This window comes from Herpailurus yagouaroundi, unplaced genomic scaffold (assembly GCF_014898765.1).
Source record: "Herpailurus yagouaroundi ecotype Mexico unplaced genomic scaffold, PumYag 295, whole genome shotgun sequence".
Taxonomy (NCBI): domain Eukaryota; kingdom Metazoa; phylum Chordata; class Mammalia; order Carnivora; family Felidae; genus Herpailurus; species Herpailurus yagouaroundi.
The window spans coordinates 1,807,673-1,879,761 of NW_024412512.1; the positions used below are offsets into that span (position 1 = coordinate 1,807,673).

At 42.9% G+C, this 72,089-nt stretch overlaps 2 protein-coding genes and 1 long non-coding RNA gene across 3 annotated transcripts in view; 2 read left to right on the top strand and 1 right to left on the bottom strand.

Moving 5' to 3' along the window:
• The window catches only part of LOC121021503 (zinc finger protein 77-like), a 74,876-nt gene extending 66,225 nt beyond the window's left edge, over window positions 1–8,651 (top strand). Inside the window, exons 2-3 of the mRNA XM_040461915.1 lie at window positions 5,554–5,734; window positions 6,384–8,651. Coding sequence (XP_040317849.1) covers window positions 5,554–5,734; window positions 6,384–7,653 — 1,451 coding nt within the window. The 3' untranslated portion in view covers window positions 7,654–8,651. The remainder of the gene's footprint in view (window positions 1–5,553; window positions 5,735–6,383) is intronic.
• Window positions 8,652–15,492: 6,841 nt separating this feature from the next.
• On the top strand, window positions 15,493–51,186 carry LOC121021393 (uncharacterized). Its single transcript, XM_040461712.1, has 4 exons — window positions 15,493–15,545; window positions 16,753–17,427; window positions 39,710–39,895; window positions 51,143–51,186. The coding sequence occupies exons 1-3, from the start codon at window positions 15,493–15,495 to the stop codon at window positions 39,741–39,743; spliced, it is 762 nt and encodes a 253-aa protein (XP_040317646.1). The 3' UTR covers window positions 39,744–39,895; window positions 51,143–51,186.
• LOC121021306 (uncharacterized) lies at window positions 37,942–38,629 on the bottom strand. Its single transcript, XR_005786494.1, has 2 exons — window positions 38,461–38,629; window positions 37,942–38,067 (listed from the first exon to the last, which is right to left on the bottom strand). It is a non-coding gene; the product is annotated as an uncharacterized LOC121021306 (long non-coding RNA).
• Window positions 51,187–72,089: the final 20,903 nt, after the last annotated feature.

Consider the following 72,089-nt stretch of genomic DNA (forward strand, 5'->3'; position numbering starts at 1 on the left):
AGTCATAAGTTCAAGCCCCATATTCATTGGTGTGAACCCTTGGGGAAAAAACATGAAGTATGACATCGTACCCATAAAACGTGGGGGAGTAGAAATGTGTTTTAGAATGTGTTCAAATAAGCAATTATTAATGTAATACATACTGCTGTATGCACAAGATATTACATATGAACCTCATGGTGACCATAAACCAAAACCCTATAATCCATGCACAGAAAGTAGTGAAAGGTACACAAGCAAAACATTAGGGAAAGTTGTCCGATCACACGAGGAGAGAGCATGAGTAGAAAGGAACAGAGAAGAACTATGAAAGCACTTAGAAAACATTGAACGAAATAGCAAGAAGTACATGCCTCTCAATAGTTACTTTCAGTATAGGTGGACTGAAGGCTCCAATCAAAAGATCTACAGTGACTGAATGAATAAGAAGAAAAGACCCATGTATATTCTGCCTGCAAGGGAGTCACTGTCACCAAGTGGACACAGACTGAAAGTCAAGCAGATGGAAATAGATTTTCCATGCAAATGGAAGTGGGAGAAAAAGCAGAGGTAGAAATACTTCTATGAGATAAAGCAGACTTCAAAACAAAGACTGTAATAGACAAAGGCCATGACACGATGACAAACAGATCAATCCAACAGGGGGCGTATAACAATTGCATATATCTATGCATCTGACAGGGACACCTCAATATATAAAGCAAACATTACTAAATACAAAGGCAGAAAATGACAGTAGTACAGTAATTGTAAGAGAATTTAACACTCCACTAATGTGAATGCATTGAACGCCTAGACTAATAATCAGTAAGGAAAGAATGGATTTCAATGACACATCAGACCAAATGGACTTAATAGATGTATTCAGGACAGTCCATCCCAAACAGTGGATTACACATTCTTTTCAAGTCTGCATGGAACATTCTGCAGGATAGACCATAGGTTAGGCCCAAAATTTTACAAGTTGCAGTAAATTTAAGACTGAAACCATACCAAGCATGTTTTCCATGCATAGCAGTATGAAAGTACAAGTCAAGTACAAGAAAACAGAAGGAAGCTCCAACGCATGGAGCCTAAACAGAATGTTACTAAACAACAAAGAAATTAAAGTGAAGTTGTTAAATACCTCCAGGTATTCACTGAATGAATGCAGTGATGGAAGATTTTTGGCATGTGTAGCATAAGCAGTTTGAAGAGGGAAGTGTATAGTGACATAAGCCTACATCAGGAAACAAGAAAAATCTCAAACATTCTACCATCGCACCTAGAGTAACTAGAAAAAGAACAAGCAAAGCCCAAATCATAGTGAACAGAGCAGAAATAAATGAAATGGAGATTTAAAAATAGATCAATTGCAAGAAGAGCTGGTTCTTTGAAAAGATAAAATTGACAATATCTGGTGAAAGTAATCAAGAAAACAAGAGAGAAGGCTCAAAATTAGAAATGAAACTAATGAAACTAGAAAGAAAACTTGCAATCAACACCACAGAAATACAATGGATTAAAATAGATTAGCATGAGAAATTGTTTGCCAACAAACTGTACAAGCTAGAATAAATAGACAAGTTTTTAGAAACTGTAATCTGCCAAGGCTAGATCAAGACGTAATAGAAAATGTAAATACATCCATTACAAGAAGCAAAATTGAATTACTAGTGAAACAACTCCTAGGAAAAATCCAGAACCATCCAGATGGCCTCACAGGTACATTCTACCAAACATATAAAGAAGAGTTATACCTATCCTACTCAAACTATTCTCAAAAATAGAGGCGGAAAGAATACTTGCAAGTTCATTCCATAAGGCCAGCATTACCCTGATACCAAAACCAGACAAAGTCACTACAAAGAGAAAAAAAGTTACACAGGAATATCCCTGTTGAACATAGATGTCAAATATAAAACAAAATGTTAGCAAACTGAATTCAAAATATATTCAAAGGAGCATTCGCCACAATCAAGTGGGATTTATTCCATGGATGCAAGGATTTAACATAAGCATATCCATCAACATATGATACACCACACTAATGAGATAAATTATTAAAAATCATGTGATCATCTCCATAGATGTAGAAAATCTTTGGACAAAATCGAACCTCCATTCCTCATAAAAACTCTCAAAAAGTGTGTGTACAGGGAATATACCTCAACAGAATATAGGCCACATATGACAAACCCATAGCTACCATACTCAGTGGTCAAGAGCCAAAAGTTTTTCCTCTATGATCAGGAACAAAACACGATGTCCACTCTCACCACTTTGATTTAACACAGTACTGGAAGTCCTAACCAAACAAGTCAGACAAGATTAAGAAATATGCAAACTGTTAAGGAAGATGAAAATATGGTCAATATTTGCAGATGATTTGAAACTATTTATAGGAAATCCTTGAAACTTCACCAAGTACTATTAGAACTAGAATCATTGAAAGATACAAAAGGAATAATACCTAAGTCTGTTGTTTTTCTATAATAACAAAATGGCAGAAAGAGGAATTAAGAAAGCAATCTCATGTTCAGTTCCTTCAAAAACAAGAAAATATAGTGAATAAATGTACTCAATGAAGTTGAAAGGCCTGTACTCTGAAAGTATAAGACATTTAATGAATGAATTGAAAATGACACAATAAGTGGAAAGATATACCATTGTCATGGATTGTAAGGGTTAATATTGTTAAAAATGCCCATACTATGAAAAGCACTCTACATATTCAATGCAATCCCTATTGACATACTAATAATATTTTTCAAAGAACTAGAGCAAAAATTCTAAAATTTTTATTGAAACAGTACAGATTCCAAATAACTAAAGCAATGCTGAGAAAGAAAGCATACCAAAGCTGAAGATACAACAGTCCCAGATTTCAAACTATACTACAAAACTATACGAAACAAAACAGTATCGTACTGGCACAAAAAGAGACCTATAGATCAAGAGAACAGAAGAGAGTCCAGAAATAAAGCCATGCTTATATGGTCAAATCATCCACACAAAAAGGAGCTGATTGTATACAATGGGAAAAAGACTATCTCTTCAATAAATGGTGTTAGAAAAATGAGACAGCTACCTGCAAAAGTAAGGCTCGACCACCTTCTTACATCATCTCACACAAAAGTAAACTCAATATGGATTAGATACTTATGTGTAAGACTTGAACCCACATACCTCTTAAGACAAAACAGAGGAGATAAACTCATGGACGTCATCAGCCTTGGCAATATTTTTGTGGAATTCTCCCTTCAGGTAAGGGAAACAAAAAGAAAAATAAAAAATGGGATGAGGAACGTAACAGACATTTTCCTAAAGGAGATATAGAGTTGGCCACTTAGCACATGAAAAGCTGCTCAATAGCACTTATCCTCAGAGAAATGCAAATCAAAACCACAATGAGCTGTCACCTTAAAGCAGCCAGAATGGCTACTTCCAAAAAACACAGGATATAACGAGTATTGGTGAGGATGTGGAGGAAAGGAAACTCCTCTTGTTGGTGGGATTTAAATTGGTGCAGCCACGTTGGAAAACAGTATGGAGCTTCCACAAAAAGCTAAACATAAGTACCATAAGGTCCATAATTGCATTTCTGGGTAGTTCACCAAAGAAAAAACCAGGACAGTAAGATACATGCACCTCCCCCCCCCCATTCTTTGTGGCATTAGTCACTATTCTCAAGATATGGAAACAATGCAGGTGTCCATCAACAGATGAATGGATAGTGAAGATGTGGTATCTACATACAAGGGACTATCACTCAGCAATATGAAATGGATGAAGTCTTGCGATTTGTGACAACTTGGATGGGTCTAGAGGGTATTATTCCAAGTAAATAAGACAGAAAGACAAACACTGTCTTTTATTTGTGAAATCTAAAGAACATAATGAACAAACAAACAGCAGAAAATAAGGATAGACTTAGAACTACAGAGAATAAAATGGTGTTTGTGAGATTGGAAGGGGATGGAGAGACAGGTGAAATCATGGAGGGGATTGGGGAGAACAGATTTGCACTTATTGAATAAATAAGGAAGGAAGGAAAAGTAGAGCACAGAGAATATGGTCAATAATTTTATAGTAGTTTTGTATAGTGACAGTAATTACACTTATTATGGTGAGCACTTTTTAATGTATATAATTGTCCAACCACTATGTTGTACAACTGACAATAGTGTAGATCAATATGCTTCCACTAAAAACAAAACAAAACACAGGTATCCATTAGCAATGACCTTGAAGACTATGAATCCATCTTCCAAATTGCTTGATGCCCTTCAAATACTCCCCCCTGCTGAGCTGTTCTCCAGGGGCAGGGCAGTAGCCACACACACCACCCGACCTCCCGTTGGCAACTGGGACAGTGCAGAAGGCTTCACCAAGGGCCTCTGTGCCTTCAGGACAGACCAGCAACCCTCGGGTGCACCAGGTGCCAGAGAAGGGGAAAGCATTTGGACACATCCATTAGGAAGGAGACTCAGTCTTTCTTTGAGAAGATGATGTTTGTCATTCATTTGGCTTCCCTGCCAGACTTTTCATCCATTCTCACCGTCAAAGTGAGCCTTTTGTGTTCCTCTTGTAGGGGTAGGGGTGGATGTGTGCATCTTGCCTAGTTAGTATCTGATAATAATCTGATAATACTTATCTCCACATTGGTCTCCATATATTTTGAAGTATGGCTGAGTAAAGAGGCTGCCATTTCATACACTCTTCTTCTTAATGGCAAAGTCCCAGGGGCGCCTGGGTGGCACAGTCGGTTGGGCGTCCGACTTCAGCCAGGTCACGATCTCGCGGTCCGTGGGTTCGTGCCCTGCGTCGGGCTCTGGGCTGATGGCTCAGAGCCTGGAGCCTGTTTCCGATTCTGTGTCTCCCTCTCTCTCTGCCCCTCGCCCGTTCATGCTCTGTCTCTCTCTGTCCCAAAAATAAATAAACGTTGAAAAAAAAATTTTTTTAAATGAAAAAAAATGGCAAAGTCCCAAACCACCAGGGTCCCCAGAATTTTTCTGTGGTCATGTGTCCATTCTTCCTGATGAACTTCCTTTACATTTTGGGATCGGTATCTGACTGGAAGTCGATGTAAGGTCTATTTCTTATCCTGAAACCTCAGACCATTCCCAATAAATTAAATTATGCTACTAATATGAGAAAAAATGAAATATGGCCTTTTGTAGCAACGTGGATGGAACTGGAGAGTGTGATGCTAAGTGAAATAAGCCATACAGAGAAAGACAGATACCATATGGTTTCACTCTTATGTGGATCCTGAGAAACTTAACAGGAACCCATGGGGGAGGGGAAGGAAAAAAAAAAAAAAAGAGGTTAGAGTGGGAGAGAGCCAAAGCATAAGAGACTGTTGAGAACTGTGAACAAACTGAGGGTTGATGGGGGGTGGGAGGGAGGAGAGGGTGGGTGATGGGTATTGAGGAGGGCACCTTTTGGGATGAGCACTGGGTGTTGTATGGAAACCAATTTGACAATAAATTTCATATATAAAAAATATATAAATAAATAAATAAATAAATAAATAAATAAATAAATAAATAATGCTACTAATTCTTGCAGGTTGTCGAAGTCAAGGTAACACAAGTACATCAAGGCTTCAGTGGAGCATTTTGCTGAATGAGCCACTGGGGGAAGAGAAAACAGGAATATTTACAAGAAAAGATTCGTGTTCTGTTTTTGGAGAAAAGCAGACATTTTGTAGCAGAGGAGATCACCGGCAAACCCAGGAAGGGCATTCAAGGTGACTGACACTTGCATGGGAGGAATGGGGATGTTGGCGATTATGAGACTAGAAATTAAAGAACAGCTGTAAGCCTAGCACAACAATTGTGTAGTCGGAATTTTCACAAGACAGAGTTTTTTGTTTTAAAAAAAAATTTTTTTAATGTTTATTTTTGAGAGAGAGAGAGAGAGACAAAGCATGAGTGGGGGAGGAACAGAGAGAGAGGGAGACACAGAATCCAAAGCAGGCTCCAGGCTCTGAGCTGTCAGCACAGCCCGACACGAGGCTCAAACCCACAAACTGTGGGATCATGACCTGAGCTGAAGACGGATGCTTAACCGACTGAGCCACCCAGGTGCCCCACAAGACAAAGTTTTTATAAATGCATTGTAGATATTGATCATCTGTAAAACAATTCAGTTGGGAAGAATGATCAGGGAAAACTATATGTAAGAAGCCCAGAAAGTTATGACTTTGAGTCCTTAGCCAGAGCAGTAAGCTTGTACCACTTTGTAAGCATGGAGACAGTGCCACAAACATACCCATTCATTGACAATGGCCATTAGGTAGTCCAATAATGATTAACAAACATCAATATATCATTAATTAATAAAGAGATCGCTTATAAGCATTATTCCCTAACCATGTGCCTTCCTATTTTGAACAGAAGTCCTTTGGTGGAGAGTGTCTGTGAACGTATTGAAGGAGATCCATGTGGAGAAACCCTGAACCTGATTACAAGTCTTACTGTGCATGAGGGTTATCCTACTAGAGGCAAATCCTGTCAACATGCTAAGCGTAGAGAAGCCTTCGCAGATGGTTCCTTCCTTGGGAAGCCAAGAGGATCTCACCCAGGACTCAAACCTAGTCCTGGTGAGGAGTGTGGGCTAGCCTGCAGCTGCGTCGTGAGCCTCAGTGCTCACACGGACACAGACCTTATAGAGGAACCCTATGAAAGTCAGGACACTGGGAGAGTATCTAAGACATCGAAGAGGCTCAGTAGTAAAAAATCTCTAGAGTGCAAGAAATGTGGAAAAGCTTTCACTCGCACGTCTTCCTTTCAGGGTCATGTGCGAGGTGACTGTGGAAAGAGAGTCCATGCGTGTGACGTGTGTGGGAAAGTCTTCAGGTATAACTCAAGCCTGCGGACACATAAGAAAACACACACTGGGGAGAAGTCCTATGAATGTCAGCACTGTGGGAAAGCCCTCTCTGGTCGCAGTGCCCTTGTAAGACATGTGAGAACACACACAGGGGACAGACCCTATGAATGTAAGGAATGTGGGAAATCTTTTTGGAATTGTGGACATTTTAATCGGCACATGACCATGCACAGTATGGTGAAACCCTGTGAATGTAAGCAGTGTGGCAGAGCCTTCCGGGATCAGACAGATCTGCGAATCCATATGAGGACACACACGGGGGAAAGACCCTTTGAATGTCAGCAATGTGGGAAAGCCTTCAGATATCTTGGAAATCTGCGAGAACATATGCGGACACACACGGGGGAGAGACCCTATGAATGTCAGGAGTGTGGGAAAACCTTCAGGTACAACTCAAGTCTGCAAGCTCATGTGAGGACACACACTGGGGAGAGACCCTATAAATGTCAGCACTGTGGAAAAGCCTTCATTCGACACCACACCCTCGTACTACATACTGCAAGAAGACACTCAGTGGGCGGACACTTGGAATGTAAGGAGTGTGGGGAAACTTTCAGGAAGCATCGACCTTTTGAACGTCACATGACCACACACAATGTAGTGAAACCCTATGAATGCGAGGAGTGTGGCAAAGCCTTCAGGTATCACAGAGACCTACAAATACATGCGCGGACACACACTGGGGAGAGACCCTATAAATGTCAGCACTGCGAGAAAGCCTTCACCTCCTCTGAGAACCTGCGAGTACACGTTAGGACACACACTAGAAAGTGACCCTATGAATGTCAGCAGTGTGGGAGGGCCCTCAAGTGTCCATCACACCAGGAAACACATACGTGGACACACACTGGGGAGAGACACCATGATTTTAAGGAGTGTGGACAAACTTTCCAGAAGCGTGAACATTTCAAACGTCAGTCGAACATACACAGTGCAATGAAACTCTGAATAAGCAGCGTGGCCTCCTGGGATCACACACATCTGCAGGTACATATGAGAACACACACTGGGGAAACTTTGTAAATGTCTGCTCTGTGGGAAAGCCTTCGTTTGTCTCTCTTCCCTTCAAGGACACACGGGCAAGCACAGTGACGTGAAACCCTATGAACTTCAGCACCGTGGAAAAGCCTTCAGGTATCCCAGGAATCTGTGAGCACAGACACACTGTGGGAAAGCATTTATTCTCCCTTAAAATTTTATTGGGAATGTGAGCCAACACACTGGAGATGATCCTGAACAAACAAGATTTTGGGAAAACATCAGGTATAGAACTTGATGTATTTTGTTCACAAAAATTCCGGCAGGACAGAAATCTTTTCATTGTTATGAATATGACTTTGCCTTTCAAAGTGCCTCTTCCTTAATGGGGATCCCAAATGTATGAATTCCTAGTTCATGTCCCTGATATGAATGCTAATGGTTTTAAGTGGCCTTCTTTCTCCTCTGCATCTGTACAACATAGATGTTGTTGTCTCAGATTTCAAGTAATCACACTGTTATGCACAACATGTCTCCTTTCCATTAGTATATATCTTGGACCCAGGAGTGAGAAGAGAGAGTGTGTGTGTGTGTGGCAGTGTTTGTACAACTTTATATAATTATAGAAAAAGATTTCTTTAATTTCACCTTGCAGAATGTTTCTAGTATATGATCACAACATGTAGACTTCTATTGTTGAAAGTTCCGTTCTCTGTTGCAGATACTGCAATTTCCTGAGTCAGTACCTACTCTTCTATTCAATCCTTATTATTAAAGGATATATTTTCACATCAGTTCTCCTTTTTTTTTTTTTTTGTTATTTATTTGTTTTGAGAGAGTGGGGGAGGGGCAGAGAGAATTCCAAGCAGGCTCCACACTGTCCACATGCAACCCGATGCAGGGCTTGATCCCACGAATTGCAAGATCATGACCTGAGTGGAAGTCAAGAGTCAGATGTTTAACTGCCTGAGTCACCCAGGTGCCCCGAGCTCTCTCTTTTTATTGAATGGACAATTGGTAAACTTCCAATATTGTTTCTTTTTTGGGACTAATTTTTGGTGTCAGTGAATTTTGTGCCAAGTTGTGACTTCGAAGGACATGCCTTTGCACCATGACTCAGGTTTGCCCGTTTGTTTCCATGAGCAGTGATTGTGGTGGAAATCCTTATGAGGTGCTTTCCTCTGGCCCCCAGGACATAATACCTGGGGTGCCTAGTACCCCTAATATCAGCCAGATCAGCTGGCCAAAATATAGCATCTGATAAATTTTGGACATAGGAACCTCTTCAGTTTTATCCCCATTGGAGATAAAAACACCTCATTGTTTCCATAATATTCCAGAGTCCTGAGGTACCCCAAGTGTATATCAACTATCGGGCTAAATGTTTTTGGTTTTGCCCGTGGCTAAGGCATATGGCCGAGTAGCAGTTTGTAACTCATACTACTGGGCTGGATGTGAAAGGGAAAGCATTGCTGCCGTAGTACCTTTTAAAAAAGGTCTTGCAGGCTGGCTGGCTCAGTCAGTGGAGTGGGCAACTCTTGCACTTAGAGTTGTGGGTTCTATCCCCATACTGGCTGTCAGGATAGTTTTAAAAAATGATACAATGTTATTTAAAAAACAAAAAAGATTTCCGATAGCACACCCAAGCTAATATTTACCACTTTCATCCTATTTAAAATACCTATCCGTAAACTATTGAAAGTCTTCATTGTTCAGAGGAGTGACGTGTAAAATGCCACCAATCAAAAGGAGACGTGTCGGCGATCCACAGTCCTGAGGAGGTTTGTCTGGATCCGAATGTAGTCTCTTTCCTCAAGGCATTCGATGACTGGGATCTCCTAAAACCCCTAAAAACCACAGTTTCCCGCAAACTGGCTGGTTTCAAAAGGCCATGATCCAAAGGCCTGCACAGGTCCAGGTAGGAAGAGTCTGAGTATGCACAGGAGTAGGACTGAAAGCACACTTCTAACGGGTGCGGTTTCTGACCCCAAAGTGAGGTTAATTTTAAGTGTCTATTATTTTACAAGCAAAAACGAGTTTATTGGGAATAGCAAGGATTGCAAGTCAGGACAGGCAAGAAATGGCCAATCCATGGGCAAGTTCAGAGAAGAAAGGAGAGGATGCTCTTTTACAGGAAATGGGGAGAGTTGGGAGGGGTTGTGGTAAAGAAAAAGTCCATTGGGACAAACTGGGGGTTTGAAGATGGTGCCTTCTCATTGGCTGGTCTATGACCACCTCTCAGTGGTGGAGCTGTGATGGTCTGTCATCAGCTGGGCTGTGAGTGTCCTGCTCAAAAGTATGGGAGGAGGAGCCAGACACGTGCGTCTTTCCTACTTGTCTGTGAACGACTAGAAGAAACAGTGTTGTTGATGAGGTGAGTCTAGTGGTGGGAATGAGTTCTTCTATGGAGCTCCAGGCATAACTGCGAATATCTGGAAACGCATCTTCCCAATGTTTGTTGTCCAAAATAGCTCTTAGATGTTTACTTGAATATCGATACCAGAATGGAAACCTGTACTTCCTCCCTGCTAGAAATTGTGCTGAAAAGGATGTTTCTTCCCATGAAGGATGGGTAATTGATTGGTAATGCTTCACTCAGGTGTTTCCTTATTTCCAGTGGAGGAAAAATGGGCCAGGCCTTTCCCTTTTCCTTCAGGCCACTCATGCTTCTGTTGGCCCGCCCCCATTTGACACAGATCAGTTTCTAACTCTGTGTCACATGGCCTCCAGGGATGATGCCCTGGTCCTGGGCATGGTGGGAGTCTGGTTGTATTTCGGGTGGAGTTGGGCTTCATGTCTAAGATGATGTGTGAGGTGAGCAGTCCCACTGGGGCTTGGGAAGGAAATGGTAAAGGGAATGTTCAGGAATGTGGTAGTTTAAATGGAAAATCAAGATATCTGTACAGTGTTTGCAGAGAGGAATGCTTATGTCTAGTCATTCCAACCACTGTCAGAATGGGCCTTCCTCTCTGCTGTCCTCAGTTCACCAATCGATGTGACCACTGGTCACGTGGATACCACACACTAATAAGGCTCAGATATAGCTGCGCTGAACTAGAACAGCATGGAAGCTGTGGATCAGAACCACGCTTCTGTTTCATCACCGGTGGAAAAGAGTTCAAGCTGGACATATTCCATGGAACTCTCTTTTTCTTAGCAGACCCATGACATACATTGTCAAACTGGCTTATAAGTTGTTAGCCCTTCTGCATACCCAGTGGCAGTTTTCCTTCTGAAGCTGGAGTGCTATTCTTTGTAGTGCCTTCAGATTCTGAGAAGTTTTGCTGGGATGCCCATTGATGTCTGTAGGCTGTGACTCTGCACGTGTTCTGTGTGCCTTTAGCGGCTAGCCAGTTCGTGTGACCAACCCAGGTGCCCAGAAAGGCCCAGGATAATCGTGTATTATGACCACATCCTAGGACAGTCAGTGCATGTAAAGAGGGGGTGACACTGGGGAGCACCACGGGGGCGAGCAAGCAGAGCAAGAGGGTGGGCGGCCATGAGCACGAGGCCATGTGGGCAAGTGTCTGCAGTGCCTGGATCGGCATGGAACATCACTGTGTGCTCTGAGCCGACGGTGTGGGACACGAGGGAGGCTCATTATTTATTACCTGACAGTATAGAATCTGGGAAAGAAGGCTCAGTTTCAGTGACCATCCTGAGTGCTTCCTTTCTTCTGTGTCCTCTGGAAAATCACCTGCATTTGTAGGCCTCAGGCAACTCAGACAAGGAGATAAAAAATATCTATCTTACAGATTTTGCTCAGGGGAAACTGGATTTATATATGTTGGTGGAGTTCCTTTATGGAAGGAACACACTGCCGGATATGAGTAAGCAGCAGGTCAAGTGTTCACACAGTCAGCGACAATGGCAGTCATAGCCTCAGACACGGAAGCCGGCCCGGCACTCAGTACTGGGCTGTGACATTCTCTCACTGAGCAGAAACCATTCACCCACCTGTCCTCGGACGAGGCACTTCCTTGTCTGTGATGTGTCGAGGCACATGAAGACCATGTTATGGTCATGTCTGTAAAAGGCTTGAAAATAGAGTCCAGTCCATAAAACTCACCAAATATTCCCTGCTTTTTGCTGATGTGGTGGCTGCCTCTTTATTCATAGTTTGAGCTGCACTGCATTCTTTTTTCTAGATAAGAACTGTGTGGGCACCTGGGTGGTTCAGTCAGTTCAGCATCTGGGTCTTGATTTTGGCTGAGGACATGATTTCATGGTTCATGAGATCGAGCCCCACGGTGGGCTCTCTGCTGATAGCATGGAGCCTGCTTGGGATTCTCTCTCTTCCTCTCTCTCTGTCCCTCCCCTACTCTCTCTTTTTCTCTCTCAAAATATTATTTTTTAATTTATTAATTATTTTTGAGAGAGGGCAAGCAAGGGAGTGGCAGAGAGAGAGAGGGTGACAGAGAATTGGAAGCAGGCTCCATGCTGACAACAGAGAGCCAGCCCCATGTGGGGCTCAAACTCAAGACCCATGAGATCATAACCTGAGCCAAAGTGGGATGCTTAACCAACTGAGCCACCCAGGTGCACCAATAAATAAACATTTTCAAAAAATAAAAACATAAGAACTATGACAATTTTTCAATGATAAATTTACACGTACCTCCTGATGGTATCTGGATTAGACAGCACCCAGTCCAGAGTAAAGGAGAATATCCCACACACTGACATCATCCAGCACATGTCTGAATGTGACATGTCAGAACACGTCCTCACGCGGCTCATGTCACAGTGTGTCCCTCACACTGACACCTCTACCCTCCTTCATGAGTTGTGGTCATTTGATGCGCTAATCCAGGATGATCCTCTCTGACTACAGGTGTGGTCCTGGTGGTCTTTGGCTCAGGGCATCGACAAAGTCATTATCTTAGTCTTATTAATGTACTACAATCATGTTAATCACAAAAGTCTTAATAGATAAGAATTTTAAAAATTGATTCATAGGAGCGCCTGGGTGGCGCAGTCGGTTAAGCGTCCGACTTCAGCCAGGTCACGATCTCGCGGTCCGGGAGTTCGAGCCCCGCGTCAGGCTCTGGGCTGATGGCTCAGAACCTGGAGCCTGTTTCCGATTCTGTGTCTCCCTCTCTCTCTGCCCCTCCCCCGTTCATGCTCTGTCTCTCTCTGTCCCAAAAATAAACGTTGAAAAAAAAATAAATAAAATAAAAATTGATTCATAAGGAAAAAATCCATGAGGTCATATGTAGCTGGTACTATGACTAAGCATGTATGAGAATATGGACAAGAATTGTCTTAAATGAAAAACTGCAAGGCTGATTTGACAACCCATAAATGTAAACAGATAAAATATCATTTTTATATATAAGTCTCACCAGTGAAAAGTAAACAGGGTGTCATTTTGTTGCTATACAAGTTCTATTTAATTAAGATATCAGGGATATATATTTAGGAGGTTGGTGGGAATAGGAAAGTGGAAGACTAAAATAACAATTTCAGGTAACACTGGAAGTTGATAAATTCATGACAAGGTATATGCAGTACAAACACACACACACTCTGGGTTCAGTATTGTACACCCTAAATTTCATGTCCATGTGGAACCTCAGAATACAACCTTCTCTAGAAATAAGTAGTTCAGGGGCACCTGGGTGGCTCAGTTGGTTCGGCGTCTGACTTTGGCTCACGGTTCGTGGGTTCAAGCCCCACATCGGGCTCTGTGCTGACAGCTCAGAGCCTGGGGCCTGCTTCAGATTCTGTGTTCCAACCCCCCTCTCTGCCCCACCCCTGCTTGTGCTCTTTCAAAAATGAATAAAAACATGAAAAGATTTTTTTTTTTTAAGAAAAATAAGGTGTTTGCACATGTAAGGAAGATGAGGCCACACTGGATCAGGGTAGGTCTTGACCCAATGATGAGTATCCTTATAAAACTGGGAGATTGGGACACAGAGGCCTGCGCTGAAGACAGGGCTTGACCATGTGAGACAGCAGCAGGTATTGGCATGATGTGTCTACCCCCTCAAGGAATGCAAAGGGTTGTGGGCAACCCCCAGAAGCTGGGAGGGAGGCCTGGGACAGTTTGTCCTTCAGAGCCTCCAGAAGGAACCAACCTTGCAAGACATCTTGATCTCAGGCTTCCAGCCACCTCAGTTGTGACACCACAAATGTCTGTCTCATGCTGTGTTATGGCAGCCCCAGGAGACAAATGCATTCTGAAGGAGGGAGGGGACCTCGGATATCTGAAGGACACCAGAGGCCACTGTGCCCCCAGCAGAGTGAGGGGGGAGGAGGAACAGCAGATGTGAGAGGAGAGGATGGGGTGGGTTGCATGTGCTGGTCAGTCAAGAAGACGGACTTTGGTGGTGGGTGAGTTGATCAGGCACCCGTAGAGGATCCTTCGGTTACCATGACAACAGACAGTAGGATGGTGATTTCTCTTTTTTTTTAATATATGAAATTTATTGTCAAATTGGTTTCCATACAACACCCAGTGCTCATCCCAAAAGATGCCCTCTTCAATGCCCATCACCCACCCTCCCCTCCCTCCCACCCCCCATCAACCCTCAGTTTGTTCTCAGTTTTTAACAGTCTCCTATGCTTTGGCTCTCTCCCACTCTAACCTCTTTTTCTTTTTTTCCTTCCCCTCCCCCATGGGCTTCTGTTAAGTTTCTCAGGATCCACATAAGAGTGAAAACATATGGTATCTGTCTTTCTCTGTATGGCTTATTTCACTTAGCATCACACTCTCCAGTTCCATCCACGTTGCTACAAAGGGCCATATTTCGTTCTTTCTCATTGCCACGTAGTACTCCATTGTGTATATAAACCATAATTTCTTTATCCATTCATCAGTTGGTGGACATTTAGGCTTTTTCCACAATTTGGCTATTGTTGAGAGTGCTGCTATGAACATTGGGGTACAAGTGCCCCTATGCATCAGTACTCCTGTATCCCTTGCGTAAATTCCTAGCAGTGCTACTGCTGGGTCATAGGGTAGGTCTATTTTTAATTTTCTGAGGAACCTCCACACTGTTTTCCAGAGTGGCTGCACCAGTTTGCATTCCCACCAACAGTGCAAGAGGGTTCCCATTTCTCCACATCCTCTCCAGCATCTATAGTCTCCTGATTTGTTCATTTTGGCCACTCTGACTGGCATGAGGTGATATCTGAGTGTGGTTTTGATTTGTATTTCCCTGATGAGGAGTGACGTTGAACATCTTTTCATGTGCCTGTTGCCCATCTGGATGTCTTCTTTAGAGAAGTGTCTATTCATGTTTTCTGCCCATTTCTTCACTGGATTATTTGTTCTTTGGGTGTGGAGTTTGGTGAGCTCTTTATAGATTTTGGATACTAGCCCTTTTTCCGATATGTCATTTGCAAATATCTTTTCCCTTCCGTTGGTTGCCTTTTAGTTTTGTTGATTGTTTCCTTTGCTGTGCAGAAGCTTTTTATCTTCACGAGGTCCCAATAGTTCATTTTTGCTTTTAATTCCCTTGCCTTTGGGGATGTGTCAAGTAAGAAATTGCTGCGACTGAGGTCAGAGAGGTCTTTTCCTGCTTTCTCCTCTAGTGTTTTGATGGTTTCCTGTCTCACATTCAGGTCCCTTAGGATGGTGATTTCTCAAGATGAGTTGATCAGGCACCCGCAGACTATCCTTCTGTTACCATGACAACAGACAGTAGGATGGTGATTTCAGCCAAGGTGGTGGATCACACTGGGTTGGTAGAATGGCTATGATGTGGAGGTTGAAGCCCAGAAAGTATTTGAAGTTAGAGCCATCAGAATTTCCTGGCTTGTAGGTGGGCTGAGAAAGAGGTTCAAGGAAATCTTCCCACGTGTCAATACTTAACAAACAGTTGAATCATTTTAATAGAATTCCATCAGCATTATACCAAGTTTTTCTTGGAACTTCACAAATCCCACTTCAAAATTTTATACATAGGAACAATTGTTCAGAGACATGAATTTTTATAAAATGAGGTACAGGGACTTACCCCAAATTGAGCAGTCATCAAGAACTTGTATGTTGGAAGCATCATGATGAAGGTATGGATGTACAGATGTATATTTGCATGAGAATCAAAGATCATCACTTAAACCGGAAACTCCTTCATGGCCTATCGCGTTAAACAATGTCTAGGGATGTGTGTTATCAGGACCCCCAGCTGGGCACAGCCACAGGTGTGATGTGTTGCAATACTCAGGTGTGCATTGTGTTCTGCAAGGAAAGTCACAGCAGATCCTGTTTGTAATCAGTCCCTGTGAATGTGGAATGTAAAAGGCTCCATTTCTTTCTTCAGATGGTGCACTGAGAACACATCAAATAAAACAACACCTGAATTTTTACTCTTAAAAGTGTGAGCACTACGGTATGTGACTTATATCTCCATTTTCAAAACAAATTTAAAGGCCACAATAGCCAGGAAATCATGCTTCCTGGGCACTGTTGAAATAATGTCGCAATGGATTTGCCCACTCTGCCTATTTAATGTAAGCAGACTCACACCATGTGGCCTGGTGTGGCTGGTGTCTTCCACGTGCTATATAACATTTTCACGATTGGTTCACGTGCATGATGTGTCCGTGCCTCATTCCTTTCTGGGGCTGAGTCACCGTCCGTCCTGTGTATATGCTGCACCCTGTTCATCCATCCACGCACTGGGGGACACTCAGGACGTTTCCCTCTTGTGGGTCCTGAATGGTTTGGCACCTGGCATTCGTGTGCACACATCCGAGAATCTGTTTTGGTTTGGGTAGGACTCAATACATGGGTCACATTATAATTCCGTGGTTAACTTCTTGAGAAACAATCAAGATTTTATCCACATCAGGTGCCCTACTTTACATTCCCCTAGCCATGCACACCTGTGACTGTGTCCTGCTGGGATCGCGGGATCCCACGTCTCGTGGGGGCTGAGGACACAGGGCATGTTTGGGTGACCTGAGGCCAGAGAAGTGGGGCGGGGATGGAGAGTGGGGCCTCGCGGTGTCTAAGGGTCAGGTCAAAACCCAGGAAGACCTTCTCTTCTGTTTAGTGACGTCACCGGTCATTGAGCTGTTCTTAAATACAGGGGATCCGTGCACCGCCACCCCGTGTCCACCGCGGACTCAAGGGTCACCGGGCCCTTCTGTTCTGTCTCTTCCTGATCTGGCGCCGGACAAGGGAGGCTCCCCGGAGAAAGTGAGTCAGATTCTCCGGACAGAAGGAGGGTGCAGACGGGTCAACGGGCCAAGAGTGTATTCTGCTGGGAGCCCACCTGGGGGCTCACAGATCCCGCACAGGTGTATCGCGAGCGGGAGCCTCAGGGGGCAGGAGGCGGGGCCTGGGGGAGCTGTCCAATCTGAGGCCACAGGGGCCGCGTCAGGATTACCCTCCAATCAGACCGTGAAGGGCCGCAAGCCGTCCTATCACGGCGCGGGGGCCGCAATTATATCCCGGGAACCGTCCAATCAGGCCCGGGGGCGGGCGCGATCCCACCTCGTGGACGTGAATCCGCGTTCCCCGCGGGCTCGGGCTCCTCTGCGCGGGGCTGGCACCCGCCTGGGGCCGCAGTGCCGAGTGGAGGACGCGTGGAGAGCCCGGAGCGGAGCCGCCAGAGGGTGAGTCCGGCGGGATTGAGACGGGGTGGGGGGCGCTCGTTCCAACTGGCCGGAACTGTCTGGAAGTGGCCGCGGGCCCACGTCTCCCGGACCGCGGTGACCGGACGCGAGATTCAGCCCTCGTCCGCGGAGTGGGGTTCTGGCGTCCTGTCCCCTCCCCGCGGGTTGGTTCTGGGGTCCCCTCCCGATTTTCTGCGGCGGGCCGCGAGGTGGAGTCCCTGCGTCCTGTCCCCTTCTCACGTGCTGGTTTCCGTGTTACCAGCTGAGTCCCTGGCTGGTGGAAGAAGGCCGGGACCACCACCCGTGGGGCGGTAAATCCTGGGAACTCATGATGGACCTAAGAGAGAAATTCAAATCCCAGCTTGTCTGAGGACACTTTAATTACAAAAAACTCCAACAGGGACAATGTCCAGTCTCAGAGATCCTCCAGGGTCTCCAGTGAAACAGAACCGGGGCGTGGCTGTTCTTTAAGAGGGGGATGGGCAGGAGAGCCCAGTGTCAGGATCCGGCCACTGCGGTGGAGGAAGGCCTCGTTGGCTCATGTCCCCAGGGCCTTGTTCCTCAGCTGAGTGGATGCTCAGAGTGTGGGCCACCCGCAGTTCAGGGGCCTGTGGGGAGGACAGTGGCCTGGGTAAAGTTTGGGTAGGAAACGGGCGGTGGTGGACAGTTGGCTAAACCAGTGTCAAATGAAGATTCCCAATTGAGTACGGATAGCCCTGCATTGAGGAGAATGATTGCAAAGTGCGGGGAGGGGACTGTTGCACTAGAGGCAGGGGCCTTGCAGGGGGACGAGGAGGGGGGGTGGCTTTTGCATTGGGGACAATGGCTGTGCAGGGGGGCAGGGGCCTGCAGGGGATCGGGGGGCAGTTGCATTTGGGGCAGGGGCTACGTCGACAGGGAGGACACTGAGTATAAGACCTGCGAGTGTCTCAAGAGTCGTGTAAAAGGAGAGGAGGAAAGAAACCAGGCATGAGCAGGTGTGGTGCTGACGTGGAGGTTCCCTGAGGCCAGCCTGTCCCCCTGTCCCCAGGAGGGGCTGTGTGTGGCTCAGGCTGAGAGCAAGCCCACGTTCAGGGGTCTGGAGGAAGGAGAAAAGCCAAAGCACTTTGCTTCCCAGCACTTTGCTGGGACCAGCCAGCATTTTGTGCCCCTTGGTCACGGGGACAAGCCGCTGAGCTGATCGTGGATGAGGCACAAAGTGTGGGTGTGGGGGGGTCTGCGTGTGGCCCTGTCATGGGTGAACAGGGGGACTTCCTGTCAGTCTTCTCTCTCTCTCTCTCTTTTTATATTTATTTTATTTATTTTCTTTATTTTGAGGCAGAGGGTGTGAGCAGGGGGAGGGGCAGAGAGACAGGGACAGAGAATCCCAAGCAGGCTCTGAACCTTCAGCTTCGAGCCCCATGTGGGGCTCGAACCCACGAACCATGACGTCACCACCGTAACCAAAATCAAGACTCACTTGATTTAACACTTAACCAACTGAACCACCCAGGAGCACAGGGCTCAGGTAGGCGTCTCCAGGTCACCTGTCACCTGTGAGCAGGACCTGTCACCCTGTCCAGCCCAGCACGGATGGCTCTGTCCTCCGCCGGCCTCGCGTTGAGCAGGTGTAAAATGCCCGAGTTCTTTCTGCCTCTTTTCTTCCCCTTCAGGGCAGAGGGTGGTCAGTGTGTCAGGTCGCTCCTGTCCCTGCTGACCCGGGTTACCGGGGGCTTTATCCAGAGAGCGTCCCCTGGGGAAAAGTGTCTCAGGACAGAACTGTCCTTCTCCGTGAGGGTTGGGGGCTCCACGCCTTCATGCTGCTGTGGTGACTCCGGTGTTCACAAGCACTCAAGACCTTTGGGCCGTATTTGCAGGTGTATGATTTTTCTCTTGTAGTGTGTGAGTGTGCTGTCCCTGGGGACTACTCTTGGTTTTCCTTTCTTTGCGGCTCTACCTCTGTTCTCCTCACCAAGCAGTGCACGGCTGGATTTTGCCCCTGTTGAACTTGCAATAAGGGAGTAATCCTAGAATAGTCTTTGATGTCACGGGAGCGTGCGGTTTCACAGCCCTGCTCTATCTCACTTGGGCAGGTTTCCTGGAGAAGGGAGGTTCCTGGAGAAACTTAGTTACCTGAAGGAAGGAGGATGCCGGTGCATCCCCTGGCCAGGAGCCATCCTGCTGGGAGCTGACCTCTGGGTAGACAGGTCAAACACGTGTGTACCGCCAGCCTATCAAGGAGCAGGAGGTGGGACCTAGCAGATCTGCCCAATTCTGGGACACAGGGGTGGTGCCAGGATCACCTTCCAATCGGAACGTGAAGGGGCTGCAGGCCGTCCTATCACGGGGTGGGAGCGGGTTTCTCAGAGCAGTGTCCAATCAGGTGTCAGGACCTGAAGCAATGCCCAATCAGGTCACAGGGGTGCATAACCCGGTGCAATTATATCATTGTGCTCAGAAACCATCCAATCAGGCTCGGGGGCAGGCGGGATCCTGTGCTTTCCAAGGTGGCTCTTCCAGTGCAGCTGGGTCATAACCACATGCATCCCTCTGCTCTAGGTGTAGTGTCCACATTCTTACCTGCCACAGTCCCAGAACCACCAGGAAGATGCTCTGAGAGCCTGGGGTGGGACTGAGAAAGGCTGAGTCATGGGCCCAGGTCTCCCAGATCCCAGGGGTGTGGCCCCGAGTTATAGTCGTCTTCCCGAGTGGGGTTCCGGTGTCCCATACTGGTTTTGGGGTCACCATCGGTCCTCACCTGACTCTCCGTCCTTGTCCGCGTGGTGGGGTGCAGAGGTGGTGGTCCCAGGACCCCCAACCCCAGTTGTTGGCAATGTAGGGGGGCAGAGGGCGGAGGGGCCCACCGCTGCTTTGGGGTTCGGGTCTGGGACGACCCCCCACGGATCTGTCTTGTAACGACAGTTGTGTCCTGCACGGGCTGATAGTACTGCCTTCACACAGGCCTGAGGTTTGGGTAAACGGCCTTGTCTGCTGTTCTCTGGCGAAGAGTAAGTTTCTGTCCTTGAGGAAGTACCTCCAAGTCCTGTCCCATGTTGTTCTGGGGCTCATTGTGGGAGTGCCACCAGAGCAGGGTCTCAGGAAGGTCCTGGAAGAGCCGACACACACAGTTCCGCACTCTAAGGGGAAGTGGGTGCGGGAGTGATTAAAAAATCATAAAATCCTTAGGACTCTGAAAATTCAGTGAAGGAAGATGTGGTCAATTCTCATTAATTTAAGACTTGCTAGCATGAGGATACAGTTAAAGGTTAACTGCTTTGTGAAGGTGTGAACAGTTTCCGCTTCCATAAAACCACCCAGGTGCCCTAGAGCTGCCTCTCCCACCATAGTCGTGACCGCAGAGTGGAAGCCATGAGGCTGCACCTGGTTGTCCACACTTTAGGCATATATTTGCCCTATAATATGTTGGGTCAGCATGACGTTGAAATAATTGAACGTTTCTTAGGTTTAAATGGCAAGAAAGACATCTTGTAGAGACCTCAACTTGAGCTGGAATCAGGTCTCTTGTGCCTGAAAGACAGGCCTGTAGAGCCTGTCTACCTGGACGGATTCCTTCTGCTTTCATCTGTCTGACCCAGTCTCTAGCTTCCTCTTCATTTTAAGGGATGTTTTCGCTGAGTATAGACATTTAGTTTGACAGATAATTTTGCCTTTAGCCTTTAAAATTATTATTTTTTTGTTTATTTTTGAGAGACAGAGACAGAGTGAGAGTGAGGGTGGGGTGGGGTCAGAGAGAGCGAGACACAGAATTTGCAACAGCTCCAGGCTCTGAGCTGGCAGCACAGAGCCAGACATGGGGCTCCAACCCACGGATGGTGAGATCATGACCTGAGCCGAAGTTGGTGGCTCAACCAACTGAGCCACCCAGGTGCACCTGCTCTTAACATTTTAAATATGCCACTGCACTGTATTTGTGCTGCCATTAGTTCAAGTGAGAAATCAGTGTCAACCTTGTTCACCTTCAAAATGAAACTCTTAGTTATTTTACCAGCAAATAAATAAGTAAATAAATTTGATAAATTGGTTTATTTACAGACAGTAGATAATTACAGTCTGGAACAAGTGATGGCAGAACCACACAAGTCCAGAGAACAAAGGAGACAAACAGTTTTCTAGTGGAATGTGAAGGTTGGGAGGGTTGCTGTGAACCAAGGGTGCATTGTAGGAAACTAGCAGTTGGACGCGTTGTGGCTGCTCACTGGCTGGGCTGGCAGAGGGTGAAAGCCTTTCTTCCTGCTCCTGGGGGAGTAAAGTATTAGCTAAGGTCCTACTGACTTGCAAGGCTTTTCTCTTTCTGTGGGATCTGCAATTAAGCACGAGTGGTAGTGGACAAGGGCTGCCTTGCTTTTCTCCTGAGTCCATTCTAAAGCACATTTCCATTTATTAATTTTCACACTTGCCCCTTTCAATCAAGCTCCTTCCTCAAAAGCATTGCTCATCAAGAGTCGGTTTTTCCGTATTTAGTGTTTTTGTCTTTTGCCAAGAAGAACCTTTCCTACTTGTGTCTTATGTTTGGGGGAACGTACAGAGCAGTGGGAACCAGTTAAGGCCACATTTGAGACACAAGGAAGGTTGGGAGGGAGAAACTCTCAGGCGCTTGCCAATTAAATATTCTATCTTCTGGAGGTGATAAGCTTTGGAGATTATCGCAAAGCATTGAGCCAACATCACATTATTGGGTATATCATTTATTTTTTTATTTTTTTAATGTTTATTTTTGAGAGAGAGAGTGAGAGTGCATGATGAGGGGAGGGGCAGAGGGAGAGGGAGACACAGAATATGAAGCAGGCTCCAGACTCTGAGCTGTCAGCACAGAGCCCACTGTGGGTCTCGAACTCGTGAACCATGAGATCATGACCTGAGCTGAAGTTGGACACTTAACCAACTGAATCACCCAGGTGCCCTCAGGTATATCATTTTCTTAAAATGTTTTGAGAGGCAATAAATAAATAAACAAAATTAAAATATTATACAGTAAAGAAGTAACATGACAAATCCAAATTGTAAGATGAATCTAATCCGGGACCCCGAGTCTGAAGGCAGCTCACTGAAATGTTTATTGGCACTTCTTCCAACCTCAGGGGGAAAGTTCTCCCTGTGGAGGCAGACCCAGAGTCCTGTATGCCTCCTGGAAGTTCCCACCTGGGAGACCGTGAGGGCAGATAGTGGGCCCTGCAGAAGCACAGGGCGAGAACGAACCCAGGGCATGTGGGAGGAGACAGTGCGGGGGAGAACACAAAGCTTAGTGGTGAAGTTTTTGGAAAAAAAATAGCAAAACTTGAAAGGTATTTTGAAATAGTATCTTTATCTCAAACTACTTGGAACCAAATGTGTTCTCAATAATACAGCCTGTGAGGTTGCAAATGAAGAGACCATGAACTTGGGTACGAATCCTAAGTCAGTTAATAGGTCAAGTGAAGGAAAGACTTGATTTTCTGAACTTTCTATCCCTTCCGAAAACTCATGGGATGCTCATGAGCCTGTTTCTGAAAGGCCAGAAGACCAAGAAAAGGGTTCCCCCTCCCTCAAGTGTTTTATAAATGCAGACAGGGGCGCCTGGGTGGCGCAGTCGGTTAAGCGTCCGACTTCAACCAGGTCACGATCTCACGGTCCGTGAGTTCGAGCCCCGCGTCGGGCTCTGGGCTGATGGCTCAGAGCCTGGAGCCTGTTTCCGATTCTGTGTCTCCCTCTCTCTCTGCCCCTCGCCTGTTCATGCTCTGTCTCTCTCTGTCCCAAAAATAAATAAACGTTGAAAAAAAAATTAAAAAATAAAAAATAAAAAAAAAATAAAAAAAAAAAATAAATGCAGACAAGGGCAGGGCATCTCTCGGTGAAGAGAGAAGAAAACAACAGTGAGCTAAAGGACCCCAGACCAGGGCCAAACATCACAGGAAGGCTGTGGCACAGATGTGGTCTGCTGCTGTTCCGGGAAACCTTTACTGTCACATCACCACGTGGTGTGCAAGGCAGTCAGGGTTTGCTGTGTGTCTAGACATGTCACGTCCATCCAAGAGTCTGTGCCCTGGAGTGTGGTGACACAGGGGCTGGCGGGCAGATGCTGAGAGGGGCCTTTCCAGGGAGACTGGAGAGAACCAGGAGGTGTCTTGTCAGTAGACGAAATCTTGAGGTTGCAAGGTGGGAGGATCCAGGTCTTCCTCTCTCTCCAGAAGGGTACCATGAAGACTGCTCTTCCAAAGCATGGTTATTTCAAATAGAAGCGACCAATCTTTTCCAATACTGAAGCATACCTCCCTTTCTCATTGAGGGTCAAAGTCAACAGGGACCAGTGCAATGGACGTGCTGCGATATCTCAGGGTGGGAGTCTAGGAGTTCTGGAGGGTGGATATGAGATTTAGAAGGACTAACCACAGTGCTTTCGGACATGGTGTAGGGGGTGGGGGGATGTCTCTCCAGTTTGTCAATTGAGAATCAATAGTGCCATTAGTGTGTTCAACTAAGCCTGAGGATTGTGGATGGTATGTGCAGGGAATGTTTTGTAAAACCAGCTTAACAGACTGGTTCACGGAAGCACCTGACTGGCAAAATGGGTTCACCAATCACTATGAAGTTTGAGAGGTGTTCCCCAGGTAAGGATAATGTTTTCTCACAGCACTGCAGCCACAGGACAAGCACTGGCTTGTCTGCAAGCGGAAGTTTCAGTCCAGTGAGAAAACATGTAAACCATGACTAAACTGTATTCATGTCCAGGAGAGACGGAGCTGTGTGAAATCCATTTATGCAAACGTGTTTCCCTGGGTTGTACTTGGACAGGTGGGACCAGGGAGGTAGGCACTTTCTGTGGTTTTATTAATGTTTCCTTGCCAATATTAGTTCATGAACATTACCACTGTGTCATTAGGCCAGGGTTTAATGCATATACAGTTCTGAGTAGTGGGAATTGTTGAATCTCCAGTAGGGCCAGAGTGTTATTTGGTCCAAATCAATGTTCTCTCTTTTTACTGAATCAATAATTATTAGATTTTCAGTATTGTTTTTCCCTCTCTGAGGCCAATTATTGGGTATCCTTTGTTAATTTTTCCAAATTATCATTTGGGAGAACATCCCTTTGGACCAAGATAGATATTTGGCTTTTGGTTTCCTGGAGAGTAGTGCTTTTCATGGAAATATCAGTGAGGTGATTTCCTTTGGGCCACCATGGGGTTTAGCCTGGAGTGCCCGGGAACCTTAATAGGGCCCAAGCAGCTAGCAAAAGTATAGCATCTAATACATTTTGGACATAGGAGTCATTTTAATTTTATCCCCGTTGGAGGTAAGGAAGCCACACAATTTGTACAATATTCCAAAAGTATGAACAACCCCAAAGGCATACTGACGATTGGTATAGTCTGTGGTTTTACCCTTAGTTAAAGTGCAAGCTCAAATAAGGGAATATAACTCACCTGTTAGGCTGAAGTAGCCACAAGTAAGGGTGCTCCCTCAGTGATTTCAAAAATAAGTTGCAATAGCACACTCAACCCATTCAACATTATCATCCTTTAGGTAAAACCTGCAGTAAACCATCAAAACTATGCCTTAGTTAGTTTCCCATACACTGCAACGGGGAGTCAAAAGGTGATCTGTCAGCATTGCCAAATTAACTCAGTCTGGAGTGGATAGGTCTTCCCTTTCCATCCTGGTCCTGTTAACCAGAAGAGTATGTTCCTGGTTCAGACGATTAGCAAACATGGAGTTAGTTAAAGGCTACTTGGGCGGATTCCCCGTCTTAAAGGAAGAGCAGCATTTTCTTTGAGGACAACTTGGAGTTGAGTGTAATTGTCATCAACAGGTTCATTCATCAGGTGCTGTTTGCAATCCTAAACCCTGTTCCCGTCAGCAGGCTTAGGAAAAGCTACCACATTTGCCCGGTGGAGACTTTCATTGTATGTTCTAGCATCTTGCCAGAAGTGAGAGGTCTGTTTCTCTAAATACCTTTCAAGGATTTCCTGGCAGACTGGTTCATCCTGTGTGTGGCCTGACCCTCACCAACACGTATAGGGACTTGTTGGTATCAATCTGAGAAATCAGTTTGGGAAGTTTGAGTAAGTATGTTAAATTCGTCATCAAATCTACGGGGGTCTTCAGTCACTTTGGGAAACTCATTCACTCTGGCTCACAGTTCAGCTTTCATCCAGGGAAGAAACGGGTTTGTTTGGATCATCAGATTTAGTTTTAAAGGGGCAGGTTTTAACAGGTGCAGGAGAGGAAGGATTGGGGCAAGACTCAGAGGAACAGGGACTTTCAGCGGGAAGAGAGGAAGAGGGTGATGGAAGCAAATTTGCCTATTTTTTCTTTTGTTACTTGTGATTTCGATGTTACAGCTAGGAAGTCACTGCCACATCCAATGTCATGAAGGTTTTTTCCTATATTTCCTTCTAAGAGTTTTGTTGTTTTAGGGCTTACATGTAGGTTCTTGATCCATCTTGAGTTAATGTTTGGGTATGGTGTTAGGTAAAGGTTCCACTTTGTATTTTTGCATGTAGATGTCCAGTTCCTTGGCACCATTTATTGAAATCACTGTCCTTTCCTCATTGAATGGTCTTAGCACACTTGTCAAAATCAGTTGACCATGTATGCAAGGATTTACTTCTGGGTTTTCTATTCTATCTGCTTGGTCTATATGTCTATCTTTATGCCCTTCCCACAATGTTTTGATTATAGTAGCTTTGTAGTTAACTCGTAAGCCAGGAAGAGGGAGACTTACAAACTTTGTTCCTTTTTGTCATAGACTCTAAGTCTAAAGTTCTCTTTTGGCCAGCAAAAGAGTGGGATGCAGGATGAAAAGCGAGAGATGGCTAATATCCAGGAAAAGACAAGAGCTCAGAATAAGGGTCCTTGCCCAGTTTTTATTAGGATCAGAAGACTTACAAACATGGCTATGGATATGCACAAAGAGACAATGAATCTGTGAACATTAACTTGTGGACATGAGGGAAAGGGGGTCTTGAGCATATTTGGGGTTAGGGGTTTGGGTTAATACAAAACAAAATATTGGTGCTGGGCAGGTGGGCAGGAGGTTGTTTACAGTGGACCTGAGGCACCACCTGTTTATCTTAGCTAGCCTAGGGGATGAGACAGGTAGGACAAATAACCTCAGGGTTAACAAGGCACCTTTCTTTTGTTAATCATCTCTGCTCTGGGCTTCTTCACCTGAAGTGCAGGTCTATAGCCCAATTTACCTGCTTACCTAATTTGGTCCTTCCTTCCTATGAAAGCAGCTTTCTGCTATACTACTAAATTGGGGGGCACTTTTGCCCTGAATACCTAATCTTGCTTACCTCATATACCTTTGTATTGGGGGTCTTTGCACCCCTCTCTATTCTGAGTGGGGGGATCTGCACCCCGTCTCTAGGTGCCTTTGCACCCCCTCTTTATTCTGAGGTGCCTTTGCACCTCCCTACTCTTGTTTACCCAAACCCAGGTTGTGAGTATCCTATGGCTTTGTATTTCTTTATGCCTTGTTAACCCACTGGTGTAAACCCAGGGGATTCCTAAGCTTATTCCCCACACCTTTTGAAGACTGTTTTGACTATTTGAGGTTGCTGGAGATTCTTTATGAATATTAGCATGGGTGTTTCTATTTCTCCAAAGAAAAAGCCATTGGGATTTTGATAGGAATTGCATTGAATCTGTAGATTGCATTGAGTAGTACTGACATTTTAAAAATACTGTCTCTTTTTTTTTGGGGGGGGGGTGCCTGGATGGCTCAATTAATTCAGCATCTGACTCGGTTTTGGCTCAGGTCATGATCTCAGTTTTGTGAGTTTGAGTCCCATGTTGGGCTCTGTGCTGGTGGCATGGAGCCTGCTTGGGATTCTGTCTCCCTCTCTCTGCCCCTCCAAGTCATGCTATCTCTGTCTCTCTCAAAATATATAAACTTAAAAAAAAACAAAAACCTGTCTTTTTTTTTTTAAGTTTAATTCTGAGAGATCACACAGATGTGTGAATAGGGAGGGACAGAGAGAGAGAGAGGGAGAGAGAAATTCCAAGCACAGAGCCTGACACAGGACTCCATCTCACAAACCATGAGATCACGACCTGAGCCGAAATCAAGAGTGGGATGCTTAGCCAATTGAGCCATCTAGGTGCCTTAAAAAATATTGTCTTTCTGGGAATGCAACCTGTTGCAGCCACTCTGGAAAACAGTATGGAGGTTCCTCAAAAAACTAAAAATAGAACTACCCTATGACCCAGCAATTGTACTACTAGGCATTTATCTAAGGGATACAGGTGTGCTGTTTTGAAGGGATACATGCACCCCCCCCCCCATGTTTATAGCAGCACTATCAATAGCCAAAGTATGGAAAGAGCCCAAATGTCCATTGATGGTTGAATGGATAAAGAAGATGTGGTATATATATATACAATGGAGTATTACTCGGCAATCAAAAGAACGAAATCTTGCCATTTGCAACTATGTGAATGGAACTGGAGGGTATTATGCTAAGTGAAATTAGTCAGAGAAAGACAAAAATCACATGACTTCACATATATGAGGACTTTAAGAGACAAAACAGATGAACATAAGGGAAGGGAAACAAATAATATAAAAACAGGGAGGGGGACAAAACAGAAGAGACTCTTAAATATGGAGAACAAACAGAGGGTTACTGGAGGGGTTGTGGGAGAGAGCATGGGCTAAATGGGTAAGGGGCATTAAGGAATCTACCCCTGAAATCATTGTTGCACTATATGCTAACTAATTTGGATGTAAATTTAAAAAAATAAAAAAAAACAAGTTTAAAAATACAAAAATACTTAAAAAATTGTCTTTGAATCATGAATATATGATGTTTCCGTTATTCATATCTTTAATTTCTTTCAGCAATGATTTGTAGTTTTATCTTATATGAGTCTTTTGCCTCGTTGGTTAATTCCTAAACACTTAATACTTTTTGATGATGTTTTAAATGGAATTGTTTTTATAATTTCCTTTTCAGATATTTTATTTGATTTAGAAAAGAAACTTTTGTGTTTTTATCCTGATATTTTTCTAAGTTCATTTATTATTTCTAATGGTTTTGTGTGTGTGTGTGTGTGTGTGTGTGTGTGTGTGTGTGTGTGTGTATGTGTGTGATTTTTAGAGTATTTTACACCTAAGCTGTACAGAGATCATTTTTATTCCTTTCCAAGTTGGATGCTTATTTCTTTTCCTTGCCTAATTGCTCTGGGTATAACTTCCAGTACTCCATTAAACAGGAGTGGTGAAATTCATTCTTATTCCTGATCTGAGGGCACAAGTTTTCAGTCTCTCACCACTGAGTGTGATGTTCTCTGGGGGTTTTTCTCATGCGGATTTTATTAAATGGAGGTGGTACCTTTCTACTCCTAGTCGATGGAATGTTAACATAAAAGGGTGTTGAATTTTGTTGCGTGCTGTTTCTGCATCAGTTTAAGATAATCCTTTGGATTTTTTTTCATTCATTTTTCTCATTAATGTGACATATTGCATGGATCAATTTTTGTACACCCAACCATTCTTACATTCCAGTGATAAGTCTCACTTCATCACAGTGTACAATCCTTTCAGTATGCTGCTGAATTCTATCTGCTAGCATTTTGTTGGGGAGTTTTGCATACAAATTCATAAAGGATATTCGTTTGTAGTTTTGTTTCCTGGGGGGTGATGCTGGTCTCACAGAAGGAACCGACTAAGTGTTCCTTCTCTCCTCTTCAATTTTTTGGAAAATTTTGATAAGGATTAGTATTCTTCACGGTACAATACACCAGTGAAGCCTTCAGGTTCAGGACTTTTCTTTGGGAGAATTTTGACTACTGATTCAATTTCATTAGATTTCTATTTGGAATTTGTTTCCTCATGATTGATTCTCGGTACATTTTGTGTTTCTAGGAATTCCCCCATTCCATCTAGGTTGTCCAAGTTTTTGCTGTACGTTTCTTCATAGTATTCTCTTGTAGTCTTTCTTATTGCTTTTTTTAATGTTTTATTTTTTATTTTTGACACAGAGATAGAGCATGAGCAGGGAAGGGGCAGAGAAAGAGGGAGACACAGAATCCGAAGCAGCCTCCAGGTTTTGAGCTGTCAGCACAGAGCCTGACACAGTGCTTGAACCCACAAACCGCGAGATCATGACCTGAGCGAAAGTCGGACGCTCAACTGACTGAGCCACCCAGGCACCCCAGTCCTTTTTATTTCTGTAGATTCAGTAGCAATGTCCTGTCACTTCTGATCTTAGTAATTTGAGTCTTCTCTTTCTCAGTCTACCTAGCTAAAGGTTTGCCAATTTTGTTGATCTTCTCAACCAAGTTTCGGTTTCATTGATTTTCTCTATTTTCTTCTTCATTTATCTCTGCTCTAATGTTTATTATTTCCTTTCTTCCGCTAGGTTTGGATTTCGTCCCTCTTTCTTGATTTCTGAGGTTGTGAAGTCAGGTTGTTGATTTGAGGTCGTCCTTGTGTCTTAATGTAAGCATATGTACATACATTCTCCCTTAGCAATGCTTTTACTACTCTCTGTATGTTTTGGTAAGTTTATCCTTTTCATTTCTCTCAAGAACTTTTTTTTAATGTTTATTTTTGACAGACAGGGAGAGACAGAGCGTGAGTAGGGGAGGGGCAGAGAGAGAGAGACAGAATCCAAAGCAGGCTTCAGGTTCTAAGCTGTCAGCACAGAGCCTGATGCAGGACTTGAACTCAAGAACCGCGAGATCATGACCTGAGCCAAAGTCCGACGCTCAGCCGACTGAGCCACATAGGCGCCCCTCACTCAAGTGCTTGTAAATTTCTCTTGTGATGCCTTCTTTGACCCATTTGAGCTATTTTTTAATGTTTATTTTTTTTTAATTTTTTTCAACGTTTTTTATTTATTTTTGGGACAGAGAGAGACAGAGCATGAACGGGGGAGGGGCAGACAGCGAGGGAGACACAGAATCGGAAACAGGCTCCAGGCTCCGAGCCATCAGCCCAGAGCCTGACGCGGGGCTCGAACTCACGGACCGCGAGATCGTGACCTGGCTGAAGTCGGACGCTTAACCGACTGTGCCACCCAGGCGCCCCTTAATGTTTATTTTTGAGAGAGAAAGAGAGAGTGTGAACAGGGGGGACAGAGAGAGAGAGAGGGAGACACAGAATCGGAAGCGGGCTCCAGGCTCCCCTGTCTGCACAGAGCCTGACGTGGGGCTCGAACTCACAAACCATGAGATTGTAACGTGAGCCAAAGTCAGACGCTTAACTGACTAAGCCACCCTGGTGCCCCAATTTGAGCTATTTTAAAGCATGGTAATTAACATTGCTGTCAGAGAAAAGGTGCCCTTGCTGAAGAGAAACCATATGCTGTTGGGGTTGATGAGGGCAAAGGAAGTCCTCGTGCAGTTACAGTTACTGCACCCACCCATCCACTTCTCTGTGTTTGAATAAAATGATAGCAACTTGAAATACTTGGAAGTAAAATCTAACTAAAATAATGAGAAGATAAATTAACCAAATGCTTCAAAGAGTATGCAAGTTCTACATGGAGAATAGCTGTCGTTGTCTTTATGCTCTCCTCTGTTTCTTGGTGTTTTACAAATAGGCTGGGGTACATAACAGAATAGCGGGTGATTGAAGGACACATGGCTGCATGTACCTTTGTGATATCCTTGGCAGTCGTGACACTGTTGGATGTGACTGTGCATGTGTTGAGCTGATTGTGTGGCCGTGGGGATTGCTGTGGCTGAGGAGTGTGTGTCCTTGTGACATGGATTCTGCCACTGTTCCAGCCTGCGCACCTCATGCCACAGAGACCTGCTCCCTAGTGGGTGCAGTTGTGCATCACTAATGATGCTTCTCAGCAGGAGGACACTTCGGTTCCTTATGGGAACACTGGAGCTCGAGGAGACCTTGGGACAGGCCCTGGAGAGAGAGAGACATGCTGCTGAGGCCCAAGGATTACGATTCCCCATAGGAAAGACTGGGCTGGGCTTTTGTTTCATGGCCACAGCATTCCCAAAGGATTGACAGGACTCAGCATCTAGTCACGGTCACTGCCAAGATCTCTCATAGGGAAAGGATACAGGGGCAGATTAGTGAGAGGAATAGGTCCATGTTTGGGAAGCAAGGCCCAAGCTTTTGGGTTCTCCCACTGGAGGCACACAGGGTGCACTTCATGAATTTTTTGTGACAGCTCATGCAAATTGTTGCCAGCCAGGGAGGCTCAGTACAGAAACAGTGCCAAGGTTTGTATCGGGGAACTGCTCACACAAGTACTGACTGCCTGTCACATGCCAACATTCCAGACTCCCAGAAGGAGGACAGGAGTTCTGCTTGAACTACATTGCTTATACAAACAGTATAGACGGAGCCAACCTTTCAAAGGACAGCAGTCAGGCCTGCTGTGTTAACTCTTGTCTACAGTCCAGGCCTTTGGCCCTTGGTTTACAGCAAAATAGTTATCAGTGGGAACCATATGGCAGGATGAGACCATCTGCCAGTGCTGATCTGTGTTATGATGTTTAAGGATAGTGGACTTTGGAAAAAAGAAAGGCTTTTCTTAGAAAGCCAGCTGGATTCCTCCTTAAACTTCTGTATCCACCTTTTTGGCTGGCCTATCAATTCAGACACAACACAACTCTGCCCAGTAACTGGAAGTTGACCTGAATGTCTCCCACAGCTCAGGCAGTGTCAGCACATGTGACACACACAGGAAGTACAGTCCCAAAGGAGGCAGAGAGGGCACAGCTGTCAGGGTGTCCTGAGCACACATTGGTGCATCAGGCAGTTCAGGCTCAGAGGTCCCTGTGTGGCTTCTAATGTGGCCCCTTCTGCCTCTAGAGTTCTCTGTCCTGCCCAGATAATTTAGTTCAGTCCTTGACTTTAGAAGGACTGCCTCACTCCCAGATGGCTTGCCTGCCCTGACCCCCTGCTTCATTCGCCTGGACAGTGTCTCCAGGTGCTCCATATGGGAATAACAGAGCCAGGCAGTGGCAGCCAGACTCCCATGGGTCAGCCCAGCCATCTGCGCTCAGACACTCACAGCACTTTAGAAAGGTGGCGTGAGGTTTCCTTCAGGAAGGATTCTGAGAAACAAGGTTGACATTGGTCTCTGCCTTCCCCATCACCTCACTAGACACCAGACTTGTGTCCCACTTAGCCATTATAACATGACATTTCAAAACCAGCCCCTCCTCTCATCCAGACCTTTCCCGTGGAAGAGGAGTGCAGAAGAGGAATAACAACATTTCCATGGAAAACATTTTGATACAACTTACTCAGACACATCCCATTTAAAAGTTGTTCAGGACGAGATGCTAAGTTTTCAAAAATGAATTTGCACAACCCCCCACTCATTTTGTCCTGATGATTTATCCAGCCAGCAGCCCAGAAGAGAGGAGTATGTTTCTGGAGACCACCACCTTAGTACAGTGTGCATACCAGGAGGAAGGGCAAGGGAGGTGGGTCAGGCTTCCAGAAAGCAGATGAGAGTTGTGACATCAGAGCCTGATGTCAGGGGTGGACAGAGAGGCCACTGTCCCTGTGTTGTGCCCTCCCCAAACGAACAGCTTTTGGTAGGAATCACAAGTTAGCAGTACAGTCGGTCTGTGTATCAGATGATCACTGCAAACATTTACGTCTGTTTTTACCATCCACGCATCGATCCAGAAGCAAGAGCACAAAACAGAAAGCCTGCGACCTCCCCCTCCTTTTTTTTAATCATTACAAATTTACTCAGACCCCGAGCAGTAAATTCAGCATTTATTTTTTTTTAAATTTTTTTTTTCAACGTTTATTTATTTTTGGGACAGAGAGAGACAGAGCATGAACAGGGGAGGGGCAGAGAGAGAGAGAGGGAGACACAGAATCGGAAACAGGCTCCAGGCTCTGAGCCATCAGCCCAGAGCCCGACGCGGGGCTCGAACTCACGGACCGCGAGATCGTGACCTGGCTGAAGTCGGACGCTTAACCGACTGCGCCACCCAGGCGCCCCAATCAGCATTTATAGTGTTGGCGTTAGGGCTGCCAAGCAAGATCATGGGCTAGAATGCAGGAGAAGCTAGGGGAGTGGTACGCCAAGGCAAGAGCTTTTACAAACGCAGCTTGCAACTCTGAGTTCACACCCACACTGGAAAGACCCTGATCTGTAATACCCATTTCCAAAGTCTGAGTGTACATCAGGTGGCCTAAAACTTTTAACCGTCAAGATTTTAAGCTTGAAGCATGCCCCTACCTTTATTTTCATGCGACGTCATTCATGTAAACTCCACAAACTCACAGCTGTAAGTATTTCTTCCCAGTATTTACAAGTACTTCCAACAGTTCCTGAAACACTTCATTCACAATTTATTCAGTGTGTTTGTATGAATTAATGACGAGCTCCTCACTGCAACTGTTACTGTCCATAGAGAAAATATACATCACACCCCATGCATTTCCTGTTATCTGATTTGCCACAGTTTGCTTTCCTGAAAGGTCCCTATTTCCTTATAAACCACACCTTTGCCATGTTGACAATCTCTCTTTTCTCACAAACATACAAGACCAGGAGTGTTAACACTTGTTTGTGTCATGCCTCTACATCCAGGGCCTAGGATGTCCTGGTTAGCTTTAAACCCAACTGTATACATTTTGAGACTAAAATGCTGGGTCTATGAGGGCTGCTCAGAAAATAGCATGAAGGTGCGACTGGGTGGCTCAGTCGGTTAAGCATCCGATTCTTGGTTTCGACTTGGGTCATGATCTCAAGATTTGTGGGTTTGAGCCCTGCATCAGGCTCCACACTGACAGCACAGGGCCTGCTTAGGAGTCTCCCTCCCTCCCTCTCTCTCTCTCTCTCTCTCTCTCTCTGTCTGTCTCTCCCCGACTTGCATGCACACACTTGCTCTCAAAATAATAAAAACTTAAAAAAAAAATAATAAAATCATACCAGAAAGAAAAGTCCTTGAATTTGTACAAACCTAGTAACCCTGACAGAATAAGTGTTGCCTAAGTTGGTAATTAGTTGATTTCACAGTCCATAATCGCAATGGGATGTTTTAATATATCCCCAGAGTGAAAAGTAAAAAAGAACATTTCTTAGTATCCATGTTGGGGATGACATGGAAATGCTGACAGCCTGAGAATGAAAGTCAAGTGCTCGCTGTCTGTTTTGAGGGTACTCTTGATTAAAAGGGGCAGGAATCACTACAATAGTCTAGAAGTCAGTGTCCAGTCTGCTTTTTGTATGTCTCATGCATATTTGACAGTTAATGAATTTGAACCGAGAAGTCTGTGGGGCAGACATTTAGGGAAATATTCCCAGACTTACCCACAAATTGTGTAATGAAATCCGGTATAACCATCTCCAGCTCCATCTATACATTTCATTATGTCACAGGTCTCTATTCTTAATTCAAAACTTACTGTCCAGGTCACGCGGAGAAGTGAGGAAAAGAGAAAACTGCAGGAGATAAAGGTTGCTCTTTGTAGAGTTTTGCACACTTACCAAATTTTGCATCAAACAAGACTATTTTAGTAAGAAAAATACAGAAGTGATATCCACTATGTGCCATACTAGGACAGTAAGAAAATTGCTAAAGTTCTGTTGTTCTAATGATACAGAAAAACTATGGTTTTGTTCATCTCAGCCTGTCAGTAGCCATGCTATTGGCTAGGAATGCCTGGGGGCACTCCCCTGAGCCATACTACTTGCGGTGAGCCCCCACAGACATATCCCATCCAGAGCTAGGGTTGTGACTGGACTGTTCCTTGTGGTTCTTCATATGACTGTAAGATGCACCTCACCAATGGCCATCATGGAACTTACAAGAACTAGGTTTAATACAAGTCCTGGAGAGTACATAGCACACTTGGGCCACATAGCAAGGTTGTGAGTACAGAGAGCATGCACACCGGGTGTTCTACATATGTTGGGGTCAAGGGTGGAGGGTGGTTCCCTACCTATTGGTTCTATTGGTAGCTGTATTATACAACCAGCAAGGTTTATTCCAGATGGAGCTTTGAAGTGGATGTACTGTCAGGCACTTACCTACAATACAGAAGAGTTAAGTTTTCTGTAACATTTTAAAAAAAAAAGCACCTTTCTGTAACATTAAAAGCGCACTTGAAATTACTATGGTTCAAATAAACTACAAAGAAAGAAAAACGGGAAAATCGGGGGAACACTATTCAAACATATGCACTCTAGCTGAAAGACTTGGAGAGTTATTTCTGACATGAACATTTTTTTGTGAAAGAACTGGAAATTCACTATTTAGGGGTCCGTTTTTTTAAGTTTATTTATTTTGAGAGAGAGAGAGCAGGGGAGGGGCAGAGACAGAGAGAGGGAAACAGAGAATCCCAAGCAGGCTCCATGCACAGAGCCCAACACAGGGCTTGAACCTACAAACTGTGAGATCATGACCTGAGCTGAAGTTAAGAGTTAGACACTCAATTGACTGAACCACCCAGGCACTCGTAGGGGTCCATTTTTAATTTTAATTTTTTTAATGTGTATTTATTATTTTTGAGAGAGAGAGAGACAGAGCATGAATAGGGGAGGGGCAGAGAGAGAGGGAAACACAGAATCGGAAGCAGGCTCCAGGCTCTGAGCCATCAGCCCAGAGCCCGATGCAGGGCTCGAAGTCACGGACCGCGAGATCATGACCTGAGCTGAAGTTGGACGCTTAATCAACTGAGCCACCCAGGGGCCCCAGGGGTCCATTTTTTAAATGAGGTAATGACAAACACAATATCATATTTATATCTTCTATATTTCTTTCCTGGCATGAATTTCTGGAGTATTATATATAAATCAGTGCAAGGTTTTCCAACATTACTTACAATTATGGAACTCCCCTCTAAAAAGTAGGACTTGGGGGCGCCTGGGTGGCGCAGTCGGTTAAGCGTCCGACTTCAGCCAGGTCACGATCTCGCGGTCCGTCAGTTCGAGCCCCGCGTCGGGCTCTGGGCTGATAGCTCAGAACCTGGAGCCTGTTTCCGATTCTGTGTCTCCCTCTCTCTCTGCCCCTCCCCCATTCATGCTCTGTCTCTCTCTGTCCCAAAAATAAATAAACATTGAAAAAAAATTTTTTTTAAAGTATGACTTAACAAATTTTTCAAATATTCCATGCCTTTCTGGAGCTACTACCCAGTGTGCATCCTCACATAGTTTCGAAAGGATGAGGGCCACTTGAAGGCTTTCCCACACTGTTTACATGTGGGGTGTCTCTCCCGTGTGCATCCTCAAGTGCTTCTGTAAGGACGAGGACCAGCTGAAGGCTTTCCCACATTGTGTACATTCATAAGGCTTCTCTCTGGTGTAGGTCCGCACGTGGCCTTGGAAGGATTTGGAAGAAGTGAAGGCTCGCCCACAATTTTTACGTTTATACAGTTTCTCTTCAGTGTGAATTCTCACATGTTCTCAAAAGGTTGAGGGCCAACTGAAGGCTTTCCCGCACTGTTTGCACTCGTAAGGTTTCTCTCCAGTGTGGGTTCTCACATGCCCCTGGAAGGACTTGGGGGAACTGAACAATTTCTCACAGTGCCCACAGTTAAACAGCTTCTCCCCAGTTTGCACTCCCACATGTATATGGACGGTCTAGGGCCGAAAGCTTTCCCACACTCCTTACACTCATAGGGCTTCTCTCTAGTGTGAGTCTTTTAGTGTCTTTGAAAAGACTGGGAATAACTGAAGGGTTTTCCACACTGTTTACACTTACAGGGCTTCTTCCCAGTGTGTGTTATCACATGTCTTCAGAAGGTTGAAGGATAACTGAAGGCTTTCCCACATTCCTTACACTTATATGGCTTCTCCCCAGTATGAGTTCTCATGTGTCTGGTAAGACTGGTGATCTCTGGGACGGCTGTACCGCAATGCTTGCATTTATAGGTTTTCTCCCGTGTGACTCTTTATATGTTGAGAGAGGGAGTAGGGATGCCAGAAACTTTTCCCACATGACTTACATTCACAAGGCTTCTCTCCAGTGTGTGTTATCATGTGTCTTGGAAAGACTGAAGGATAAATACTTTTCCACATTCCTTACATTTATATGGCTTTTCTCCTGTGTGCATTTGCACATGCCCAGTAAAACTTGAGAACTGACTGAAGGCTTGCCTGCACCACTTGCATTCATAGGTTTTCCCCTGAAGTGTGTATCTTCCTATGTTGAGTGAGGGAGTAAGAATGGCAAAAGTCTCTTCCACATAATTTGCATTCATACGGCTTCAGTGTGTGTTATCATGTGTCTTTGAAAGATTGAGGGATAAATGAAGGCTTTCCCACATTCCTTGCACTTATATGGCTTCTCCCCAGTGTGAGTTCTCATGTGTCTAGTGAGACTGGAGAATTCACGGAAGGTTTTCCCACATTGCTTGCATTCATTGTTTTCCTCTGTAGTGTGAATCCTGATATGTTGAGTGAGGGAGCAGAAATAAAGAAAGGTTTAACCACATAATTTACACCCATAGGGTTTCTCTCCAGTGTGAGTTCTCAGGCTTGTGGGACAAATGAAGGCCTGCTTGCATTCCTGACATGGATATGGTTTTTGCCCACAGTGAGATCTGACATGCCTCTTAAGGGAAGAAAGATGTATGAAGCCATTTCCACACTTGGTGCATTCATAGAGTTTTACTCCAGTAGAAATATTCTTGCGGGAATTAAGACGGGGACAGTGGCTGCACGTGTCTCTGTGTTGATTTCCTTCATTGCTTTCACAGAATCTGTCACAGGATTTCTGTTAAAAGTCAGAAGTACATTATCAATGTTATGTTTATTTGTGATTTGTTATTAGCAACTAATAAGTATTATAACTAGATGACTAACTTCATTTTAGTATACAGGAAGTTTTTCTACCCTCTGTGGATTGTCTTAGAGTTCACTAAATGCCCTGGAAGTGACCTCAGCATGTTCACTGTTCATTACTATTTGTTATGTATGGGGTCTTCCTAGAATCATTCCTAACTGAATTATGCTTCAAACATTCAATGTCTCAGTCAAGTTTTTGAAAACTTTCTTAAAATTCTAAATAAATAGATTTGGAGCTGGATTTTTTTTTTTTTTAAAGTTCATGGCCTACTAAAATTCTGTCCTGGGATTGCGACCTTTTTATCTTGTGAACGTAACTCACCTCAGATGTCTTGCATGGTTTCCATGCTGATCTTCAATGCTATGGTCTTCCCAATTTTTTCTAAAACGTAGGCACAAGAATTATTTCTTGTGAATTTCACTATTTTCTGTTCATTAGATATTTTTTTCTCAAATGCATCCTGTGGAACCAACCCACTGGCTTTAAACAGTGTCTTGTAATCAGAAACAAAAAGGTGAATGAACACATTACAGGAAGAAGGCACTTCTGAGCAAAGAAAGACTTTGATGACTTTAGTGCTTTCAAAACTTCATCAATGGTAGGCAAAAGGGGTCAACATAGTACACTAGTAATGACTGTCACAAGGTTTCCAAGAAGAAACCTCTCCGTGAACCAAAACAACACATGAAGCCAATACCCAGACTATTGAAACCAAAAGAGCTTCAGGGCTTCTAAACCAAAACAAAAATAAAACCTCAGTTGTTTTTTTGTTTTTGTTTTTGTTTTTGTTTTTTGGAAAAGACTCAAGTTTTTATTCCAAACTCATTGCTCTTTTTTTCTAAATATGTGTATTTATTTTTCAATATATGAAGTTTATTGTCAAATTGGTTTCCATATAACACCCAGTGCTCATCCCAAAAGGTGCCCTCCTCAATACCCATCACCCACCCCCCCTCCCTCCCACCCCCCATCAACCCTCAGTTTGTTCTCAGTTTTGAAGAGTCTCTTATGCTTTGGCTCTCTCCCACTCTAACCTCATTTTTTTTTCCTTCCCCTCCCCCATGGGTTTCTGTTAAGTTTCTCAGGATCCACATAAGAGTGAAACCATATGGTATCTGTCTTTCTCTGTATGGCTTCTTTCACTTAGCATCACACTCTCCAGTTCCATCCATGTTGCTACAAAGGGCCCTATTTCATTCTTTCTCATTGCCACGTGGTACTCCATTGTGTATATAAACCACAATTTCCTTATCCATTCATCAGTTGATGGACATTTAGGCTCTTTCCACAATTTGGCTATTGTTGGGAGTGCTGCTATAAACATTGGGGTACAAGTGCCCCTATGCATCAGTACTCCTGTATCCCTTGGGTAAATTCCTAGCAGTGGTATTGCTGGGTCATAGGGTAGGTCTATTCTTAATTTTCTGAGGAACCTCCACACTGATAAAACCTCAGTTTAATGAATACATTTCCACTACCATGGAGACATTATTAGACTCTAGGTCTGTGATGGCTGTGACCACATCTGTCTTATTTACCAGTGTATTCCTTTTCCACATTTCAAACCTAGGAAAAGCACAGATGAAAGATATTTGTTGGCCTGAAGCCATCCTTACCCACTGAGACCAGCATCACATCTCTGTAGAGGTTCTTCTGCACAGAATCCAGCAAAGACCACTCCTCCAAGGTGAAGTCCACAGCCACATCCTCAAAGACCACTGAGTCCTGACATATACAAGTGTGTGGAGGAAGAAGGGTAAGTCTGAAAGCACTGGGGAACTAAATCGATTCATAGAAGGTTCAAAACGGAACTTCTGGTCTCACAATACGTGACCTGACTGCTAATAGGCTTTCTTGAACCACTAAGGAATCAACCTTAACTTTACATTTATTATGACCACTCTTGTCTTACTCCTTTCTATCATTAGGCCCCAGACAGATATGCCATGCATATGAAATAAATACTTCTGTTGGAAAGTATGCAGTAAAAGGGTAACAGAGTTCAATTATCCAAACCTATTTCAATAATCCTTTAGGACTCATTAAACTGAGTTCTAAAGCACATTCTTTAGGACTAGCCCTTGACCAGCTCTTGGGAGGAAACATGCAAGCCCTTGAAATACAATGGTAACTCTGTGCATATAGGTGGGGCCTTGGGCCGTGGCAGAGCTCATGCTAACTATGATTTTTTTATTTTTTTAAATTTACATCCAAGTTAGTTAGCATATAATGCAACAGTAATTTCAGGAGTAGATTCCTTACTGCCCTTTACCCATTTAGCCCTTCCCCCACCCTCAACCCCTCCATTAATGCTCTGTTCTCCATATTTAAGAGTCTCTTATGTTTTGTCCCCCTCCCTGTTTTTATATTATTTTTGCTTCCCTTCCCTTATGTTCACCTGCTTTGTATCTTAAATTGCACATGAGTGAAGTCCTATGATTATTTGTCTTTCTCTGACTAATTACGGTTAGCATAATACCCACTAGTTCCATTCACATAGTTGCAAATGGCAAGATTTCATTTTTTTTTAATTGTCGAGTAATACTCCATTGTGTGTATGTATGTATGTATGTGTGTGTGTGTGTGTGTGTGTATGTGTGTGTGTGTGTATATATATATATATATACACACACACACACATACCACATCTTCTTTATCCATTCATCTGTCGATGGACATTTGGGCTCATACTTTGGCTGTTGTTGATAATGCTGCTATAAACATTGGGGTGCATGTGCCCCTTCGAAACAGCACACCTGTATCCCTTGGATAAATACCTAGCAGTGCAATTGCTAGCTCATAGGGTAGTTCTATTTTTAATTTTTTGAGGAACCCCCATAATGTTTTCCAGAGTGGCTGTTTTCCACCAGCAGTGCAAAAGAGATCCTCTTTCTCTGCATCCTTGCCAACATCTGTGTTGCCTGAGTTGTTAATGTTAGCCATTCTGACAGGTGTGAGTTAGGTTCTCATTGTGGTTTATATTTCCCTGTTGATGAGTGATGTTGAGCATTTTTTCATGTGTCGGCCATCTGGATGTCTTCTTTGGAAAAGTGTCTACTCATATCTTTTGCCCATTTCTTCCCTGGATTTTTTTTGGGGTGTTGAGTTTGATAAGTTCTTTATAGATTTTTGATACCCTTTATCTGATATGTCATTTGCAAATAACTTCTCCCATTCTGTCAGTTGCCTTTTAGTTTTGCTGTTTCCTTCGCTGTGCAGAAGCTTTTTATTTTGATGAGGTCCCAGTAGTTCATTTTTGCTTTTGTTTCCCTTGCCTCTGGAGACGTGTTGAGTAAGAAGGTGCTGCAGCCAAGGTCAAAGAGGTTTTTCCCTGCTTTCTCCTCGAGGATTTTGATGGCTTCCTGTCTTCCATTTAGGTCTTTCATCCATTTTGAGTTTCTTTTTGTATAGGGTGTAAGAAAGTGGTCCAGGTTCATCTTTCTGCCTGTCGCTGCCCAGTTTTCCCAGCACCACTTGAAGAGACTTTCCATTGGATATTCTTTCCTGCTTTGTCTTCTCTATTCTTGATCTACGTGTCTGTTCTTGTGCCCATACCATACTGTCTTGATGATTACAGCTTTGTAATACAGCTTGAAGTCCGGGATTGTGATGCCTCCTGCTTTTTTTTTTTTTTTTCCCCAAGATTGCTTTAACTATTTGAGAACTTTTCTGGTTCCATACAAATTTTAGGATTGTTTGTTCTAGCTCTGTGAAGAATGCTGGTGTTATTTTGATAGGGATTGCATTGAATATTTTTCCATTTTTTGGTGTCTTCAATTTCTTTCATAAGCTTTCTATACTTTTCAGTGTATAGATTTTTTACCTCTTTGGTTGGATTTATTCTTAGGTATTTTATGGGTTTTGGTGCAGTTGTAAATGGGATCGATTCCTTGATTTCTCTTGGTGTATAGGAATGCAACAGATTTCTGTGCATTGATTTTATATCCTGCAACGTTGCTGAATTCATGGATCAGTTCTAGCAGTTTTTTGGTGGAATCTTTTCGGTTTTCCATATAGAGTATCATGTCATCTGCAAAGAGTAAAAGTCTGACCTCCTCCTGGCCGATTTCGATGCCTTTTATTTCTTTGTGTTGTCTGATTGCAGAGGCTAAGACTTCCAATGCTATGTTGAATAACAGTGGCAAGAGTGGACATTCCTGTCGTGTTCCTGACCTTAGGGGGAAAGCTCTCAGTTTTTCCCCATTGAGGATGATATTAACATTGGGTTTTTCATATATGGCTTTTATGATATCGAGGTATGATCCTTCTATCCCTACTTTTTGAGGGTTTTTATCAAGAAAGCATGCTGTATTTTGTTAAATGCTTTCTCTGCATCTACTGAGAGGATCGTGTGGTTCTTGTCCTTTCTTTTATTGATGTGATTAATCACACTGATTGTTTTGTGGATATTGAACCAGCCCTGCATCCCAGGTCTAAATCCCAGCTGGTCACGTGTGGAAGATGTAGGAGAAAAACATCAAAGGAAAAGACTTCAAACGGGAAAGGCTGGAGCAGGTGCAAGGCCTTAGGACATGTTTTCACAGCTGAACGTGGCTGCTGCTCTTAAGGAATGCCTTGAGGCATTAGCATTATCCAGGGCCGGATCCTCCTTCACTCCCGACCCTTCCTGGCTTCATAAAGAACAATTATCTAGAAATTCAACCTTGAAAAACAAAACCACTAAGTTGATTAATACACTTGCTGAGCTGACTTTATGCACATAGCCTTTAGCAATTTCCCTAGTAAAAAGGGGCTTCATTCTGGAGTCGGGGCCTCATTCCACTTCGAGTATGAGGACCTTCACTTAACTGCATTTTGCTTGCAGACTCTTCTTTTGCAACTCCAGCCATACTCTCTGCAACATCTGGTGTAGTCGGCAGGATACAGTGCGGCAAACAGTTTTCGAGACTACTTTTGGTTTACAGTCGCGAAGAACCAAAGTGGAGCGGTAGGACAGGTAAATCTCAGCTTTGGGATAGTGAAGTTATGGGAAACTCCCAATCTCATGATTAAGAGGCTTACTCTAAATTATTCTGTACTTTATTAGAGTTCAGGAGTCAAAGTAAAAAGGGGAACTTTTGATGAGCTCTGGTAGTTGGTTAGAAAACACTGCTATTGATTTACCCCTTCTGGAAAAAATCTTTTAAACCTTAAACAATGGAGATTGATTATGAAAATGCTTAGATACACTCATCAAAATGGAGATACCATTTCCTTAAAAGTCTGGTCTTTATGCTCCTTAATTGAGATGGCTTTACAGCCTTTACATCTGACACAGAACAAAATATAGGTTCACCTAAATGCAAACTCATCCGGAAGAAGGAGACGAGTCGGATTTTACATCCAATAGTTTTGAGGATGAGTCTCCTTCTGAGGGAATCAAGGCTGTAGCACCTGAGGAAAATACTTTACTAGGATGGCCTCCGCCACCACCCACAAATGATAATTTGGAGGCTACTGCCCCCCCTTATAATAAAGGACACCCCCCTTCCTTTACCTGAGGATACAAAAATTCCTACTCATATTAAACAAAAAACTGCCTGTCCAGTTACTTTCAATCCTTTTTCTTTTTTTTTTTATTAAAATTTTTTTCAACGTTTTATTTTATTTTTGGGACAGAGAGAGAGAGACAGAGCATGAACGGGGGAGGGGCAGAGAGAGAGGGAGACACAGAATCGGAAACAGGCTCCAGGCTCCGAGCCTGATATCAGCCCAGAGCCCGACGTGGGGCTCGAACTGACGGACCTGGCTGAAGTCGGACGCTTAACCGACTGCGCCACCCAGGCGCCCCTCAATCCTTTTTCTAATAACCAGCCCCGCATATTAGTTCCTCCCAGGGAGCATGAGGGCCCTATCATTACACCTCTGATGCGAGGGTTGATAAAGGCTAAAGAGGAAGGAGATTTAGAATTGATACAACCGGTATCAGAACTATTTCCGGTTACTCTGAATGCTTTCCCGCCAAATGCACAATATCTTAATGGAGGCTATAATGCTGAATATTCTCAGATCCCTGTAAAAATCCTGAAGGACCTTCAAATGGCTTGTGCCCAATACAGCATTAACTCTCCTTACGCAGGGCTTACTTTCAGCATTTGCTGACACCGAACGCTTGATCCCTAAAGATTGGGAAATGTTGGCTAGAACTGTTTTATCCCATGCTGAATATTTATAATTTATGACTTGGTGGGAAGATCAGGCTAAGATTCAAGGGGAAAGAAACCTCCATGATATTCCTATTGACAAAGAACAACTTTTTGGACAAGGAGAATATTCTCAACTAAGAGATCAATGTGGTATGAGTGATCAAGCGACACAACAAGTACAAAACTGTTGCAAGATGGCTTGGCCACATATAGCTACTCCAGGTGAGGTTACCCCCTCATTTACTGAACCTTATGTTGGCTTTTTAGCAAGATTAAGAGATGTTTTGGAAAACAATTCCTCAAGAGGGCCTAAGGGATTTGTTGCTTCCCATTGTGCCTACAATAATGCTAATTTGGAATGCCAACAAGTTCTTCGTCTGTCCGGTAAGAGCAGCTGCTGGGTCCACAGCTGACTATGTGAAAGCATGTGCTGATTTTGGCACCCCACTTTACAATATGAACCTACTTTAAAAGGGATGGGCCCTTTTATTTTTTTTATTTTAAAAAAAAAAAAATTTTAACGTTTATTTATTTTTGAGACCGAGAGAGACAGAGCATGAACTGGGGAGGGGCAGAGAGAGAGGGAGACACAGAATCGGAAGCAGGCTCCAGGCTCTGAGCTATCAGCCCAGAGCCCGACGCGGGGCTCGGACTCACGGACCGCGAGATCATGACCTGAGTTGAAGTCGGACGCTTAACCGACTGAGCCACCCAGGCGCCCCGGGATGGGCCCTTTTAAATCTAATACGGAATGCTCTGGTTGTGGGAAAATCAGCCATAGGAAGAAAGACTGTCAAAAAATGAAGGACAAATTTATGATAATAGTACCAGTACTAATAATCTACCCACATCAATACCGCCAACTGCTTTATGCCCTCATTGTGAAAAAGGACATCATCGGGCCAATCGGCGCCATTCCAAATATCACACAGATGGGGCATTCTCTTTAATCTTCTAATATTGACAAAATCAGGGAAACTTCTCACGGGGCCTAGCTCAGGGCCTAACAAACAAAATGAGCCTTTATCCAGTCAGCAATGGGTCTCAACACCGCAACACCGACGGGTCGCAGACCTCTGGCATGCCACAACTGGGAGTGCGGCCTTCGATCTCCCTGCTATTCACCCAGTTGTTTCATAGCCATCTTTAGGTGTTGTTAAAGTTAGAACAGGGGTTTGTGGGCCTTTGGAAAAAGACACAGTAGGCCTTATTTTTACACGGAGTAGTCTTCCACTCAAAGCTATTCATGTGTATCTGGTGTTATTGACTGTGATTATGAAAATGAAATTCAAGTTATGATATTGACCGATAACCCTTCTACTATTCAACCAGGGGATAAAATTGCCCAGTTACTTATTCTTCCTTACACAGGGGGCCAAAGCAATCCTGTTCTCCAAAATGGAGGTTTTGGTAGTACTGGCAAACAACTATATTGGCAAACTTTTTTGAAAGATCCTCACCCCGAAACACATCTTAAAATTAATAATACATCTTTTATAGGATTAGTGGACACTGGAGCTGACATAACCATCATATCTGAAAAGTTATGGCCTTCATCTTGGCCTGTCGACAACGTACCTGTAAGTTTTACAGGACTTGGCTCCTTAGGGCGAATAAAAAGAAGCCAACAAATTATGAGATGTGAAGGACCCAAGGATCAATTCTTAAACCCTATGTGGCTAACATTGCCATTAATCTGTGGGGCAGAGACTTACTTCAACAATGGGGTGCATATATTAATATCCCATCTTTATCTACTCAAAGTAAAAATATAATGTGCGTCATGGGATATGATCCATTGAAGAGATTAGGTAAAAAGCAACGGACATTAAAACACCCCTTGATATTTTCCCCAAACATAAAACCGGAGGGCTAGGATATCCAAATTTACCCTAACGGCCACTGCCAGGGAACAAGAATATGCGCTGCCTTTAAAATGGCTTATTGATGAGCCCATATGGATAGAGCAGTGGCCGCTTTCTCAAGAAAAAACTGGCAGCTTTAAAATCTTCATTTTCCGAACAATTAGAAGCGGGACATATTGAACCCTCAACTAGTCCCTGGAATTCTCCAGGTTTTCTTATTTAAAAAAAAAAAATCTGGGAAACGGAGAATGCTGAGTGATCTCTGAGCCATAAATAAAATCATACAGCAAATGGGGCTCTACAGCCTGGCCTTCCGACGCCTGTTGTTATCCCTTGAGATTGGAAAATTGTAGTTATTGATCTTAAGGATTGTTTCTTCTCCATTCCCTTAAGCCCTAAAGAAGCTGAGCGATTTGCATTCTCCGTTCCTGTGGTTAATCATGAAGAGCCCATAAGCGGATTTCAATGGAAGGTTTTACCCCAAGGAATGTTAAATAGTCCCACTCTTTGTCAGCTCTTTGTTGCAGAACCTCTCCGACATTTACAATCTCAGTTTCCTCGTGCTAAGACCATCCATTACATGGATGGCATCCTATTAGCTTTACCCGAATGATATGATTTCTATGCACTCTTTTTAGCAGCTCAGACAACTCTCTCAGAATATGGCCTTATTACTGCAGAAGACAAAATTCAGCTTAAAGATCCCTTATTCCATTTAGGTCAAAAATTAGTACAAAATTCAATAATGCTTCAAAATGTTCAAATTCGTAGAGATACTTTGCATACTTTAAATGACTTCCCGAAGTTATCAGGAGACATTAATTGGCTAGGGCCTCCTCTGGGCATACCTACTTATCAACTGACTCATCTTTTTGATCTACTTAAAGGGGATTCCAGTTTAAATAGCCCTGGAAAATTCCGGAAGCATCCCAAGAATTACAGTGGATTGAGCAGAAAATTGCTTCCAGTCAGCTTCCTCGAATTAACCCCTCACTACCCGTCTCTTTGTTAATTTTACCGTCACCCCATTCCCCTACAGGAGTGCTTTGGCAGGCTAATGGAATCATGGAATGGATATTTCTAGCCAACAAAGCCCTTAAAAAATTATCTACATATTTAGACAAAATAGGAATGTTAATTTTTAAGGGTTGAGGGGCGCCTGGGTGGCGCAGTCGGTTAAGCGTCCGACTTCAGCCAGGTCACGATCTCGCGGTCCGTCAGTTCGAGCCCCGCGTCGGGCTCTGGGCTGATGGCTCGGAGCCTGGAGCCTGTTTCCGATTCTGTGTCTCCCTCTCTCTCTGCCCCTCCCCCGTTCATGCTCTGTCTCTCTCTGTCCCAAAAATAAATAAACGTTGAAAAAAAAAATTTTTTAAGGGTTGAGAGAGACTTTGGGAAATAACAGCCCAAGACCCTGAGACAATCATAGTACCTCTATCCCATGCACACAAATATCCATGGCATATCGACAGTGCATTTCATGGCAACTTGGAGTTGCAGATTATATAGGTCCCATCGACAACCATTATCTAAATCCAAATTAATTGGATTTATCAAAACCACCTCCTTCATCATGCCTCGAGTTGTACAATCAGTACCTGTAAATGGACCTAATTATTTCATGGATGCCAACAAGTCTGGCTATTCTGCATATTATGATCCTACTTCTAAATGTGTAAAATCCCTGTATGCCTCAGTACAAAAGGCTAAACACTTTGCCATATTCTATTGCTTAAAGACGCTCCCTCCTCCATCAATATCTTAATGGATTCAGCCTATTCTAAGCAAGTGATTGAAAATTTGGAAATCATTAATATTTACTCAGATGGCTCAGAATTGTCTGACTTATTCCTTCAGGTCCAATACTATCTTCACCAATGCCATCCTATATACATTACTCACATATGATCTCATTCTGGCCTCCCCAGCCCCTTGGCAGAAGGAAATGCTACAGCGGATTCCTTATTGACAGCCCGTGTTCCTACAGCACAAGATTTTCACAATCTTACTCATTTTAATGCTAAAGGCCTAAGTAAACACTTTTCTATTCCCCTTAAACAAGCTAGAGAAATCATCACACACTGCCCTAGTTGTGGGCCTATTGTCATTCCTCCATACTCCCAGGGGGTTAATCCCGGAGGTCAGTAACCTAATGACTTATGGCAAATGGGTGTTACTCATGTTCTGCAATTCGGCCGCTTTGCATATGTACATGTATCAGTAGATACATATTCCGGTTTTATACAGGCTACACCTTTGACAGGGAAAAAACCAGCCCACGTTATACAGCATCTTTCAGAAGCGCTTGCCACGACGGGGCTCCCCCGGAACCTTAAAACTGACAATGGCCCGGCTTATACTTCTCACACTTTCCTTGTGTTTTGCCAAAAATGGGGCATTCCTTATAATCCACAGGGTCAAGCCATTATTGAACACACTGATCATACATTAAAAACCATGTTACAAAAACAAAAACAGGGATATGGCCTTGAATCCAAAGAATCAGTTAATGAAAACATTACTTACACTTAATTTTTTGGATTTAAGAGGTGAACAAGAGTTCACCGCAGCCGGAAAACCTCACACAATCTTTAATGCCAGACCCCTTTCATAACCGATATTTTGGAAAAATGATAATAACCAATGGTGCCTGGATATGTTAAATTGTGGGGTCAAGGATTTGCTCTTGTATCCACAGATAGAGATATCTGGCTTCCAGCCTGGCGATCAAAACCACGATATGAACAGTTGGATGAAGAGAAAAAGATTTGACAATTTTCGACCACTGGAGGAAGATATGGAAGAATTAAGCCTGGAACCCAAGTTTATAGGGAAGGTAGAAATAAGAACCAAAAATACAATGAAAGCCAAACCTCCAACATGGGGACAAGTGAAGATGACTCAAGAAGCCGAACAGATCCTCCAAAAAATGGGAACACTTAAGACTTCTACTGTGTTTATTGCCATGATGTCGGTTGTTACTTTAACTGGGAGTGCTAAAGAGAATCACACATACTGGGCTTATATTCCAAATCCACCTCTTAATAGATTAATTACATAGGATGATCCCTCTTTCCAGGCTTACGTAAATGATTCAGTCTGGTTGCCTGACCTTATGATAATAGAGGTCCATTTAAACCAGAAGCAGAAGGAAAAGTAATCCCTGAATATTCTGTAGGTGCAGAGGGGCCACCTATATGCTTTGGAACAGGTGACCACTGTGTTTCATTCATAGGCATGGATAGCAGAAATACCCAATGGGACTAATGTCCCCATACTGTATTTACTACAAGGGGTCTCCATGAGAAGTCAAAAAACTACATACAATTACCCTCCTAAATTGCCTCGATGTCAAGAAAAACCATAAATCCCGAGGAACGGATTAATTGGGAGTTCTGTAGAGGAGAAGTTGGTAGAGTTCTTCTTAATACTTCCAAAGGAAGCATCATTGATTGGGCCCCTATAGGCTCTGCTCAGACCAAATACTCCAAAAAGAGCTCTGATGGTGTCGATATCATGACGACATCCTTTCAGATATAACATCTGAACCCACTGTATGGCATGAAGGAGGGATGATGCCCCCCCCAGCCCACGTTTACCTGATGGACCAGTTCATTCCGAGCTTTGGAAAATTGGTACTGGATCATTAGGCATGTCCTCTTGGAAAGGCTGCTTAATGTCTCAAGTAAATTCTCCCTCTCTTTTAGATTAAATGAGACTCATAAAATTCAAGCGTGTGTCAGACTTCCTTTTGTGTTTATGTTAGGTATGCCTCATTGGGACCCTGAAAACAATCTTCTTACTTGCCATGATTGCTCTTTTTATACTTAATTTTATCCCTTTAAACAGGAGAAACAAAGCTTATATATCCTTAAGGCATGAAATCGGGTTTGGATGCCTGTAATTATGGATTGGTCTTGGCAACACTCCCCTGAAATGTTTCTCATAGATGAAATATTGAAACGTGTATTACATCGCACCTGACAATTTGTAGCTTTATTGGTAACTGCTGTACTTGGGATTATAGCTATTGCAGCTACAGCTGGTTTTGCGCTGTACCAGACTGTACAAACTACCCACTTTGTACAACACTGGCATCAAAATTCAGAAAGACTATGGAACAGCCAACGGTTGATTGATAGCCAACTAGAGAGCCAATTATCTGACTTGCAACAAGCCATTCTTTTTCTAGGAGATCAACTGATTAGTTTACAACAACAGGTAAAGCTTCAATGTGATTGGAACGTAACCACCTTTTGTGTCACTCTCCATGTATATAAGCAGTCCAAGATATCATGGGACCTTGTGCATCGACACCTTCTTAAGGTAATACCTCCACGGATATAGCCCAATTGCAAAAGGACATTTATGATACATTCAAAAATAAACTTGAGATGTTTTCTGGTACTCCCTCTCTAGCTGAGATAACTAATTGAATCTCAGAATTGAATCCAAAGAATTATACAAAACCCTTAAGCTTTTCTGTGATTGGTATTCTTATATTAATCTTTGTCTTATTTGGATATACCTAGTCTGGAGAAGAGGCCAATGACGAAGCCAAGAATATGCCTCACAAGCCTCTGTCTTTGTAATTCAGCTTTGCCAAATGAAAGAAAAAGGGGAAGATGTGGAAGATGTAGGAGAAAAACATCAAAGGAAAAGACTTCAAACGGGAAAGGCTGGAGCAGGTGCAAGGCCTTAGGACATGTTTTCACAGCTGAACGTGGCTGCTGCTCTTAAGGAATGCCTTGAGGCATTAGCATTGTCCAGGGCCGGATCCTCCTTCACTCCCGACCCTTCCTGGCTTCATAAAGAACAATCATCTAGAAATTCAACCTTGAAAAACAAAACTATTAAGTTGATTAATACACTTGCTGAGCTGACTTTATGCACGTAGCCTTTAGCAATTTCCCTAGTAAAAGGGGGCTTCATTCTGGAGTCGGGCCTCATTCCGACTCGAGTATGAGGACCTTCACTTAACCATTTTGCTTGCAGACTCTTCTTTTGCGACTCCGGCCATACTCCCTGCAACAGTCATGGTGAATAGTTTTCTTAATGTATTGTTGGATCCGGTTGGCTAATTTTGAGGATTTTTGCATCCATGTTCATCAGGGAAATTGGTCTCTAGTTCTCCTTTTTAGTGGGGTCTTTGTCTGCTTTTGGAATCAAGGTAATGCTGGCTTCATAGAAAGAGTTTGGAAGTTTTCCTTCCATTTCTACTTTTTGGAACAGCTTCAAGAGAATAGGTGTTAACTCTTCCTTAAATGTTTGGTGAAAGCCATCTGGCCCTGGACTCTTGTTTTTTGGCAGATTTTTGATTACTAATTCAATTTCTTTACTGGTTATGGGTCTATTCAAATTTTCTATTTCTTCCTGTTTCAGTTTTAGTAGTGTATATGTTTCTAGGAATTTGTCCATTTCTTCCAGATTACCCATTTTATTGGCGTATAATTGCTCATAATATTGTATTATTTTTATTTCTGCTGTGTTGGTTGTGATCTCTCCTCTTTCATTCTTGATTTTATTTATTTGGGTCCTTTCCTTTTTCTTTTTGATCAAACTGGCTAGTGGTTTATCAATTTTGTTAATTCTTTCAAAGAACCAGCTTCTGGTTTCATTAATCCGTTTTTTTGTTTTTGTTTTTTTGGTTTCGATTGCACTGATTTCTTCTGTAATCATTTCCGGCCTTCTGCTGGTTTGGGGTTTTATTTGCTGTTCTTTTTACAGCTCCTTAAGGCGTAAGGTTAGGTTGTGCATCTGAGACCTTTCTTCCTTCTTTAGGAAGGCCTGGATTGCTATATACTTCCCTCTTATGACTGCCTTTGCTGTGTCCCAGAGGTTTTGGTTTATGGTGTTATCATTTTCATTGGTTTCCATGTACTTTTTAATTTCCTCTTTAACTTTTTGGTCAGCCCATACATTCTTTAGTAGGATGTTCTTTAGTCTCCAAGTATTTAACAGTGTGATTTCTGATGCATGCCTCCTTTTGTACACCTGGGGCCTTGGGGCACACTGTATCAGACTTCTAGAGGAACTGGATGCTAAGAAGCTAAGACCAGAAACATGGGCATGCCCAGGACCAATCCTCAAATAAAATCCAAGGCCTCCAAGGTTCACCGACTACAAATATTTCACAAATGTTGTCACACATTAAGCTCTATCTGTACAATTTCATTGAGAGGGGATGAGTTGGACCTTGAGCCTGATATCTCCTGGATTCTGCCCCATGTTCCTTTTCCATTCACTAATTTCAATACAGACCCTTTCCCAGTAATAAACTGCAGCACTGTGCATAACAGCTCTTCTGAAATAAGTCCTTCTGTGGAATATTTCCCTGAGTCCTCATAGTGAGTCCTCATATCTGAGGTTGGTGTTGGAGACCTGACACAGAGAACCATCAACTCCCTGGGTTATAAAGTAATTCACTACAAGGGCTAATGGTAGTTTAAAACGATCAGGATAATTAGTGAACTTGCAGACAGACTGATTGGTTATACAATCCAAAGAACAGAGAGAGTAAAAATGTGGGAGCAATGTGGGGTACTGCCTAGTGTACCAACATACATTTGATGGCCATACAAGGACAGTTGAGCATCTGACTTTGGCTCAGGTCATGATCTCGCCATTCATGAGTTTGAGCCCCATGTCGGGCTCTGTGCTGACAGCCTGGAGCCTGTTTTGGATTCTGTGTCTCCCTCTCTCTCTGCCCTCCCCTGCTCATACTCTCTCTCTCTCAAAAATAAATATTAAAAAAATTTTTAATAATGGCTAAAAATGATCCAAAGTTATTGAAAATCAAATACGCATCTAGACGCTCAATGGACTGATTCCAAAGAGTAAAACTGCAAATAGATCCACGAGCAGATATATCGTAGTAAAAATTGTGGAAGTTAGGCCTGAGGAGGAATCATGAAAGCAGCAAGAGAAAAACCTGTCACCTAAAAGGGAACCACAATAAGACAAGTGCTGATCCTCAGCAGAGACAGCAGAGGTCAAAGGGAATGGAATAACATTTGTGGAGTGCTGAGAGAATGAGCAGCTTCCAATAAAGAATCTGCATCCAGAAAGCTAACTTCCAACAGTGAAGGCAAAATGAACGCATTTCCAAATAACAAAAATCTAAGAATTTTTTTTCCTAAGAGAAGCACCTTATAAGAAAATACTAAGAAAATTCCTTAAACTGGTAGCAATCGAAGGATGGAGCTAATACAGCAACATAGGAGGAGGACTCCAGGCTTGCCTCATCCCTCTAATGCAGGTAGATAGCATCAAATCACTCTGAATGCCTAAGAGATCAATCTGGGGACTGACAGAACAAACCGCACATAACTAGAGGGAGAGGCGAGGCCACACTGAGGAAGTTAGGAAGGGTGGAGATGTGGTTTGGGGGAGAAACAGATGGCGGGTGCCATGGAGGAAAGGGAGCCTCGGTTGCAGAGAAAGGTGAGAGAAGATTGATCACACAGGGATATGGACAAGGAGAACACTTCTCCAAAACCATTGTCTGGGAAAATGAGAGGAGCGGACCAGCAGGGCTCAAAGACTGGAGTTTCAGAGGTTGGCATGCTTGTCTGGGATAGAGACCTGAGACCACTGCCCTACTCCTAGAGAGAAGGCAGGCAAACAATCCTGGGGCTAACTGTATGATCTCAGGATCACCAAAGGGGCAGAGGGAGAGACTTTCCTCTTTATGGAGTGCATCTGTGAGAGGTGACATTCGCAGAGTCACCTCTCAAGGGACAGAAGAGCCCACAGGTGCCATTTCCCTCACCCCTCAGCATAGGCACAGAGACACCGGTTGAGGGGTGGTTAAATGGACACTGGCTGTTTAGCCTGCTTGCTCCAAATGCCATGCCCCTGTGATCTGGTATGGCTGCCTTTCTGAGTCAAACCTGCATCAATCCCAGCATGGTAAGACCCTTCCCATAGGACCAGTGCAGGTCCCTGCCACACCAGGTCCCTGAAACTTATAATTTTATTTTTAAAAATTTTTTTTCAACGTTTATTTATTTATTTTTGGGACAGAGAGAGACAGAGCATGAACGGGGGAGGGGCAGAGAGAGAGGGAGACACAGGATCGGAAACAGGCTCCAGGCTCTGAGCCATCAGCCCAGAGCCCGATGCGGGGCTCGAACTCCCGGACCGCGAGATCGTGACCTGGCTGAAGTCAGACGCTTAACCGACTGCGCCACCCAGGCGCCCCAGAAACTTATAATTTTAAAAGTCAGCAAGCTTGTGGGGCACATGGGTGGCTTAGTCGGTTAAGCATCCAACTCTTGGTTTTGGCTCAGGTCATGATCTCCTGGTTTGTGAGTTCAAGCCCCACACTGGGCTCTGTGCTGACAGTGCAGAGTCTACTTGAGGTTCTCTGTCTTCTCCTCTCTCTCTGCCCCTCCCCCACTCTCTCTCAAAAATAAACATTTAAAAAATTTTTTAAAGAAAATAAACATCAGCCAGCTTTGGACAGAGCCCAAAGTACACTGCACTACTCCAGGGAGACAAGCAACCCAGACATAGACAGTGTAAGAATAGCGATCTGAAAAAAACCTAGGGCGCCTTTGTTCACTCTTCTGGGAGGGCATCCCTGAGAGCAGCAAATTCAGGGGCAAAAGAACTGGTTGGTGCCATTTCCCTACCCCACCCCTCAGCATAAACCAACTTCAGTAAACAGCACAGCATCAACACTGGCTACCTAACCTGCTTACACCAAGTCCCGCCTCCTTGTGCTCTGCAGGTACTGCTGGCCCAGGAGGAGGACACAGGCTTTCCTAACACAGAGAAGAAGACAGAGACCTAGACAAAATTCTAAGATAGCGGAATTCATCCTAAAAGAAAGAATAAAAAGAGGTCATGGCCAGGGATCTAACTGAAGCAGACATAAATAATATGCCTGATGCTGAATTTAAAGCAACAAAGAACTTGAGATCCTAGTCAGGATTTCAGCTGTAACTGAGATTTGAAACCATGTAGGTGTAATGAACACAAGGATGGAAGAAGCACAAGAATGAATAAGTGATATAGAAGATAAAATTATGGAGAAAAAATGAAACTGAACAAAATAAAGAAAGAAGAAGTATAGATCTTGAGAGTAGACTCCGGGAACTCAGTAACTCGATCCAACGTAATAATATTCATATCATAGGAGTCCCAGGAGAAGAAGAAAAGGGGCAGAAAGTTTATTTGAGGCAATAATAGCTGAAAACTTCCCTAAGCTGGGGAGGAAAACGGACATCCAAATCCAGAAGGCACAAAGAACTCACATCAAAATCAAGACATGGTGTAGTTAAATTTGCAAAATATAGAGATAAGGAAAAATTCTAAATTCAGCAAGACAAAGGAAGTCACTAACTTACAAGGGAAGACAAATAAGGTTAGCAGCAGGTCTCTCCACAAAACTTGGCAGACTAGAAGAGAATAGCATGATATATTCAATGTGCTGATTGGGAAAAATCTGCAGCCAAGAATATTCTGTCTAGCAAGGCTATTATTCAGAATAGAAGGAGAAATAAAGAATTTCCCAGACAAAAACTAAAGGATTACTGACCACTAAACCAGCCCTGCAAAAAATATTAAAAGTGAATTCTTTGGGAAAGACCAAAAGTGACAAAGACTAGAAAGAAACAGAAATATCCCCAGAAACAATGACAAATTTCTCTGAATGTAAATAGACTAAATGCTCTAACCAAAAGACACAGGATATCGGAATGGGTAAGAAAACAAGACCCATCTAGGGGGACCTGGGTAGCTCAGTCAGTTAAGCGTCTGACTTCAGGTCATGATCTCATGATCAATGAGTCTGAGCCCTGCATCCGGCTCTATGCCAACAGCTCAGAGCCTAGAGCCTGCTTCAAATTCTGTGCCTCCTTCTCTCTCTGCCCCTCCTCCACTTGCACTCTCTCTGTGTCAAAACAAACAAACAAAACAAGCATCTATATGCTACCTACAAGATACTCATTTGAGATCTAAAGACACCTGCAGATTGAAAGTAAGGGAATGGAGAACCATCTATCATGCAGACATCAAAAGAAAGCCAGAGTGGGGCGCCTGGGTGGCGCAGTCAGTTAAGCGTCCGACTTCAGCCAGGTCACGATCTCGCGGTCCGTGAGTTCGAGCCCCGCGTCAGGCTCTGGGCTGATGGCTCAGAGCCTGGAGCCTGTTTCCGATTCTGAGTCTCCCTCTCTCTCTGACCCTCTCCCGTTCATGCTCTGTCTCTCTCTGTCCCAAAAATAAATAAACGTTGAAAAAAAAAAAACTTTAAAAAAGAAAGCCAGAGTAGCCACACTTACATCAGACAAACTAGATTTTATTTTTTTATGTTTGTTTATTTATTTTTGAGACAGAACACACGCTAGAGAGGGGTAGAGATAGAAACACACACACAGAATCTGAAGCAGACTCCAGGCTCCGAGCTGTCAGCACAGAGCCCAATGCAAGTCTCGAATCCATGAACCGTGAGATCATGACCTGAGCCAAAGTCAGACACCTAACTAACTGAGCCACCCAGGTGCCCCAGACAAATTAGATTTTAAACCAAAGACTGTAACAAGAGATGAAGAAAGGCATTACATCACAATTAAGGGATCTGTCCTTCAAAAGATTTAACAATTGTAAATATTTATCCCCCAACTTGTGAACACCCAAATATATAAATCAATAACAACCATAAAGGAACTCATTGATAATAATACAATAATAGTGGAGATTTTAACGCCCCACTTACATCAGTGGACAGACCACCTAATCAGAAAATCAACAAGGAAACAAAGGCTTTGAAAGGCACAATGGATGGGAAAGACTTAACAGATACATTCAGAATATTTTATCCTAAAGCAGTGCAAATGGGACATTCCCCAGAATAGATAATATACTAGGTCACAAACCAGGCCTCAGCAAGTACAGAAGATTGAGAGTATATCTGCATAATTTCAGACCACAACACTTGAAACCTGAAATCAACCATAAGAAAAAATTTAGACCACAAATTCATGGAGGGTATAGAACATCCTACTAAAGAATGAAAGGATTAACCAGGAAATTAAAGAAGAAAATTTAAAAAGTACATGGAAACAAATGGGAATGAAAACACTATGGTCAAAAACCTTTGGGATGCAGCAAAAGTGGTCCTAAGAGGAAAGTATATTGCAATACAGGCCTACCTCAAGAAGCAATAAAAATCTCAAATACATAACCTAACCTTACACCTACAGGAGCTAGAAAAAGAACAACAAAGTCAAAAGCCAGCAGAAGGGAAATAATAATTACAGCAGAAATAAATGATACAGAAACTTCAAACAAAAAACTGTAGAACGGATCAATGAAACAAGGAACACTAGTGCTTTGAAAACACTAATAAAATTGATAAACCCGTAGCCAGACTTATCAAAAAGAGAAAGGATCCAAATGAATAGAATCACGAATGAGAGAGGAGAAATAACAACAAACACCACGGAAATAAAAACAATTATAAGATAATATCATGACAAATTATATGCCACGAAGTCAGACAATCTGGAAGCAATGGATAAAAACATGTAAAAGCATGTAAGAAGCATGTAAACTACCAAAACCAAAATGGGGAAATAGAAAACTCAGAGTGATAACCAGCAAAGTTATCAGTAGTCAAAAATCTTCCAACAAACAAAAGTCCAAGACCAAATGGCTTCACAGGGGATTTCTACCAAACATTGAAAGAGTGAACTCCTGTTCTTGTCAAACTGTTCCAAAAAAATAGAAATGGAAGGAAAACTTCCAAACTAATTCTATGAGGCCAGCATTAGCCTGATTCCAAAACTAAAGATTCCACTAAAAAGGAGAACTACAGGACAGTATCCTGATGCACATAGATGCAAAAATTCTCAACAAAACACTGCCAAATTGAATCCAACAGTACATTAAAAGAATCATTCACGATCAAGTGGGAATTATTCCTAGGCTGCAAGGGTGGTTAAATATTCACAAATCAACCAACATGATACACCACATTAATAAAAGAAAGAATAAGAATGATATGATCCTCTCAATAGATGCAGAAAAAGCATCTGACAAAGTAGAACATACATTCATGATAAAAACCCTCAACAAAGTAGGGATAGAGGGAACATAACATCATAAAGGTCACATGTGAGAAACCCACTGCTAACATCCTCCTCAATGGGGAAAAACTGAGAGCTTTTCTTCTATGGTCAGGAAGAAGATAGGGATGTCCACTCTCACCACTGTTAGTTAATATAGCACTAGAAGTCCTAGCCACAGCAAACAGACAACAAAATAAAAGGTATCCAAATTGGCAAGTAAGTTGTCAAACTTATGACACTCTATATAGAAAATTCAAAAGTCTCCACAAAAAATTGCTAGAACTGATACATTAATTAGATAAAGTCTCAGAATACAAAATCAACATACATAAATGTACTGAATTTTTATGCGAATAACGAAGCAGCAGAAAGAGAAACTAAGGAATAATTCTCGTTCATAATTAGACCAAACGCACTAAGATACCTAGGAATAAACCTAACAAAGAGGGTAAAGACCTGTACTCTGAAAACTATAAAACACTGACGAAAGAAAATGGGGTGCCTGAGTGGCTCAGTAGGTTGAGCGTCCAACTTCAGCTCAGGTCATGATCTTGCAGTCTGTAAGTTAGAGCCCTGCATCGGGCTCTGTGTTGACAGCTCAGAGCCTGGAGCCTGCTTTGGATTCTGTGTCTCCCTCTCTCCCTGCCCCTCACCTGCTCACACTCTGTCTCTCAAACATAAATAAACATTTTTAAAAAAATGTCTGTACTAACCAAAGTAATCTACACATTTAATGCAATCCCTATCAAAATACCACCAGCATTTTTCACAGAGTTAGAACAAACAACCCTAAAATTTGTATGGATCCACAAAAGATCCCAAATAGCCAAAGCAATTGTGAAAGTCATATTACAAAGCTGTAGTCATCAAGACAGAATGGTACTGGCACAAAAACAGACACATAGATCAGTGTAACAGAATAGAAAACCCAGAAATAGGCCCACAACTGTACGGTCAACTAAGCTTTGACAAAAGCAGGAAAGAATATCCAAAGAAAAAAAAGTCTCTTCAACAAATGGTGTTGGGAAAACTGGACAGCAACATGCAGAATAATGGAACTGGACCACTTTCTTACACCATACACAGAATTAAATTCAAAATGGATGAAAGACCTAAATGTGAGAGACAGGAAACCATCAAAATCCTAGAGAAGAACACAGGCAGTAACTTCTTTGACATCAGCTGTAGCCACTTCTTACTAGATAGGTCACCTGAGGCAAACGAAACAAAAGCAAAAATAAACTGTTGGGACTTCCTCAAGATAAAAAGCTTCTGTTCAGCAAAGGAAACAATCAACAAAACTAAAAGGCAACCTTTGGAATGAAAGAAGATATTTGCAAATGACGTATCTGATAAAGGGTTAATATCCAAGCATATAAAGAATTTATAAAACTTGGAACCCAGAAAACCAATAATCCACTTTAAAAAAATGGGCAGAAGACATGAATACATATTTTTCCAAAGAAGACATACAAATTGCCAACACACATGAAAAGATGCTTGATGGCACTCAGCATCAGGGAAATAAAAATAAAATTCAATGAGGTATCACCTCACACCTCATTAACAACACAGGAAACAACAGGTGTTGGCAAGGATGTGGAGAAAGGGAGGCCCTCTTGCACTATTGGTGGGATTGCAAACTGCACAGCCACTCTGGAAAACAGTATGGAGTTTCCTCAAAAAGTTAAAAATAGAATTACCTTATGATCCAGCAACTGCACTACTATTTACCTAAAAGATACAAAAATATTGATTCAAAGGGATTCATGCACCCCAATGTTTATAGCAACATCATTTGTAATAGCCAAGATATAGAAACAGCCCAAGTGTCCATCGACTGATGACTGGGTAAAGATGTGGGGTGTGTGTGTATGGAATATTATTCAGCCATAAAAAGAATAAAATCTTACCATTTGCAACAACATGGATGGAGCTAGGAAGTATTATGCTAAGTGACATAAGTCAGAGAAAGACAAATGCCATATGATTTCACTCATATGTGGAACTGAAGAAACAAAACAGATAAACAGAAAAAACAAAAAAGAGATGCAAACCAGAAAACAGACTCTTAATTATAGAGACAAACTGAGGGTTGCTGGAGGGGAGGTGGACAGGGGAATGGGTTAAAGGGGTGATGGGTATTAAGGAGGGCACTTTTTAAGGAGGCCACTTGTCATGATGAACACCTGATGTTGTATGTAAGTGCTGAGTCACTGAATTCTACTCCTGAAACTAATATTGCACTGTATGTTAACTAGTGGGAATTTAAATAAAAACTTGAAAAAGAAAAAAATAAAACAAAACAAAAAAATGATAGCAATTGTTCCAAGATGGAAAGTTGAATCCACATGAAAAAATAAAGAACAGGGGCACCTGAGTGGCTCAGTTGGTTAAGTGTCCAATTTCAGCTCACGTCATGATCTCGCTGTTCATGGGTTCAATCCCTGCATCGGGCTCTGTGCTAACAGCTCACAACCTGCAGCCTGCTTTGGATTCTGTGTCTCCCTCTCCCTCATCCCTCCCCACCCCCTTTGCTCATGCTGTCTCTCTCTCTCTCTCAAAAATAAATAAACATTAAATTTTTTAAAATAATAAAGAAAAATGATAAATGTAGTGACATAAATGCATATTTTTCTCCTTAACTTTCCTGACTTCAAAGGCAATGGTGTAGAATGTTTATAATGTATTGTTGGGTGTGTAACACATAGGATGTATTAAATATTTGTAATCTACTTCCCAATAACAGCACAAAGGAGGTGGTAGGAGCAAAACTGTAATGGAAAAGAGGTGAAAATGATTCAAGATGATAAAGTATACATTAAAACATGCATTGTTGGCTTTGTAACATATAAAGAAGTAATGTCTCATAAAGGGGGGAAGAGAACTACCTAGGAGTAACATTTCTGTACCTCACTGGAATTGAGCAATCCTAAATCTAAAGCTGATCTGATTAGGTGTATACAGCAATCATAAAACAACCAAGTTTTAAAAAAGAAAAAATACTGAAAAATGTAATTAAACCAATTGAAATGCTTTACTGGAAAATATTAATGCAAAACAAAGTAGTACAGGACTGTAGGAACAAAGGCACGAGACACATGAGGAGTGAATGGGGACACAGGACAACCACATCGATGATGACATTAAGTGTGAAAGGACCATACAACATAACAAAAGGCAGCGGTGATCAGAATGCATCATGAAACATGACCTGGCTGTATTCTCTCTACAGGAGACACTCTGCTGGCACTTGCAGTGACCTCCCAGCTGGCCTCTCAAGTGTGCCATGCACCTCTTCTAGAGCTGTGTGTGATCAATTCTACTTCAGTTCCCCTTGGATTTTTGCTGAACCAGGACTGTTCGTTAGAAACCCTAGGGCTCTGGGCTCCACCTAACAAATGCTAACTTAAAAAATCAGAGCTGGCACCACAGACAGGATGCTAATCATCCATAGGGAATGCCAACTGGCATTAGCAACTGCCTCTGCCATTGCAAACAGTAAATGCAGCACAGTGTAAGACATGTGCTGACAGCTCAGAGCCTGCTTCAGATTCTGTGTCTCCCTCTCTCTCTCCCTCTCTCTATCTGATCCTCCCCCCCACCCTCTCTCTCAAAAATAAACAAACATAAGAAAAAGAAACACACTCATACGGGTGGTTACCCCCCCCCCCCCCCCCACAGTAGCCTTATGTGCCAGGTTAAACTGGGTGGCAATGAATGGACTCTAACAATGGAAGTTTAGATGCATATGTTCCTGCAATTAATTCTCCCATCCCCAATGTAATAGAGATGATGATAAATGACATCCTAGAAGCTCAGGGCCTCTATTTGGCCGGCCTAGATTTACTCAATATATTTCACTCCTGAAGGGATTCAGATCAAATCTAAAACATGCCACTTTTGCACAAGGACTATTTTGAGCTGCAGGCAATAGAGACCCTGTGAGTCTAATGCCCGAAGAGAAACTTTGGTCCCTCCCTTAACTACCTAGAAAAATCCAAGTTGGGGGCCTTTCCCAGATAAGAGCCAATTAAAAAGATAAATCTTATCTGAGTGACCTATCTGTATGACAAGGCAAACATCTGATTACCAAACATCTGCTTTTTTAAGTTTGTTTACTTATTTTGAGAGAGACAGACAGCAGGAGAGGGGCAGAGAGAGGGAGAGACAGAATCCCAAGGAGACTCTGTGCTGTCAGTGCAAAGCCCAACATGGGGCTGAAACTCACAAACCATGAGATCATGACCCAAGCCGAGATCAAGAGGCGGACACTTAACTGATGGAGCCACCCAGGTGCCCCCAAACATCTCTTCTTATTGGCCTGTGAATTTGCCCTCCTCCCCTTTGAAGCCCCAGGCCCCTATCCCATTCCTATGCTCAGGATGGCATACATACCTCATTTTACCTGTCTTTGAATTTCTCTTGTGTGTTAGGTTCCCATATGTTACAAAATTAAGTTTGATTTCTTCCTATTAATGTGTCCCATGTCAATGTCATTCTTACACCAGCCAGAAGAACCTTTTAAGGGTACAGGAAAATTTTTCCTCCCCAACACTTTTGGCAAGCCAGCCAGGAGACCTCACTATCTGGGTACTGCTCACCCCACACCTGTTGCAGTAGAAAGATCCTGGGACCTCTGAGAAGAGCTGGCAAAAACTAAGAATTCTTACATTGGAGTCTTGGGTGTCTACCTGCACAGTCCAGTGGAAGCAGTGGTGAGTCTCCTTCTCTTTGTTTTTGTTTTTGTTTTTGTTTTTGTTTTTTTCCTTTTCTAAACTTAGATTAGCAGGAGAACTTATTTGTGGAACTGGTTCCCTGGGATTAGCAACTCTAGTGGTCCTTTTTTTCTCAGAGATGGTCCTAGTTTTTCTCTGTTGTGTCGTTTGTTATAAGGGAAACCACAGAGCAGAACTCTGCACGTGAGGCTGCTGTCCAAGCCTGTGTCCCAGACTGGTGACTGCTCTGTTCTCACCAGACCACGTCTTTCTGGACAAACTCTGCCATGGGTTAATGTGCACATGAGGGAAAGTCTGCTGCCAAGGGACATCTGAAAGCCAAAGCCACACAATTGATAGGCACAGGGAGAGAGGTAGTAGTTTGGCTCTGAGAGACCCAAGATTCAGCTAAAGCTGTTAATGTGCATGTAAAAAAAAACTTTTGTCTTGTTCTATATCCTGAGAATATGGTTTTGTGACCAATGAGAATATTCTTTCTGGGCTCCACCATCTGGATGGTACACTTAATGGGGTGCGACATCGCATCTCGTTGAATAGGCTGGGGTTCCAAGCAGCACAATTGAGCCATGCCAAGTCTCAGGGGAATTGTCATCAAGGGTCCCAGTCCATGAGGGGTCTTGGTCATTTCAATCGTCATTACTTTGTTAGTGAGCACCTGCCCAGTGAAGGGGGTTTGTGGCTGGAGGCATTTCATGTTCTCCTGGGAACTGGACTACACCATTCTTGCTGCCTATGAATGAAGGCCTTTGCTTTCTTACACTCTCTGGGAATGAACTTTCTGGATCTTGTAAACACTGCATATTTCATAGTCTCTTCTGTGAGGCCTCTTTGGGCCACAAAAAGCCTTCATGGTTTGAATCGCTATTGACAGATACCACTCATCAATGACCAGATGATGGATCCTTTGAATTGGCTATATTTGAGAGAGAGAAAAAAAAAAAAAACTTAGAAGAGTTGTCATCCTAAACAATCAATTTATTGGCACCTGTGGAGAGACCTAGCACACACACACACACAAAAATGTAACGACTAGCCTTAGGGAGTCCCTTAAGATGAAGAACAGAAATTAGAACAAAAATTAAATGCAGTGCAAATTCCCCTTATCACAATGCGGCCCCATCTGTCTGTTTTAGCTTCCCTTCATTCTCTAGACCTGGGGGTATGCAGGTTTCTCAGGTAAATGCTGGAAGTCAGAAGCACCCGGGACAGGCAGGGCTTGCCAGCTTCTGGTCTTCCTATGTAACGTTCTTTATGGATCTGTCCTCGGCCCCGACCCAAAGAATTCTTGTCCTCTGAACAGCAGCAGATCTTTTCAGCAGATTATACGAAATTCAGAGAAGAGTTAGAAAAATCAGTGGCTACTCACCCTCACCCCCACCATCACCATCACAGAGGGAACAGAGGACTAGAATTTCTCCTGGGCTCTCCCACAAATGACCAGCTGAAGGCTGATGTTCAGGGGCTGGTAGGATAAGACGATAAAATTCCATGATGCCTCCTCCTTTCCAAATCCAGACCCACTGGTTATTGGTCCTTTCTCTCCCAGGTATAGCTGTTGCTTTCTTGCTTGGCTCATTTTGTCTGCCTGCCTGGGACACGCAGGTTGTCACTTCTTCCTTATGGCTAAATTTGGGAGTGACTCTGTATCTTGGGAAGGCAGTATCCTTTGCATCCTCCTTTGGAGGGGGCGGGGATAAGTTACTCAATACTGCCATCAGTTATTTACTGTTTGGGCTGAAAACTGACACGATCTTCAAAAGAATTTTTTTAAAGTAGCTCTGTGGTCAAAAGTTGGCAACATTGGAAGCTGATATTTTCAGCCTGATAGGAATTTAGGCTTTCTCTCCTAAGGTAAAATAAAACCAGGCACCCAGAGAGAAAGAAGTAAACTGAGGATAATGTAGTTGGATGGGTAGATCAACCCAAGATGTCATTTAAGTTGCAATGCAATTCTTTGAGGAATTGAGAGCAAATGTCCTTATCTTTTTAAAAAATGTTTTATTTTTGAGAGAGTACAAGGGAGGGAAAGGCAGAGAGAGAGAGAATGAATCTGAAGCAGGCTCCAGGTTCTGAGCTGACAGCACAGAGCCCGGCGCAGGGTTGTAACTCATGAATCATGAGATCATGATCTGAGCTGAAGTTGACGCTTAACTGAGTCACCCGGGTGCCCTGCGAATGTCCTTATCTTTAATTACGGCCCAAGAATTATCCAAAAACAAGGCAAACTCCTTCAGCCTGTCATTTTGGCCAATTCCCAAACCTCCCCTCTTTATCTCCAAAGGTTCGTGTTGTCCTGAGAAACCAAAGTCCTTGGAGAAACTTGGACACTTTCTTTGTGCCTCTGTCATGTAGACTTTCTACCCATCTTTTCTAATATCTAAGAGCCATTCTTTGAAGTGCAAACTTTAGGGAGAGGTTTCTCATCACAAACAAAGAGGGAGAGGAAGTAATTGGAAATTGAACAAATGAAACATCTCCACAAATCTTAGGGACTATAAGGTCTCTGCATCTGTTCATATATACTTATGTATGCATTGTATGGTATTTTTCTGCTTCTGGATGGCTTTGCCAAAATTAATTTGTGGAATAGTTCTGTTTATCTGGTTTGAAGGCAAGAACTGATAAGGGGTGGCTATTCTAAAACTTTCAGAAATATAAAAACTAATCCAAATGTTTCCCAGTTTCATATGATCTAGGATGAATCTTTAATAAATAAAAGCTAATTGAAGTTTGCTAACTGAAATAAGCATGTCTTTAGTTAATAACATTAAATAGAAAACTTTTATCCTACCTACGTTTACTCATCAAATAAGTTCATGTTCACTCTGTCGCAAAATTTGCCAACAAAAATAACTTAGAATGATGGCTGATTTTTTTTTTTCATCGTTTCGTGAAGCGTCCCTGGATAATCTAAACATAATTGCCAGAAGAAAAATATTTAGATAGATGTAAGAAGTTTTAGGTGAACTTTTTAGTAATAATTATGTTTTACAGTATGTCTGCTTAAATAGCTTTCCAAATCTCTTTGGTAACTCCCATTCTTAGAATTTTGCTATGATAGATAGATAGATAGATAGATAGATAAAATAAAGCTAAGAATTTTGCTATGTTAAATTAAGTGATGGGAGTTCACTGAATAATAAATGTTTGCAAATAAAATGCTAAAACATTTAATTGCTAAACAAGTCCAAGTTTACCTAACTTTTGTCTTATTACAAGAAGATAATTTTGAGTCTGTTGATAAACACATCTTATGCTTTACTGAAAGATCATACTAATAAGAAGTATATGTTTCTAGGGGCGCCTGGGTGGCGCAGTCGGTTAAGCGTCCGACTTCAGCCAGGTCACGATCTCGCGGTCCGTGAGTTCGAGCCCCGCGTCGGGCTCTGGGCTGATGGCTCCGAGCCTGGAGCCTGTTTCCGATTCTGTGTCTCCCTCTCTCTCTGCCCCTCCCCCGTTCATGCTCTGTCTCTCTCTGTCCCAAAAATAAATAAACGTTGAAAAAAAAATTAAAAAAAAAAAGAAGTATATGTTTCTAGAAATTATGAAACATATTCATAAGTTTGCCAATCTAAAGAATGCTGATGTAATAAACAGCTCACAATTGCTCGCTGATTAGTTTTCACTAGTAATTGGAGGTTCTTTTTTTTTTTTTTAAATTTTTTTTTTCAACGTTTATTTATTTTTGGGACAGAGAGAGACAGAGCATGAACAGGGGAGGGGCAGAGAGAGAGGGAGACACAGAATCGGAAACAGGCTCCAGGCTCTGAGCCATCAGCCCAGAGCCTGATGCGGGGCTCGAACTCACGGACCGCGAGATCGTGACCTGGCTGAAGTCGGACGCTTAACCGACTGCGCCACCCAGGCGCCCCAGTAATTGGAGGTTCTAAAAGTTAAGAAATATAATTGGGGCGCCTGAGTGGCGCAGTCGGTTAAGCAGCCGACTTCGGCTCAGGTCATGATCTCGCGGTCCATGAGTTCAAGCCCCGCGTCGGGCTCTGTGCTGACAGCTCAGAGCCTGGAGCCTGTTTCGGATTCTGTGTCTCCCTCTCTCTGACCCTCCCCCATTCATGCTCTGTCTTTCTCTGTCTCAAAAATAAACGTTAAAAAAAATTTTTTTTTAAGAAATATAATTAATATATATTTAATTCTAGAAATAATAACAGCATCAACTCTCTATGTAAGAAACTAGAATGTTTTTGGTAAGAAAAGGTACGAGGAATGGAAATGCTTCTTTTTTTTTTTTTTTTTTGAGGGAAACAAAAGTAATTTTGTTCTAAAGTAAAGCTGATTATTTCTGAATGGGAGAGAACAAGGGGCCGGCTAAAATAGACACAGGAAGTTGTAGGCTTATGAAAAAGGAATCTTGGGAAACAAATTTTATGTGTGATCAAAACAGATAAGATCAAATGGATTTCTTATAAGGATTTTCAAAATAAGCTTTAATATCAATAATGCACTTAGGTAAAACTGGAACTTTATCTTTTTAACAGATAAAAGAAAATTAAGTTTTTTTGAACTATTGTAGTGTTCTTGATAAAAGATCATGAAAGGTTTTTTTAATCTTCTAATGGTCATGCCTAGAAAACAAGGATTCTGTTTCACCAACGTAATTTCCTGTGTTTATCAGGTCTTTGATTATTTAAGAATATTAAAAGTTAAGTTTTGCCAACAACCACATAATCTGCTGTATTTGTCTTTATTTTATTTTCATTTTGGTTAATAACCAACATGTTGTTTCACAGTGACCTATGGTTCTACTTGACCAAGTGCTTTAAAACTCCTTTTGATGTTTCTGATAAACTTCCCCAAATCAAATTCTAAATCTTCTTGACATGGAAAAAAAGTTGGGATTTCCCCAGAAGGGTTCCTGGAACATTCTAGAGGATTTATGTTGAAGTAGACTTACTGGATACATTAAACTACATGGGAAGCTCTGTCAAATAAGAAGTAATATTAAGCCTTCTTTAGGCTGTATTTGTGTGGGTATAGAAGTGTTCTAGAAATTAGATGAAACTCCTAGAAATCTGATATGCCCTGGTATGGAAGCACCTGCAATTCTAATTACTGAAGTTGTGAGTGTCACAGAAATAACCAAATGTCCATGTCTGCCACATTCAAAGCTTCTCGTCAGATCTTTAACCATGGCCATATTGTATGTAGTCTTTTGTCATTTACAGCTATTGTTTTTGCTTTGATGCTTCTGCAAAGGTGCTTCATTTTCAAGGGGATTTGTGGAAAGGACTTTTGACAAGACAGGATTCTGATAACCATAGAATCAGGGAACTGAACTGTGTAAGCATTACTGGAGCTAGTGGGAAAACCGGATTCCAACACAGCAAGAATAACACAGGATGGGATGAACTAAGGAGGAGGATTCTAGTTTTTATGCCTCTTGTTTAAAACATTACTGTTTTTTTAAATTTATTTCTCTTTTTTGAGAAGGAGAGAGAGCAGGGAGGGTCAGTAAGAGAGGGAGAGCGAGAATCCCAAACAGGCTCTACACTGTCAGCACAGAGACCAATGCAGGGCTCAAACTCATGAACCATAAGACCTGAGCAGAAATCAAGAGTCGGACACTTAACCAACTGAGCCCCCCAGGTGCCAGGGAACATTCATGTTTACCTAATGTTTGTGCTTCCAGATAGGAAAAGACTCTCTGTTAAGCTAAACTTTACCTTTGCAAACAAATACTGTCACCAGCTACACCCCAAGACCTGACCTCTACTGTGCACCCGCTTGTATTCACTGCCCTTTGTCCCACATTTTTCCTTAAGTTCTTCTTTCTGGTTTATCTCAGGCAAATGAAACCTAAAACCACCCCTCAGGTGACACTGACTGCCTGGACAGTCTTGTCCCAGACTCACGCCTGTGCAAATGGACCTGGAGTGACCTCTGGAGTGACTGGCAATTACCTTTACCTCATTATCACACTAAAGTCTCCCCTGGGGGAGGAGCACAACCTTGTTTACATGACCTACAACGTGGGGACAGGCCTGCTGCCCTAAGGCTCATCCGTAGCACCCCTCCTGCCTGCCCCACACAGGATGACGAAGCTTCCCCATGGAAATATCCATCCCAGCCCTAAACCAGAGGAGCCCATCCACCCTTCCTCCAGGGAGTCAGGGCTTTGGAAGTTATTCTCCATGATCTCCTGATCTCCGCATCGGCTGCCAATAAAGTTTCCTTTGTGTGGCCACTCACCTGATGTATTTTCTATGTATGAGTCACCAAGGAGAAAAACCCTGTTGGTTCAGTTACGAATTTGGTGACCCAGATGGGGGACTATCTATAGTACTTCTGATGTTCTGCCCTCTGGTATCCTGATTTCTGCTGGGACCAGGGGCAGATTCCTCGGAAGGGACTCTCCCATCTGGGTGCTTGTGACTCCTGGCCCCGGATTCGTCCTCTTCTGAAATCCAGTGGCCACTCTGATTACTTTCACTCAGAAGGGTTTCTACTGGGATAAGTCATGCCAGGTCTATGGCACAGTTCTTAGGGGTAAAACTACAGTTGTCTCACAAAGTCTGGGCAAGCAGGCATAACAGACACAACACTCTGGGGAATTAACAGGACCTCTCCAGTATATTTGGTATATTAATACCAAAGCAACAAAGATTAGAAAGGATCAGAGACCACCACCAGAAACTCCAACTCTACAAGCATCATAATGGCAATAAATTCGTATCTTTCAGTACTCACTCTAAACTCAATGGACTCAATGCTCCAATCAAAAGACATAGGGTAACAGAGTGGATAAGAAAACAAGACTCATCTATATGCTGTTTACAAGAGACCCACTTTAGACCTAAAGACACCTACAGATTGAAAATAAGGGGATGGAGAGCCATCTATCATGCTAATGGTCAACCAAAGAAAGCCAGAGCAGCCATACTTATATCAGACAATCTAGACTTTAAAATAAAGACTGTATCAAGAGATGCAGAAGGGCATTATATCATAATCAAGGGGTCTGTCCACCAAGAAGACCTAACAATTGTAAACATTTATGTGCCAAATGTGAGAGCACCCAAATATATAAATCAATTAATCACAAGCATAAAGAAACTCATCAATAGTAATACCATAATAGTAGGAGACTTCAACACCCCACTCACAGCAATGGACAGATCATCTAATCAAAAAATCAACAAGGAAACAATGGCTTTGAATGACATATTGGACCAGACGGACTTAACAGATATATTCAGAACATTTCATCCTAAAGCAGCAGAATATACATTCTTCTCCAGTACACATGGAATGTTCTCCAGAATAGACCATATACTGAGACACAAATCAGCCCTAAGTAAGTACAAAAAGATCGAGATCATACCGTGCATATTTTCAGACCACAACGCTATGAAACTCAAATCAACCACAAGAAAAAATTTGGAAAGGTAACAAATATTTGGAGACTGAAGAACATCCTACTAAAGAATGAATGAGTTAACCGAGCAGTTAAAGAGGAAATTAAAAAGTATATGGAAGCCCATGAAAATGATAGCACCACAACCCAAAACCTCTGGGACGCAGCAAAGGCAGTCATAAGAGGAAATTTTATAGCAATCCAGGCCTTCCTAAAGAAGGAAGAAAGATCTCAGATACACAACCTAACCTTACGCCTTAAGGAGCTGTAAAAAGAACAGCAAATAAAACCCAAAACCAGCAGAAGGCAGGAAATAATAAAGATTAGAGCAGAAATTAATGCTATCATAACCAAAAAAAAAAACCCAAAAAACCAAAAAAACAAACAAACAAAAAAAAACAGAATAGATCAATGAAACCAGAAGCTGGTTCTTTGAAAGAATTAACAAAATTGATAAACCACTAGCCAGTTTGATCAAGAAGGAAAAGGAAAGGACCCAAATAAGTAAAATCAAGAATGAAAGAGGAGAGATCACAACCAACACAGCAGAAATAAAAACAATAATAAGAGAATATTATGAGCAATTATATGTCAATAAAATGGGGAATCTGGAAGAAATGGACAAATTCCTAGAAACATATACACTACCAAAACTGAAACAGGAAGAAATAGGAAATTTGAATAGACCCATAACCAGTAAAGAAATTGAATTAGTAATCAAAAATCTGCCAAAAAACAAGAGTCCAGGGCCAGATGGCTTTCACCAAACATTTAAGGAAGAGTTAACACCTATTCTCTTGAAGCTGTTCCAAAAAGTAGAAATGGAAGGAAAACTTCCAAACTCTTTCTATGAAGCCAGCATTACCTTGATTCCAAAGCCAGGCAGAGACCCCACTAAAAAGGAGAACTAGAGACCAATTTCCCTGATGAACATGGATGCAAAAATCCTCAACAAGATATTAGCCAACTGCATCTAACAATACATTTAAAAACAATTATTCATCACGACCAAGTGGGATTTATACCTGGGACACAGGGCTGGTTCAATATGCACAAAACAATCAATGTGACACACCACATCGATAAAAGAAAGGACAAGAACCATGTGATCCTCTCAATAGATGCAGAGAAACATTTGACAAAATACAGCACCCTTTCTTGATAAAAACCCTCAAGAAAGTAGGGATAGAAGGATCATACCTCAAGATCATAAAGGCCATATATGAACGACCCAATGCTAATATCATCCTCAATGGGGAAAAACTGAGAGCTTTCCCCCTAAGGTCAGGAACACGACAGGAATGTCCACTCTTGCCACTGTTATTCAACATAGTATTGGAAGTCTTAGCCTCAGCAATCAGACAACACAAAGAAATAAAAGGCATCCAAATCGGCCAGGAGGAAGTCAAACGTTCACACTTCCCAGATGACATGATACTCTATATGGAAAACCCAAAAGATTCCACCAGAAACTGCTAGAACTAATCCATGAATTCAGCAACGTTGCAGGATATAAAATCAATGCACAGAAATAGGTTGCATTCCTATACACCAACAATGAAGCCACAGAAAGAGAAATCAAGGAATCGATCCCATTTACAATTGCACCAAAAACCGTTAAATACCAAGAATAAATCCAACCAAAGAGGTGAAAAATCTATACACTGAAAACTATAGAAAGCTTATGAAAGAAATTGAAGACACCAAAAAAAAAAAAAAAGGAAAAATATTCCATTTTCCATGTTCCTGGATAGGAAGAA

What these genes read in the sequence shown, in the direction of transcription:
- LOC121021393 (XM_040461712.1), top strand. Translation starts at nt 15,493, where the DNA reads ATGACAACAGACAGTAGGATGGTGATTTCAGCCAAGGTGGTGGATCAC. An exon ending in AAGGTGGTGGATCACACTGG is followed by an intron (nt 15,546 to 16,752) that starts GTTGGTAGAATG and finishes CTGAGGACACAG; the next exon opens with GGCATGTTTGGGTGACCTGA. An exon ending in CGGAGCGGAGCCGCCAGAGG is followed by an intron (nt 17,428 to 39,709) that starts GTGAGTCCGGCG and finishes TTTCAAACCTAG; the next exon opens with GAAAAGCACAGATGAAAGAT.